The sequence below is a fragment of the Microtus oregoni genome, unplaced genomic scaffold, assembly GCF_018167655.1.
Source record: "Microtus oregoni isolate MIOR12 unplaced genomic scaffold, Mior012 000023F_ref0000262, whole genome shotgun sequence".
Lineage (NCBI taxonomy): Eukaryota > Metazoa > Chordata > Mammalia > Rodentia > Cricetidae > Microtus > Microtus oregoni.
In genome coordinates, this window is record NW_024543082.1 from 34200729 (window position 1) to 34272817 (window position 72089).

The window sequence follows — 72089 nt, forward strand, 5'->3', positions numbered from 1 at the left end:
GGTCAGCAGCAAGCAGGAGCCCCTACCTCAGACAAGGTCATAGGTGAGAACTGACACCCAGGCTTGTCCTTTGCCGTCCTCATTCAGACCGTGGCATGTGTGAGCTCCAGTTCATGCTCATAGCTCTGTGCCCCCGCAGATGCTTGCAAGCTGAGAATTCCTGTCTTTGAGAGTGCAGGGTGTGGGGGAGGCTGAGGTGAGTTACACCCAGTTTGGATTTCAATTCTGCTGGTAAAGCAGCTGACTGGCTTTAGATGAATTATTTGAGCTTGTGAAGTTCAAGGTTTTTGTCTGGCTGGAGCAACCGTCTATCAGACAGCGCTGCTGCCGCTGGTGGTACTGGGTCAGTGTGGACCCAGCTAGGAGCACAGGTAGGAGCTTCTCCAGTGTCTGCCTTTCTTTCTTTATCTTTGCCATTTCTGTCCTGTTGGCTCCTTATCTTTCCCTTCAGCATCTCCATGGGTAACCTTGTCATTTTTATTTTCAGATACTCTTCCTTAAAGTCATATCAGCACACGGAAGCCTTCGTTCTTGACCTTTCTCAGGCTGAGTGTCTGTGGTGGGGATCTGTCGTTTTGGCATGTGGGGGACAAAACTCAGGTGTTCATTATGATGCCACATGGATATGGTGCCGCGTCCTTCTCGGGAGACAGATGGTCCCACAGAAACTGCCACACATCAAAAACAAAGCCAATGGATGGTTTTTTATAGTTTCCTATGTTAGATATACAAAGCCAGAGCCAACCTTGGCTTCAGGAATGCCAAGTCTTGCAGGCTCTAATCCTTGCTACCTTCTGGGGGCTGGGAAAGAGAGTGCCCTCTGCTGCTGTTGAGTATAGAGCTGTGCTGGAGTCTTAGGTTCCCTGTTCCAAGCCCAGTCTCAGGAGTGGGCCCTTCATCAGGGCTGCATGGGTCAGCTCCTGAATATTTCACTGTGCATTTGCTTTTATCATTAACTGTGTACACACTGTCCTGTGTTATAAACTGTGCACACACTGTCCTGTGTTATAAACTGTGCATACACTGTCCTGTGTTATAAACTGTGCACACGCTGTCCTGTGTTATAAACTGTGCACACACTGTCCATGTGTTATATAAACTGTGCACACACAGTGTCCTGTGTTATAAACTGTGCACACAGTGTCCTGTGTTATAAACTGTGCACACACTGTCCTGTGTTATAAACTGTGCACACACTGTCCTGTGTTATACACTGTGCACACACTATCAGTATGCTTTCATGTTGGATGACAAAAAATATAAAGATGATAATTTGGCTTTTATTATTTTGTTTCCAACTCTTTCAAAGAATGTCAATATTTAAATTTTGAAAACTAAAACAGTTAGAGAAACATTTATTACAAAATAAACTTGACTGGACAATTTGGGCCCGATGTGTTACTGGCAGAGTGCTTGTCTAGTGTGCATGAAGTTCTGGCTGGGCTCATTCCTGGGAGAAATTTTAAAATGAAGATAGTTACAGAAACAAACTTGAAAATGTGAAAAATAGTTATGGTTCCTCCAAACTAGTTCAATTTTGTTGTAGAGAACAATGCATACTCAGGAATATATGCATAAGATTGACCTCAGTCTCATGAACACCAGGAGAAAGCTGACTTCTAGGTCTTTCTTCTACAGAAAATGTTGAGCAATGTAGTGTGAGACTCACTCAACTTTTAGAATGAGCTTGCCAAGTGCAGGTGCCCATGAACTCTGGAAACAGGCAGACATGGTATACCCATCTGAGGGACATTGTCAATCTGGAAATTATCTGTGTTTTCATCTTAGAGACACTCAGAATTGTATTTTGGGTTAGATGCTGGAAGGGCTTTTATTTCTTAAACTTACATCCCCCCCTCATCCCATTGGTTCATATCACTGTCCACAGCATGATGGCTTCCTTCCTACGACCTGTCTCTGCCCACTCATTCACACATAGTGGCTGCTGTGGACATGCTTAGCAAATGTCACACCCTCCTCCATGATTGTTTAGACCATCGGAAGATGAGTGTGGGAACTTGAAGCTAGGTCTCAGGCACTCTGGGTTTCAAGAGCCTTGTGGAATGGCCTCGTGTTTCTTGGAGATGTGGAGAGACATTGCTTTTACTCTATGGTCACAGAATCAGAGGATGATAGTCAGAGGATCTGGAAGACTCAGGCAATGAGACGAAGACACACAGGTGAGAGGTAGAGACACTGCTAGATCCCCAGGCAATCCAGTCTCCTCTTCCTTGAATCCATCAGAGACAACAGAGATCCTTTTTTTTTTTAAATTAGATTTTTAAAAAATACCTATCTTAGTGCCTGCAGCACATCTATCTAGGACTTCTGGCTTTCATGGTTTCCACTGAAAATTCAGGTGTATTTCTGATAGGTTTACCCTTTTATGTTACTTGATTTTATTTTTGCAGATCTTAATATTCTTTACTCTGTATGCTTTGTGTTTTAATTATTATATGGTGAGGGAATGTTTTCTTTTGATCCAGTCTATTTGGTGTTCTGTAAGCTTCTTGTACCTTCATAGGGATATTCTTCTTTAGGTTGGGAAAGTTTTCTTCTATGATTTTGTTGAATATATTTTCTGTGTCTTTGAGCTTCTTCTTCTTCTTCTTCTTCTTCTTCTTCTTCTTCTTCTTCTTCTTTTTTTACCCCTATTATTCTTAGGTTTGGTCTTTTCATGGTGTCCCAGATTTCCTGGATGTTTTGAGTTAAGAATTTGTTGGATTTGATGTTTTTTTTTGACGAATGAGTCTATTTCCTCTATAGTATCTTCAGCACCTGAGATTCTTTCTTTTATCTCTTGTATTCTGTTGGTTATACTTGTCTATGTAGTTCCTGCTTATTTACCCAGATTTCCCATATCCAGAATTCCCTCGGTTTGTGTTTTCTTTATTACCTCTATTTCAGTATTCAAGACTTCAACTGTTCCCTTCACCTGTTTGATTGGGTTTTCTTGAGTTTCTTTGAGGGATTTATTTCTTCCATTTTTTTGTCTTTTCCTCCATTTCTTTAAATGAGTTTTTCATTTACTCTTTAAAGGTCTCCATCATTTTTATAAAGTTACATTTAAAGTCGTTTTCTTCTTCTACTTCTAAAATAAGGTCAGGATAATCACGCCTTCCTGTTGTGTGACCACTGGCTTTTGGTGGTACCATGTTGTTTTTAAGGTTGTTGAAGGAATTCTTACATTGGTGCCTACCCATCTCTTCCTTTAAATGAGGCCGACAGTGTCTTTGTGTCTTGGTCCAATCCTTGCAGTGGTTGTCTGAGCATTTGGGTGTTTTTCTTGGTCTGCTCTGTACTGTCAATGTCTGTCCCAGAAAGCTTCTGAGGTCTCTATAGGCCTGCTCTCTTGGTCTTCTCTCCCGGTTTGCTCTCTTGGTGCTCTCTCTTAGGCCCCGCAGTGTTGGAGCAAGCTCTTGGTCCCCTCAGTATTATATAAAGCTCCCAGCTCTTAGGCGGGGTGTGGGTAGTCACTTGGGGTGTGCAGTGGATGGGGTTGGGTTTTGGGGGAGCCTATCCACAGGAAACTCTGGCTAGAATAGCCAAGGAAGTTGGGGAGGGGCCCTGGATTTTGTCCCACTGTGGAGGTCCTAGAGAGTGGGGTATCCCGCTGCGTGGCTGTTCATTCACCTCTTAAGTACCCTCAGTATTGGAGCAAGCTGTGTGTTTCAGAGTTCAACAACAGTGATCTTACAAACTTTCTTTTGTGAGTAAGGCAGCACAAATTAATTTCTGTTATTTTTTATATGATGAACCTTGATGGAAGCAATCTCTAGTTCCACAGCTAGAATCCCGAGTTGAGCTGATCCTGGGACAAAAACTTGTGCTCAAAACAAAACAAAACAAAACACAACCAAACACAAACCAGTTCCTTCCCCCAACTCTGCTTGTTAACCAGATTTGGCTGCCATAACAAAATCCCGGAATTGAACAACTTAAGAGAAGGAGGACTCATTTTTGTCATGGGCCATGATCATGTGACTGTTGCTTCTTGCCCTATGGTGAGGTGAACCACTGTGGTGTAGAGCAAAGTAGCCCATGTTACAGTGGCCAAGAAGCAAAGAAAACAGAAGAGATCTGTGTCTCAACAGACACTTCTATGTCGTGTCCCAGTGATTTGCTACCTCCCAATGATCCCAAATCTTCAAGTGGCACCAACAGGTATGGACAAAGGCTTTAGACACTGCCTGGGGGTGGGGGACATTTGAGATGCAAACCATAACAGTGATGAACTTTTAGAGAAAGGAAAGGACCAATAAATCAATATATCTCATGTGTGTTGGAAGTGGAAATGAAAGCATGACCATGTATCCACCATTCGCCTCCAGGGCGATTTTCTAGGGCTATAGAACCAATGAACACATTTGTAGCTATAACATAGAATAATAAAGGATAATGGCAGGATTTATTGACAACAGAAGATTATGCAACTTTTCTGTTCATCCCTGCATCACAAAGGCCCAGAACCTTAGCTTCCCAGTTAAGTAAATGGAGGTAGTCGCAGTCCAGGGTGGAAAGACTAGATGCTCTTTGGAAGGCTGCTGGGGTCCACCCTGGAAGGCTGATGACCCTGTAGCATGATCTTCATGGAAAAGGGCAGCCATGTATGTACTCAGAGCAGGAGCACGTAGCCACTGCTGGCTTCCTCTTTCCAACTTCCTTCCTTCTGGACCCCAGTCCCTTGGGTAAGGCTGCTCACATTTGAGGAGGGTCTTCCCCCTCCTCAGCGCTGTCCCACAGACTAGTTTTCTGTGGAAACATGCTTACTTAGATGTTTCCACTCTCAGGCATTTCTCAGTCCAGGCAAGCTGACAACCAAGACCACACACTGGGTAGCCAAAATCCAGGACCAGAAACAAGCACCTGGGAGTCATCCATCCTGCCTCATGAAATGGAACTGTCTGTGATGACAGAGCATTTCTAGAACTTCTGTTCCTAATATGGTACTCACTGACCACATGTGACATGGGAGCACCCAGAATGAATGCTTGCATGATTGAAGAGCTGATTTTTAACTGTATACCCCTTTGATGACTTAAATTGAACTATAAGTAACTACATGTGGTTGCTGACTACCGAATCTGACAGCCATACACTCTATGATTTTTGATGTTGGCATTGTTAAGATGCCATTTATGATGTGTGGTGGGTTTCCCACTTCAAAAAGACCAGGGGTTGAGAGCCTGGCTGTATCTCTTTTAACCAAATTCCCCTTTGCTCTTTTGGCTGGGAAACTATGCTTGACCTTAGCTTTCGGTAGTGGGGCTCCACGGTTGAGGTGGGTGCACTGTGGTTCTCTGCTCCACTTCTGCATCCACAGACTCGGGGCTGAGGGCAGTCAGGCAAGTGAACCTTGGAGGGAAGAGGATTTGCTTACCCTTCAACATGTTTGAGGACCAAACCACAGCCACATGGATATGGAGTAGCCCAGCAGAACAGCGCTAACTCCAGGTAGGCCTCACACTGGCTTACCACAAAAACCTCAGTGTTGACACACTTTTCTTTGTGGACCTTAATGACAGACTTTCTTGGTCTTGGTTGCTGTGGAGAGATGGCATAGAGCGGGGAGCAGTTTGCTTGGTGTCTGTCAGTATTTCTGTAGTTGCTATATTTTGTGTGTTCACATGGGTGCTTGTGCGTGTGCATACGTGCATGTAGAGGCCAGATATCAGCCTTGGGTGTCATTTGTCAAGTGTTGGACATCTTATTTTATGATAGGGTCTCTTATAGGCCTAGAACTCACTAATTTGACTAGTCCAGCTGGCAAGCAAGTCCTAGGAATTCTGCTGTCTCAACCTCTCCAGTTATGGGGTTACAGGTGTACACTACCTCTTCTGGATTACTGATGCGGGTTTTGGGGGTTGAATTTAGGTGGTTACGCCTGTGTGGAAAGCACACACTGACTGAAACATTTCCCCAGACTAGATGCTATATTTTACTAAAGTCAGATGAGAGCGTCCTTTCCTGCAAGAGGCAAGTCAACAGCCGCACGGGCTGTGTAGGTAAGTTTGGTTTGTGGAAGGTTTTCAGTTTCCGGCCTCAAGTTCACGCGTGCTAATGCAGAGTTGCACACTGTGGAGTTGCAATTGCCCACACGGATGCAGAACTGCAAGCCTGCCACAAAAAGCCACGTTTGATTGAGGTAGTGGAGGAGTGATCTATCGCCTCACTGATGGATTAGCTTCCTCCTTGAGCAGCCTGACTGGTCCTCAGATTTCCTTCCTCATGGCTGCTGAGAAACACACTGTCTCTGAAGGCTGGCTTGTTTCGGTTGGTGTTGTTCCTCATGGGTGTCTGTGGCTGTAGCACTCACGGGCTTGGTGAAGCTGGTCCACATGTGTATGTCCTGGGGCTGAGGACTCTCCTCTCTGACCTGTGGTCACTGCATGCCTTCGCTCAGGTCAGGGAGCCGCTGAGCCCACGCCACCTGGCTACCCGCAGCAGTGTGGTCCTTCTTGCACTGCTCATTTCCTGTTGCTACCGCTTAGAAGACTTCAGTGGCTCCACAGATCCCTGGATTCTGAGGAAGCTGAGTCTCAGAGTCTTCTGCCTCCAGGTTCTCACCTCATTCTCAACTCTGGAGGAGAGTCAGGAGGTAATGTCTCCTGGACTTCTTGGGTCTCCCGACCCCGAACTGTACTCCTGGTTAAGCCAAGGAACAGCTGGGCACCTGATATGGGACATCCTGTTCACTCATCTTTCTGGCTGTCACTCACTCCTAGTGCTTCAAGTATTCCGAGACTGTCAGCTGCACAAATGGAATGGGCTGGTGGCTTGTGCAATTGGCCCCCGTGATCTCGCAGGAGTGGCGCTGTTAAGAGATGTGGTTTTGTTGGAGTGGGTGTGACCTTGTTGAGGGAAGCGTGTCACTGTGAGGATGGGCTTTGGGGTTTCCTATGCTCAGGACGCTGCCCAGTGTCTCAGTTCATTTCCTGTTGCCTGCATGATGTAGGACTCTCAGCTACTACATCTGCCTGCACGCCACCATGCTCCCCGCCATGAGGATGATGGACTGAACCTCTGAACTGTAAGCCACCACCTTGATTAAATGTTTTCCTTATGAGTTGCTGTGGTCACAATGTCTCTTCACAGCAATAGAGACCCTAACTGAGACAAATGGCTTCTTCCACGTTGCAGGGCGTCCTGCGGACTCACCTCCTTCCCTTCACATTCTCTCGATGCTACCTGTTCTCCAGGAACTTGTGTCAGGACGACCTTACAAGGATGCTTCAATGTGTTGTAGAATGAGTACCATCTTTGAACACAAAGTGAATAGTAAAAGTGGGATAAAAAAATAAGAGCAGGATTTAGAGTAAACAACACATTTCATGGTGCTGGCTAATTTTTCAAGTCACCCTCCCAACCCCATTTCCTATGTCTAAGGGAAGAACAGGGTTCAGAGGTCCTGAAGCTTCCCTGGCTTAAGTATCAGAGTCAGGAAGCATTCTGTTTTCAAGAGCATAGAGGGGCGGGGATCAGGAATGGGATTCTGGAGCCCCAAGGTCATGCCTGGAGGCTAGAAGGGGCTGTGAGTTCTCGTGGGGGGCTGGGAAGTCTCTGGGAGGAGTCCTTGGATGTAGTAGAAGCTCTGACTGGTAGAGCCTTATGAGGTGTGAGCTGGGATGTGTGGCAGTGGTGTTATGGGCATTGGAATGTGTGGGAGTCAACATGTTCAAGAACTGGGTACTCTGGGAGTCAGGGTATTAGACATATATGAAAACTAGGTGTTAACATGTTGAGATGTGAGAGTTGTGTAAACTCTGGGCATTTGAGAGTTGTGGGGTCCACACAAATTGGGGTGTGCGTTGTGAATGTTGGAACACATGTGAGTTTTGATGTGTGCTGTGTGTGTGCTTAGGTATTACAGTGAGGTTCGAGTGTTGTGCGTGTGTGTGAGGTGCCGAACGGAAAGAGGCATCTGGGATGCCTCTGAGGAGATTCGAACCTCCGACTTCATTAGAAAGACCCATCCCCTCTCACTGTCAGGCAGGCCTGAGCAGAGGTACTCTAGCAGTGTGACATTAGCCCCTCTCATTGTCAGCAGTGTGAGCAGTGTGAGCAGTGTGAGCAGTGGTATTCTAGCAGTGTGACTAGCCTTCTGGGCTGCACAGAAACAGTCCACTACCCCTTATTCAGCTTGGACTGTCAGATGAAGAGCTGGGATCTCTAGCAGATGCACTGCGCCTATGTCTGTTCACACAGTGAAACCATCATCTGCTAAAAGTGCAGGATTGTGACAGGTGCCAATGTGGGGTTGTGATGCTGATGACCTTTGAGACATTGTGCTCAGTTCAGAGAGAAACAGAAGGACAAACACTGTGTCCATGCATATGAGGTTCTTCAGAGTACAGGATTCGTAGAGATGGAGGGAGAGTGGCAGTTGTCCTGGCTCGAGGGACAGAGAGATGACAATATGTTCTTTGATGGATCACAATTTCAGTTTTGCAAAACAAAAAGAGCCCTGGATATGGGAGTGTGCCAATGGTCCCACAATAACGAAATATATCCAATATTACTGGAGGGCACACGGTTAGACAGCTTGACATGAAGGCACACTTAAATACTTTTACTTGTGTGTAGGTGCGTGTCTGCATGTGAGCATGACAGCAGGTTCCCATGGTCAGAGACATCGAATTCCCCGGAGCTGGTACTGCTAATGGTTGCCAGAGCCACCTGTCTCCAGGCTCTAGGTCCATGTCTGGAATCTCATCTCTCAAGAGGCTGAAGCAGGAGGATTAAGAGTTCAAGGCCAACCTAGGCTATATAAGCCAGATGATCTCTTAAAACAAAGGGAAGAAAAGACAGCAGATGATTAGGGTGTAATTCCTACAACTGATGTAGAACAAAACTCTCAGAAAACCAAAGGGTAGGCTGAGTTAGATAACAGACTTCTTTCTCTGAGGCCATGGACTCGGTTTACCTTTCTGCATTCCGAGGCATGGTGAAAACTGACTTTACACCATGGCTTCCCGAGGCACTGAGGCCACCACCTGCTTTTATTCCCAATGATGTGGTGGAAAGATGGGACCAGCAGGGGGTGGAACCCTGGCTCACCCCCACAACCTAGTTCCCTCTGATTCTGACTCATCTTCTCACTTGGTTTCCCAAGGCTAAGGTTTGTATTTTGGAATCTCTCTCTCTCTCTCTCTCTCTCTCTCTCTCTCTCTCTCTCTCTGTGTGTGTGTGTGTGTGTGTGTGTGTAGCCAGAGCTTTCAGAAGCCTGAGGATGAGGAACTTCTCCTTCAGCAATGGGGGTACGCCTCTACTTCCCTTCCCTTATGGCTGGAGTTTGAGGGAGTGAAGAGAGGCTGGTGCTGAGCTTTAATGGTGGACTCACCCTCCCACCGCCACTGAGGCCCAGCCTCTGAGACCCGTTGTCTCCATCTGGGACTCAGGTCACAACCACTTCAAGGTGAGCTGCTTGCTTTAAAGTCCTTTGATATTTTGACTAAAGCCTCTGTCCCATTGAGGCACCGACCAATTCAAGTGACAGTTGGGCCCTTTGTTTATGATTGGCTCACGTTTCTGAGTGAATTTCTTTTTGGAGACCACGTTCTATGAGTCACCTTTGAAATGAGAATTTTTAGCTTAGGAATGATTCTCTTTGAATTGTCAGGGTAAGTGTAGTTGTCTGAGGTCGTGTTTCTGTCCTGCTGGGTCTGCATCAAAGATAGAGGCATGACCTCCCACATGCTCAGCCAGGGGACTGTTGCCTTCTGTTTCCAAAAGAACATCTCTCACCTGCTTCTTTCATCTCTGTCCTGCTGCAGACCCGAGCATCTCCCTGTTACCCGGTCACTAGCATCATCTCCGTCCTGCTGCAGACCCGAGCATCTCCCTGTTACCTGGTCACTAGCTTCATCCCTGTCCTGCTGCAGACCCGAGCATCTCCCTGTTACCTGGTCACTAGCTTCATCACTGTCCTGCTGCAGACCCGAGCATCTCCCTGTTACCTGGTCACTAGCTGGGAGCATACGAGTCTCAGTTCCTACCCATAAACTGGGTATAACTCAGGACTTGTGAGTGTCTGAGTTTCTACATCTGAAAGGAAGGTATCTATTTGAAAATGCTCTTCCGACTCTCATGATATCTCTGCTGATTAACCAAAACATAGCACAACAAACAAACAAAAAAATGGAGCTAGGTTGGGATGGCTCTTTTCCTGTCTCCCTGTGTCTCTCCTTTCCTCACCCCCATAGCTGCCCAGTGACAAAGGGTCTGGTTGTGTCACATTTAAGACCATAACAACGAAGAATCTTCCCTCCCCCTTCCCTTTCTCCACACTCTTGTCTAGGACCAATGGAAGCTGGTTTCCACACCTCTCTTTCCTGGCCGTTGGGTGTGTGTTACTCCCCCTGAATTTCTATTCTTCATTTGTCTTTTCAGGGTTCACTGAAGTGGGGTGCTAAGTGTGAACTGTGGGAATTTGAGGGCTCTTCCCCCCTTTAAGGTTTATTTTTTCAGCGGGGCATGGAATCAGCAAGCAGGATGTGGAGTCACAGAGGTAGGGGTTGGTGACAGCTGGAGAAGGCATGCCTTACCATCATGCTGTGTGGTCCTGACTTGACTCCGCCTATAGTGTATATGTAGTTTCCTCTTGCTGGGTCCTGTCCACTGTCCGCTCGGACTCTCAGGAAACGGAATCATTGCTCATTGGTTTGTTTGAAAATCTGAAGCTGGTTGTTTGACTCAAACCAGTCCTGTCAGTCTTTCTCAGGGGATAGGGACAATGTGGAAGAACGAGAAATGATCCCAACATTATAACACGAAGTCTTTCTGTTGATTTATTGCACTTTGTCCAATTCTTCTGGCAGTGTGGTGGCGGCCTGGTTCTCTGTGGTGTAGAAAGCTTTGGTGTGCAGTTCTTTGCCTGTGAACTTGGATGCCCATGCTCTGTTGACCAGAAGTCTGAGGGGATAACTGGCTGTCCACACAACGTTTCTCCCTGGCCTGTGTTCCAGCTTGGTTTTGTGACAGCTTGGGGCAGGGGGGCTCTGTGTGTGGGAGACAGAGAGAAATTTGAAAATCGCCAACCTACTTGGCACGGTGAGCAGCCGTAGATGGAGGGGAGGTAAATGCGGTTTGTGGGGGGGCTGGGAGGGAGCACAGAGGCACAGCCGGTGGTAACTAGATTCCTGAAATGGCTCCGTGTAGATAGTGGGGAGAACAGAAAGGCAGGTATGACGTGGGCAGGAAAGAAAGTAAGCACAAGTCTCCACCGCCCCGGTGAAGCCATGAAGCGGGTTCCAGGAGCTCACTCCCTTTTGGATTTAAGGAAATAACCACAGATCCATATGACATTATAAAAAAATTACAGGGGTGAATGAACCTTTCCCTTCTGCTACCAACCGGCTGTCTGGGTTCCTTTGCTCTTTTAAGATTAACATTGTAGCTAAGGAAAAAGTGGCCATTTTCTGGGTCTCTGAGTCCCAAATGTGGGCTTGATTAACAGATGCAGAGGCTCTGAGGACTGGGGACACGGAGCCCAAGCCTTGTGGTTCTAGGTCCTTAGTGGAGAGGCTGCTCTGGGCCTGGTCAGTGGTCCCACTTGCACAATGGCTCACGGCGACACCATTCAGTGGCTCATGGTGACACCATTCAGTGGCTCATGCCATAGCTCTCAGGCTCTGGGTGTGGGAGCCTCACCCCATGACAGCAGTTGGCATGAAGGTTCTCTGGCATTTGGCTTTTGAACCTTCAACCCTTGGTGTTGGGCATGGTGGAATGTCAGGAGCCATTTCCCCCCAAAATTATTACAGGAACCATCGCCCTGGGGAGTCTGCAGAGAACCCCACACCCCCAATTGTATTGAGAACTGTTCTATTGACAGAGCCTACCCCACACCCAATTATCTGTTAATAGAGAGCTATCTGTTAGCGGAACCCACCCCACATTCCAAACTATCTAGAGAACTAGGTGTGTCAACCCGTGAACTCCTGGCCTATGTGACCGTGGACCACACGGCAAGATTCCATGCTCCTGCCCCCATCCCAAGCCAAACTTCTCATCCTATATAAGCTGTAACCCTGACTCTAATAAACGGAGGCTCTGACAAACCTAGCATGGCCTTCTTCCTCTCTCTCACCCATATCTTCCAGATAGCGCCTCTCCAGGACCCTGGAATAACTGATCAGCCAGGCAGGTTACAGCCCTAGACTGAGTAACCCGCCGAGGCGGATTATAGTGGAACTCTTCCATTGTCCAGAGGCTGCTGTCTCTGGCCCTTGAGCCTTCACTGACTTCTACCTTCTTGCTCCCTATTTTCTCAGCTTTCCCTCTGTCCTTTTCCATTTCTCTCATGTGGCTTCTGCTCCCAGGTGCTCTCTGCTGCTGAGCTTGTTGCTAACGCAGCTCTTGTGTCTTTCTCTTCCTGTCTCAGCCGCTCCACTCAGAAAGATAATAAACAGGCAAGAAGAGATGTTCCCAAATGAATGTACACACAGGTGCACATGGATACACATGTACACCTGCACACTTATACAGACTCACATGCATGCATGTACACACACACCCACATAAACATACATACACATGCACACACATGCACACCTGCACACTTATACAGACTCACATGCATGCATGTATACACATACCCACATAAACATACATACACATGCACACACATGCACACCTGCATACTTATACCGACTCACATGCATGCATGTACACACATACCCACATAAACATACATACACATGCACACACATGCACACCTGCATACTTATACCGACTCACATGCATGCATGTGCACACACACCCACATAAACATACATACGCATGCACTCACCTGCACACCTGCACACTTATACAGACTCACATGCATGCATGTATACACATACCCACATAAACATAATACACATGCACACACATGCACACCTGCACACTTATACAGACTCACATGCATGCATGTACACACACACCCACATAAACATACATACACATGCACACACATGCACACCTGCACACTTATACAGACTCACATGCATGCATGTGCACACATACCCACATAAACATACATACACATGCACACACATGCACACCTGCACACTTATACAGACTCACATGCATGCATGTGCACACACCCCCACATAAACATACATACACATGCACACACATGCACACCTGCATACTTATACCGACTCACATGCATGTGCACACACCCCCACATAAACATACATACACATGCACGAACACATGCACACAGTCTGTCTCTCTCTCACACACTTACTCTTTCTCTCCATAGCTTTTCATAGCTATATTTTAAGATTTTTCCGTGGTTTTAACTTTAAAGTTCACCTCTACTGTGGAATGTATAACCATGCCCTTTTCTAGACTGACTTTTGCCAGATTTCCTCTCTGCTCTGGTTTATGGAAACCGAATGTACCCTAGAATTAATGGGCATCAATGGGCGACCACAAACGGCACTCTGCGAGGATGTTATTAGTGCGCACCAGCAATTTAGCTGCAGAAGGGGAATCAGCAATCCACTCCTTAATATTACCAGCAATTAGAAAGTGATGAACCCCAGCTTGAGGCCTGGAAGGGGAGGGAGGCTGAGAGCTGGCCATGTTGGATGAGATGCTAAGACAGCTTTTTAATTGGAATGCTTCCTGCCTTTGGTTTCAGAGGGCAGCTTGGGCAAGCCAGGCAGAGCTAGGATGCATAGAGAAGCTCATGTGACCCAGTGATATGATCTAATTTGGAATCCCTATGGCTGGAGTGGAGAGAGGCACAATTAGATTTATGTGCCCTGCTGAGCCCAAGACATGGTATCCAGGCAACCCAAGCCAAATGCACACAAGATAGCAATCCTACCCCGCCTACTTGGTAAACTCCATGCAGGTGGTGGGTATAATACCTTGATAAATATGACTGGTCACTTAGGTCATTTTTCTTATATCAACATTAACTGTAGGAAGTTCTCACATCTCTGGATTTTGCCAAGCAAACAATGTATTTCAGACCAGAAGGGGAAGCAAAAACTTTGCTAGGAGTTGCCTGAAAGTAGTTGGTGACATTGGTGACTTGCCCAGCTAGGCTACCCACGGCCACCTGTATTGGTGCTTGTGAGAGGCAGTCTTGGATCAGGGAGCATGGATTCTCCAGAGACTTGCAGGATTTACTGGAGTGTTGTGTGTTTTGTAGTATTTCACTACTTATGTGATGTCCTGAGCCCTTCAGGACAGAGGCAGCCTTTCCACTTCAGATGGGTTTGGCGACCTGAAGATCCCAGCAATTGGCTCGATTATGGCTCTAAATAAAGTGGGGAGACAAACCCTACAGAATCCAAAGTGACCCAAACTTATTTTTCCTGTGGTACAAATAAACCACAAAAGGTCACTTTCTTTGACAAATTAAATATACTAAACACCCCAGTTTGTTATATGTGTACATCTGTACTTGAGTGTGTGTATGTACATTAGATGTGTGCAGGAAGTTGCAGAGACCAGAAGCCTCAGATCCCCTGTAACCGGAGTTAGAGATTATTGTGAGCTGTCTCGTGGGTGCTGGGAACCAAACCCGGGTCCCCTGGAAGAGCAACAAGTGCTCTTAAGTTCTGACCTACCTCTCCAGCCTCCAAATTCTACTCTTAGTGAAAGTTTAGCTTTTAGTTAATGTTTTTCTAGAATGTTGGGGCTGAATTTGGGAGAATATGTTTACTAAACCCTGGTGAGTACACGTGCGTATGTGCTTGGCCACCGAAAGCCATACCGTTGGAGCAGCCTGGATCCTCTGCTGGAGGTCGGACCTGCCTCATGCCTGTACCTCCAGGGCCTGATATGCTACCCTGTCCACATCTGGTCACAAGACCACACTGGCTCCATTTCCTATAGAACACCTGGGGTGGATCAGGAGAAGCTGGATCTGACCTTGAATCCTATCTGGGTTCCTAGGCTCAGTTGCCTCATCATCCATGAGATGGAGTGAGAATAGTGTGTCTGACCGTGTGTGTGTGTGTGTGTGTGTGTGTGTGTGTGTGTGTGTGTTTAGTGACTGCAGAACCCAGAAGAGGGTGTTGGATCCCTTGGAACTGGCTGAGAATCAATCATGGCTTCTCTGGGAGAACAGCAAGTGCTTTTAACCTCCGGACGACCTCTCCAGCAACTGATGAAATATTTTTTTTTATGATTAATAGGGTGGTATTTATTTAAAGGGGAAAAACTTACAGATCACCGTCCCAGAAAACAGCCCTCTACGCAACCAGGAAGGGAGTCTAGTCGCCAGCGGAGCAGGAAGTGAAGAGAGAGAGGAGAGGGAAGTGGCTGCTTTTTTAAAGGGAGAGAGACCACGCCCCAATGGGCTGGTATCTCAGCGGCTATTGGCTGGAGGAGTGGGAGGACCTCCCGCAACACCTCCCCCTTTTGTTTAAATAAGAGTTCTAAACCTACTATGAAATTATATACAATAAGTACAAATATCCTATTCTAACTAGCTTAGGTCTTGTATAATAAATAACTTGGCCAAGTCATGAGAGAAAAATAACTACATTTATATAGTCTTCAACCCCATCAAAGATCTGAGAAGGGAAATAATGTTACCTGGGTAATTAGGAAGTTCAGTAAAACAACTTCCAAAACATGCAACAAATCACAGAGACAACTAGCTACCTGGGCAATCACCCAAAGTCACGTTAGCAGCGTTGAAGCAACCAACTTTGGCAAAGGCCTAACATAACTGACATACCATTTTCAAAGGCAAGCAACTTTTCTAAACTATCTTACCCTGTCTTGGCAGGATATAACAGTCCTGTTTTATCCATTGATGCATGCTCTGTATCTCTGTCAGTGGTTGAGGTATGGGCATTTCTTTGCCCCAAGGCCAGTTCTGCCAAAAAGAAAGGCTCCAGGTGAAGTGTCTTTGGTGCTCAACATTCTCTCGGGAATAGAGCAGTGTTGCCAGGAGCAATTGTGTCTCACGACCACGAAACTCTGAGTTAGATTAAAGGCCATTTTCTACAGCTCTTTGAAGAAGTTGAAGATTATCTATCTATACTGAGTATAATCTCTATATATCTAAGGAACCTGATTAGTCTAATTATAAATGACAAACTTAGATGACTGTTAGTCTATATAATTCTCAATATCTATCTAACTTAAAGACTAAGACAATAAATGACTGTGAAACAAATGAGGACAATGACCTCCAAATATAAACAATGTACAAATATACATTGCAGTAGGTAAATATATATCAATACACAAATATTATATAAGTATCTTAATCAGAGGTAGAAATGTACACTGCAATATGGTAAATATATACTATATATATATATCAATACATAAAAATGTTTTAAACAGAGGTAGAAACATGCATGCATACAATAGTCAATATAATTTAACTTTGTATCAATATACAAGAATCGATACCAATATATTGTCTAAAAGCAGTAACTCACAATTACAAATCTATTATCCCATCATCCCTTTTTTTCTTCTTTTTTTTTTATTGAGAAAAGGAGAAAAAAAAAAGTTTCCACCTCCTCCCAGCCTCCCATTTCCCTCCCCCTCCTCCCACCCTTCTCCCCCTCCTCCCACCCTTCTTCCCCTCCCCCCACTCCTCTCCCCCTCCCTCTCCAGTCCAAAGAGCAGTCAGGGTTCCCTGCCCTGTGGTAAGTCCTAGGTCCTCCCCCCTCCGTCCATATCTAGGAAGGTAAACATCCAAACTGGCTAGGCTCCCACAAAGCCAGCACATTACATAGGATCAAAACCCCGTGCCATTGTCCTTGGCTTCTCAACAGCCCTCATTGTTCGCCATGTTCAGAGAGTCCAGTTTTATGCCATGCTTTTTCAGTCACAGTCCAGCTGGCCTTGGTGAGCTCCCAATTGATCAGCTCCACTGTCTCAGTGGGTGGGTGCACCCCTCGTGGTCCTGACTTCTTTGCTCATGTTCTCCCTCCTTCTGCTCCTCATTGGGACCTTGGGAGCTCAGTCTAGTGCTCCAGTGTGGGTCTCTGTCTCTGATGAAATATTTTTACCATCACAATATTCTAGCTATATCTGAGATTGTTGCATACACTCTCTCTTTATGGGAATTTAAGATTTTATCTAAGAAAAATTTCAGGTATCTGAGAGAAAACAAATGTGCCCATTTTCATTGGTATTGACACACATATACACACACATATGCACACACATACGCACACACACTTTCCATATAATTATGTAATCCTGTTTTATGGCTTCCCATGAGCTGTGACAGTGACTTTTGCATCCCTTTGTTCCTTCTTTGTTTTCCAACTTCCTTTTCCCTGTTGGGTTCTGTCTCTGAGATGAAGCACTATAATGCACTTGAAATATTTTTGAGAATTGGTGACATTAACTTGTCTGGTAAAATTTTAAAGATAAAATATTGTTGTTTTTTAAATTACTCAGCTTTTAACTGATATACTGACTTTCCTTCTTTTATAATTACAAAAATCTGGCTACAGCTCAGTCTGTTTGGAGGTCTAACACATTGAAGACAATTCTCAATGTGACCACTAGATGGCGAAGGTGCTCCATCAGTCCACTGGCCAACTGCGTTGAAATTGGTTCTGGCTCTGGATAGGATGGTCTGCATTCTTCTGGATGCAGAAAAGAGAAGCTTAGCGGGGTGGTGGAGGCACAGGCAGGCGGATCTCTGGGAGTTCGAGGCCAGCCTGGTCTACAAGAGCTAGTTCCAGGACAGGCTCCAAAGCTTCAGAGAAACCCTGTCTCAAAAAACAAAACAAAAAAACATAAAACAAAGAACAAGAGGGAGGGAGGGAGGGAGGGAGGGAGGGGAGAGAAAGAGAGAGAGAGAGAGAGAGAGAGAGAGAGAGAGGCTTAGAAGCCTTGTGTTTTCACATTTTATGTAGGAATTAACATATGTCTTGTTACAGTATTGCTCTTGTGTAGTGAAAACACCTAAAGGGAGTGTGTGTGTGTGTGTCTGTGTCTGTGTGTCTGTGTGTGTGTGTATGTTTAGGTGCATTTGCATGAGGAGGCCAGAGGTCCATATTGGGTATCTTCCTCAACCTCATTTTTTAACAATATTATTTAATGGTTGAACGCAAGTCATCAGGCTTGGCCACAACAACCCTTATCTGCTGAGTCATATCACCCCTGCTGAGTCATCTCACCCTTATCTGCTGAGTCATCTCACCCTTACCTGCTGAGTCATCTTACCCCTGCTGAGTCATCTCACCCCTGCTGAGTCATCTCACCCTTACCTGCTGAGTCATCTCACCCTTACCTGCTGAGTCATCTTACCCCTGCTGAGTCATCTCACCCTTACCTGCTGAGTCATCTTACCCCTGCTGAGTCATCTCACCCTTACCTGCTGAGTCATCTCACCCTTACCTGCTGAGTCATCTTACCCCTGCTGAGTCATCTCACCCTTACCTGCTGAGTCATCTCACCCTTACCTGCTGAGTCATCTTACCCCTGCTGAGTCATCTCACCCCTGCTGAGTCATTTCACTCCTGCTGAGTCATCTTACCAACCTTCTATCTTATTTTTTGAGACACAGTCGCTCACTGAGCCTGGAGCTCACTTATTCCACGAGACTGGACAGCCAGTAAAACCTCAGGGACCTCTTGTCTCTTTCTCCCTAGTGCTGGCATTTCACAGGTTCTCTGCCATATTGGGTTTTTTTTTTTTTATATGGCTTCTGGGGTCTTGTTGCTGAGTGGCAAGGCCTCCTCCCCAAGTCTTGAAAGGCATAATATTGATGTATATATTTGGCTTTTCCCTTTAAGGTGAACATCACAGCTTTGCCTTCTTTTTCTAACCCACCCCACTCCATTCTGGATGAGATTCCAACAGGAAGTTACCAAGAAGAGTGAGAGTTTCAGAGCATAACTGCCCTGGACTGACAGGCTACTTCACTAATATGAGCGTGTGACACACCCACTCCACAGACTGCTGCTGTGGCGGGAAGATGCCCACCTCACAGGATGGCTTGGGTGTGGATGAGGCAGTGAAGCTGTAGCCCCTGCTGGAGTCTACAGCACTCACACGAGCCAGTTCATGGTTAACAGCAATGCATTGCTACTCATTGTAATGGTTTAAGTAAAATGTTGCCAGTTCCCAAGTGGCAGCAGCGGGCAGCCGGCCATGAGACCATGCTGCAGGTCCCAGGTCCCTGAGCAGCAGCAGCCAGCGGGCAGTGGGTCCTGAGACCACAGCAGGCCACGAAGACAGCCAATTCCAGGCAGGGAACAAGTCCTAGACAGGGAGCCACGTGGTGGGTGAGAGACTGAGATGGATGACATGCCACAAGACCACACCACAGGTATCTGAAGGCAGCTGGTCCCAGGCAGGGAGCCATGTGGTGGGTGAGAGACAGAGACATGGATAGGCACACCATGTAGAGTGAAGTTGGATATTTATTTAGTAGGTTATGGAGGGGAAGGGGAGAAGGGGAAAGAGCAGAGAGAGAGGCAGAGAAAGAGAGAAAGAGAAACATAGAGAGTGAAGGGGAATAGTGGGGAGAAGGGAGAGATAGAAGCTGCCTCTTCAAGAGAGAGATAGAAAGGAAAGGACTCAGGCTGGAAGCTGAGGATCAATTTCCCTCAGCAGACGGGGGCAGGAAGTGAGCGTGGCTTGTCTCTTAAAGGGACAGGACAGACCATTACACTCATCACACACTGTCCTTGGTGGAAAAGTGAGTGTGTCTCATCTCTCTCTCTTTAATACATCAGCATCTCAAGCTACAGTTGGTTATAGCTTATGGTACTCTTTGCCTGCCCTCCCCTGCTTCTACCCACTCCTTTGCATGGGCTGAGTCAAAGGTGTTTAGTTGTATGAGATTGGGGGGTGACTCTTCTTCCTAGAGGTAAAATATATTACTGGACTCTGAGGATGAAGAGCGTAGAAAGATATCTCTAGAAGCAAGAACAGAACCTGCAACACGTGCGGAAGCTTAAACCATAATGTAAGGTTCAGGAGAGCTATGCTCTGCTACACACGGACAGAGAGGGATTATAGTCCTCATTCAGCAGAGTGCACAGTGCTGTACTATAAATGCATTTGATTACAATTTAGAAAACATTTATTTTTATTCATTTGCATGTATGCATGTTTGTGTGTGTGTGTGTGTGCATGTGTGTATGTTTATGAGTGTATGCTCACATAAAAGTTGTACCCTCCAAGGCCAGAAGGTGTCAGATCCCCTGGAGCTGGAGTTCTGTCCTTCCATGATGTGGATTCTGGAGACTGAACTCAGGTTGATGACTGAGAGAGAGGGGAACACTCTAGGCTTTACTCCTTTAATGAGGTCCCGCCATCTATGTTTCCATCATTTACTAAACCCGTGAAATAGGACTGCACCATTGGAGTCCTTCACTGACGAGGTCAGAATGCTTGTGGTCCCGCCTTTCCCGCAATGGTCGCTTCTGAACAAACCCCATGAGGAACATGCATAAAAGAACATGTATGCAAAGGACTGAGAGCAGTTCAATAGAAGAGTTCAAGGTGGACATCCCAGGGGAGAGAAAGTGACAGCATAGCGTCGATCCCATATAACAAGCGGGACACAAGGTGTTGCTCTCAGAAGTCCAGAGCAGAAGAGAGGCTGCTCATCGGCAGCAGCTTCTTAGAAGCAGCTGGGAACGACTGTGCAGGGCAAGGCTACACTAGCGTTGTTATGGCCCAGTGCCACGGAGAACCATAGGTACCAGCACCTTCCTGCGCTCAGCACCTCGCCGTGCTCAGCACCTCGACCGGCTCAGCACCTCGCCGTGTACCGCATCTCGCCGCACTCAGCACCTCAACACACTCAGCATCTCACCACATTCAGCACCTCACAGAGCTCAGCACCTCCCCGCGCTCAGCACCTCCCCGCGCTCAGCACCTTGACACACTCAGCATCTCGCCAGCTCGGCACCTTGACACACTCAGCATCTCGCCAGCTCAGCACCTCACCGTGCTCAGATGTTCTTCCTTGCAAACACTCAAGAGGAAGCTTAGCAAACGGGGTAGGCATGAAGGGACACTGGAGAACTGGCTTTGTGGGTCTCCCTGAATTCAGCTCCAGTCCACTCATGAACGATGCCTGCTGGTTTCCTCAGAATGCAACCATCCCCAGGCTACCGGGGTCCATAGGATGGTCATTACCTGTGCACCGAAGCAGACACCTGCTCAGTTCGGCTGTGCTTTCCTGTCTTAAGAACAAAACTCAAGCTATCCCCTCTTCTTCCCCAGCACCCCACACTTAGCCTCATTCTTTCCTTCGATCTCGAGGGAGACAATGGAGTCCCACTCTGCGTCAGCTATGCCTCATCCCTCTAGTGATGCCAGCATTTTGCCAGATGTAGTTCCCATGTGTGTGCAGCGTAACCAATGCCCAAATCAGCTCCTAGGAGAACGAGGGCACACAGCGCCCTCTGCCAAATAGCTCCATCTTTGTCACCCCCTGTGTTTAAAGGTCAGCATTTCATACCGAGCTTTGGACTTGGCCCCGTTGGCTTTACGAATGTAGATAAAACCCAGGCAGTTATACACAGATACGGTCTCAGGTTATGTGAGGACGCAGTGTGAGGTAGATGGTGTGTGTCCTGGGAATCCAGAGTCCCGTGGATGGAGCTTCCTAGTTAGGGCAGCTGCCACATCTGCAGTCACGGAAGGGACTGCCCACCTACCCGGGGGACAATGCTTATAGACGCAGCTCGCTTCCTCCGGCAGAGCAAAAAAGCCAAACACTGATGCCCTTAACATGGTTCGTGAGTTCACTGTAGCCTGCTCTAAGATGGCGACTGTCTCTAGAATCCCACCTCGGGGTTACCTGGCGTCAAAGACAGTTACTTGCCACCCATTACTACCCTTCCTCTAGTTCCATTGTTTTTGCTAATCTAGGAATACTCGTCCTAGCTGTAACCCCAGGGAAGCTGGCAAATAAAGGCTCTTGCCAAGCCCCTGTTCCTTTAGAATACGAGGGGCTACTATTCTTATACCACACAGATGCACACATTGGAACATTCCTCAAGGGAAGATTTCTACCTGGTTGTTGAACAGTTCAACAATCTGTCAGAAACCATTCGTTCGTTCATTCATTCATTCTTTTCCCTACTCTCTTCCTGCACTGAACAAGCACATAATGTAGGCTAACCATCCACCCTTCCCATCTCCTCACCTACCCATTCATCTGTCCATCTAATCTTGGGCTCTAGTTAGAGAGAGGGTTAGACTCTCCTATAGAAAGGATAAGGGGAAGGCCTCTGATGACTAAGTAGAACAAAATGAATGAGCCCCTTTTTGGCCTTATAAGTGATGGGGTTTGTAGTTGCCAGATTTGAGGAGGAGTGAGAGTGTGGCTCTGAGAAAGGAGAAGTGTAGAGACGATGCCATCGAGCATGGGAGGGAGGTCAGCTGGAAAAGGAGAGCAACATTCCTGATGGGACTAGGGTGCCTGGAATCTGATCACCCATCCATCATCATCCATCCCACTCTTCGATTCCTCCCTCCGTCTAATCCATCCATGCATCTAGCCACCCATCCTTCCTACCATCCTTCCTACCATCCATATACCCACCCATCCCTCCATCCCCCATCCCCCCATCCCCCCATCCCATCATGCATGCATGCACGCATCCATCCATCCATCTATCCCTCCCTCCATCTGTCCATCCATGTGTCCATCTGCAGGGTCCCTCTGCAGACCATGCCGAAGAATTGAGCCAGCCACCTGCAACTGGCCCTGGCTGAGGAGGGGAAGTGCACAGCTCGCCACCCAGGCTCCCCAGAGACAATCAGGTACAGCATGGAGTCAAGCCAAGCAGGAACTCATTTATTTCCTTACAGCATGCAACTTATAAAGCAAAAACCCACGAATCCCAGAAGAAGTGGAAGGGGAATTAGCCAATCACATCAGCAGTCACATCCGCATGAGCCACGGCTCCCATGGCTCCTAATGGGGATCACGAGGGCATTGGGCACTTTATGTCATCTCACCCCATCTCTAACTCCAATCATCTTCTTGTGAAGAAGTCAGATCTCCCCCTTTGCTCCCCTTCAGTGCCATCTTGACTGGGAGTATTCTTCATGGGCTTTGCAACGTCATTGTTTTTGAATTTCACGCCATTTTCTAACTGTCACGCTTTTGGCATAGCTCTTATGCTTTTGGTGTCAACTGCACCTTTTTCTAACTGTCATTTTTTTTTTTTGCATTAACTTGGCCACTCCAGCCTCCTATATGCTCAATTCAGCCCACATCCATCCATCCATCCATCCGTCCGTCCGTCTGTCCATCCATCCAACTGTCTGTCTGTTCATCTGTCTATCCATCCATCCACCTGTCCGTCCATCCATTCATCCGTCCACCCGTCTGTTCATCCATTCATCCGTCTGTCTGCCCGTCTGTCCATCCATCCATCATCTATCCATCTATCCACCCATCCATCCACCCGTCCATCTGTCCATCTGTCTATCCATTCGTCCATCTGTCCATCCGTCCAGCCATCCGTCCATCCATCTAACCATCCATCCCACAATCTACCCATCTCACCATCCATGCATCCATTCATCTACTCACCATTTAATTTACTCATCTGTTTTTCCATCCATCCATCCATGCATCCATCCATCCACCCACTCACCCACCATCCACAAATCCATCCATTGTTTTCATGATTATGAAACAGTTACACAGAATAGTGCTGTTATAGAAACATCCACATTACCTGCATGGAACAGTCAAACAGAGTAGAGCTGTTTTCCCTCAGAGAAAGTGGCCCAGAATGACCTCTCAGATTTTGAGGAATGTTGCCTCTGTCAAAGATTGCAAACTACATTGGTTTCTCTCTGTACAAGATTTGGAGACAGATGTAGTAGAAGTCTTTATCCCTGTGTGAAGACTTGCACAGGCTGAGGTGCCAGGCAGGATTGGAAAGGCTGTTATAGAGGGAAGGGTTAAAGGGACACATTTGTTAGAGCCATGCCCCGGTCCTGGGTCACTGTTGTCTGCCTCCTCTGGTGCTGCATGAGTTCTGTCCAGTGTAGGGCTGCAGGAGACACATTTCTCGAAGCTGGATTCAGCAATGGAAGGGCCATCCTGCTGGAGGGAGCCTCACTGTAGCTATTTGTGCCTTGCTGCTATCGAGGCTCCTTAGCCTGCTTGGCTTTCAGGAATCGTTGGTCTTAATACATTGCGCTCAAGTCTGCACTGTTTGCCCATTTGGGCTCTAGTTAGAAAGAGGGTTAGATTTGCCTACAGAAAGGTCTGCAGATAAGGGGACAGCCTCCAATGACTAATTAGAACAGAATCAATGAGCCCTTTTTGACACTGTAAGTGATGAGATTTGTAGTTGTCAGCTTCCAGGAGGAGGGAGAGTGTGGCTCTGAGGAGGGAGAAGAACACAAATCATGCCACCCAGCATGGCAGGGATGTCAGCTGGGAAGGAGAGAAGCATTCTGGATGCGATTAGGAGCCTGGAAATCTGAGCAGAGACATTCTTGCCCTTTGTAGAAGGAGAGAAAGCTGTGGGAAACTCAGGCTTTTGGTCAGCCTACCTGCCATCAGCTGAAGACCTCCAGTCCACCTTCTCTGCCCATGGACGAAAGTTTTTTATGAAACTTAACTTGATAATTAAATAATCCGCCCCCTCTCTGCTCCTGAACTTGTGATGTGAAGGCCAGAGGGGTCTGAGTATCTTCCCCATGTTTTCCTCCACCCTGTATTTTGAGACAGAGGCACTCACGGAACCTAGGCTGAGCAGTGAGCCCTCGGGCCCACCTCTGTGTCCTTCCCCTGTCCCCCATCTCTGCCATTGCTGGTACTGATCACGTAGTGTACACTGTACCGGATGAGCCGTCTTCCAGCCCCTGAAGCCTAGAGAAGCCGATATGCTTCTAAATCTCCATAGAGTGAGAACGCTGTAGAAGGCTTGGCAGGGGGACGCAGGAACTCCTGACCTCATCAGACTGGGCAGCACTTGAACTGCTTTGCATGCTGGGAGGTTTCTCTTCTATGGCAATGAAAATTGAATATACTGGCCTTAGGGCTGCATCTAGAACACTGAATGTCTATTCTGAATGATGGCCCCTGTGTTTGGGTGTCTTACTGACTCCGTGTCCTCTAAGCTAAGGCAGAGCTTACTTGTAGGGACTCCCCAGGTCTGGATTGCTATATTGTCCATACATAGAGAAATTTGGACGCTTATCTCCTTTTTTTTTCTTTGTTTTTCAAGACAGGCTTTTTCTGTAGCTTTAGTGTCTGTTCTGGAAATAGTTCTTGTAGACCACACTGGCCTTGAACTCACAGAGATCCTCCTACCTCTGCCTCCCGAGTGCTGGGACTAAAGGCGTGTGCCACCACCGCCTGGCAAATTATAGACTTCTGTTTACCTTGGAATTCAATGAGCAGTTAGACTCTGTTCTCCTGAATTACCAGGCACCCAAGGGATGAGAGAATCACTATTAACTTGGTTAAGGTCTCTGAGGTGGTGTGGTGGTGTTTGATATCAGAATCTTGGGCAGAGTCTTCAGGTTCAATGTGAGAAGATCTCACTTTTGAAAACGACATTCTCCATCAGCAGTGGTGGCTGTAGCTTTGATAAACTTTGAAAATGTCTGGCAGATCTGTAGGTGCTGTTCACAGGCACATGTGCAAGTTGCTGGTGGAGCTGTCATCCTAACAATCAAATCCACCTGCCACAGAAGCTTGGGGCCCATGATGCAGAAGCATGGGGCACCTGCCGCAGAAGCATGGGCACCTGCCACGGAAGCATGGACACCTGCCACAGAAGCATGGGGCTCCTGATGCAGAAGCATGGACACCTGCTGCAGAAGCATGGGGCACCTCCTTGCTCTGTCCTTTTCTTGCCTCCTGACTGCCATGAGGTGAGCAGGCTTCCTCTACCACAGTCTCTGCCATGGTGTCCTCTGTTGTCACAGTCCTAAAGCAACTTTGCCAAGCAACTGTGGGCTGAACCCTCTGAAAACGTGAGCAGAAATGTCCCTGCGAGCTGTGTATCTCAAGTATTTTATCGCAGTGACAAAGACATGACTTAGAGTCTTGGGGGAGGGCCTCCTGTGACACTCCAGGAATGTCTTGTGTGCTTGAGGCTGGCCTGAAGGTCTGCCTTGGTAAAGTTGCCCCTGGCATATCCCTAGCATTGAATGTGATGTCAAGTGTACCCTTTGGAATCCTTGAGCAGGGCCTCAAGCATTTCCCTGAATCAGTAGCTCGTACATGTGCACTTGCCTTGAGTGGACTGAGCCTGGCATTCAGACCTACTGTGTGCCAGGCCCTGGGCTGGGAACTTCACAACTGTTATCTGCAGTGCTCTCAGTAAGGTGCTCAGTAGCTATCAAAGGCGCAGCTCAGGAAAGCCAATCAGGTCTCAGAGAACTTGGGGAAGGTACCCAAGCACATTGGAGACCCAGCTCTACATCCCGATATGGGAAGTAGAGGGGTCCTCTTCTGAAAGATCTTTTTGGATACAACTGAATAGATGCAACAGATGTCTTATAATTATTGATTTCATCCAAACAGGATCTTTCGTAAGTCACGCTAGCCTAGAACCCACTACAAAGCCAAGGAAGACCTTGAACATCTGATCCTCCCATCCCTGTCTCCTGAGTTTACACATCTATACCACCATAGCCTGCTTACACAGCCCTATGAATCTAGGGCTGCAGACTTGTTAAAGAAACAATTTGCTAACTGATCTACGCTTTGAGCCTAACTTTTATTACTAACAAAAAATGATACTTAGTATGAAAAATTCATTGCAGTTTCCTTAAAGAATGCTTGCCTAATTCTGATAAACTGTGCTGCGATTTTAAAGATACTGTCTATCAGTGTAATTTGTGCTGTGTGAGGATGTGTCTATCTGTGTAGTGTGTTTGTGTGAGGATGTGTCTATCAGTGTAGTGTGTGCTGTGTGAGGATGCTGTATCAGTGTAATGTGTGCTGTGTGAGGATGCTGTATCAGTGTAATGTGTGCTGTGTGAGGCTGCTGTATCAGTGTAGTGTGTGCTGTGTGAGGATGTGTCTATCTGTGTAGTGTGTGCTGTGTGAGGATGCTGTATCAGTGTAATGTGTGCTGTGTGAGGATGTGTCTATCAGTGTAGTGTGTGCTGTGTGAGGATGTGTCTATCAGTGTAGTGTGTGCTGTGTGAGGATGTGTCTATCAGTGTAGTGTGTGCTGTGTGAGGATGTGTCTATCAGTGTAGTGTGTGCTGTGTAAGGATGCTGTATCAGTGTAGTGTGTGCTGTGTGAGGATGTGTCTATCAGTGTAGTGTGTGCTGTGTAAGGATGCTGTATCAGTGTAGTGTGTGCTGTGTGAGGATGTGTCTATCAGTGTAATGTGTGCTGTGTGAGGATGTGTCTATCAGTGTAGTGTGTGCTGTGTGAGGATGTGTCTATCAGTGTAGTGTGTGCTGTGTGAGGATGTGTCTATCAGTGTAGTGTGTGCTGTGTAAGGATGCTGTATCAGTGTAGTGTGTGCTGTGTGAGGATGTGTCTATCAGTGTAGTGTGTGCTGTGTGAGGATGTGTCTATCTGTGTAGTGTGTGCTATGTGAGGATGTGTCTATCAGTGTAGTGTGTGTCTGTGTGAGGATGTGTCTATCTGTGTAGTGTGTGTGAGTTTTATGTATACCAAATTTATGCAGAAGTGGATATCAGAAGAGGGTTTTGGAGCCCCTGGAACTGGAGTTTCAGGCATTTATGAGTCTCTATGTGGGTGCTGAGACCTGAACCTGGGTCCACTGCAAGAGCAGCAAGTTTTACTAACACTGAGCCATCTCTCCAGTCTTAGATGGTATTTTATACAATTTGAAGAGCAGAATCTGTATTGGCACCAGATCTGGTACACCTCACTAATAAGCTAACCGCAAGTCTCTCCTACCTGGATTGTGATGAGCTCTCTTACAGACGGGCTCTCCTAACCTTTCCCTGACCTTTCTCCCTTTGCCTATACTTGTATCAATTTGTAGTTTTGACATGCACACTGCTACACACTCAGCTCCTCTGCAGTCATGGGTGTCTGTCAGTCAAACAGTGGGGTCTTATAAGAAACTGAAAATGAGCCTTGGCTCTATTGGCAAAAATAGAAGTGCAGATTGGATGTAAATCATCTGACTAATTGGAGCAGAACTCCAGAGGACAGAATAGCCCTGGTGAGCCTTAGGAATGCACCCAGTTGGATAGAATTTATCATTTGACTCAACTTGTTTTCTGTATTAATTTTATTGGCCGAGCACATATAATTCTTTGAGAATCTATGGTTAATCTCAGGTCCAATTACTCAGTAAGGGTTTGTAAAGATTTTAGCTACCATTTAGCTTTCTTATGAAGCATGTCCAAGGACACAAATTTGAAAAGGCTGAGAAAGGGTGGCTCATAGATATCCAGGTTTCATCTTTTCCTTGACTGGACTGGAAAGCCCTTATGACATCCTACATGGGGGTCTCACTTATATCCAAAGGGGTGCTGGCATCTAGACTGTGCCTTCCTCCTTGTTTTCCAGATAATAATGAGAATCAGGTCTGAGCACAGCTTCCAGAAGGAAATAAAATTCCTGTGTCAAGAGAAAAGGCACTTGTATCAGAGGACTGAAAAAGGTATATCAACATGAAGCACGCAGAAGTGGACACTGAGAATGCTAGAATGTCACAGTCACCTAGAACCCGTCATAGTGATTTTTAGAATGCCTGCAGTTGACAGGGGGAGGTGTTGGAGGGTATGTGCTGTAGTTTGGAAGAAGAGATTAAAGCTTATGGGGCCAAGAAGACAGAATACATTTGATATGCAAGAACTGATAATTTACTGCTTATGTTTACTGATTGGACGACCCCTTATTCACGAGGACATCAAGGTGGGACTACTGTCTTTTTCTTATATGTGAGGTTAATGGTGGCACAGCAGCACCATGGGTCTTTCTGTCAAAGGCAGAGATGAGGATCCAGAATCGTAACCTAGGAGTCAGCCGTCACACACACAGGGAAGATGCCCAGACCGACCCTCACCAGAAGCCCTGCAGCCTGGAGCTTCAGCCCTCCAAGAACTTCAGCACCGACAGCAGGTCGCCGTGCTCCCAGAAAGGGGAAGCTGCACAGCTGCTCGAGGTGTCATTAAAGTCATTTAATAATTAAAAAAGAAACATAAAGCGAAAGGTTAGAAAGTTAGCTTTAGTCACCGGGAAGGAAAATCTTGACGGAAAACTGGTTTTCAAGTGCAAGTGGCTAATGGGTCTAGAGGGGAATTCTAGTTAGAGGAGGAAAATTCTGTCCCTCTCCACACATACAGAGGAAGACTCCTCCATCTGCACACACACAGAGGAATTCTCCTCCATCTGCACACACACAGAGGAAGACTCCTCCATCTGCACACACAGAGGAAGACTCCTCCATCTGCACACACACAGAGGAAGACTCCTCCATCTGCACACACACAGAGGAAGACTCCTCCATCTGCACACACTCAGGAAGACTCCTCCATCTGCACACACAGAGGAAGACTCCTCCATCTCCACACGCACACAGGAAGACTCCTCCCATCTTCACACACACATGAAAGTTTCTTCTTCTAAGCCTCTTGTTTGGAATCACAGCCATTTTGTAAAGTAACTAAGGCTAGAGTGGAGCTAATGGTTCTGAAGATGTGACATTAAGATGGGAGCTGGTCCTGACACCCCAGGTTATAAACTCATGTATCTCTTTCATTATGTATTCAGCTTTGGGATGCCATGTTATAAAATTTTAGTCCCATGTCATCTGAGTCCTCTAGCCCCACCAAACACCTCCCTGTAATTTTTTCTCAGGTTCTAGTTCATATAGTTGGGGCAGGTACATTGAGTGGGTGGTGGACTCCTGGTGGTTTTCTTGGTGTGTAGAATAAGGGACATCATGACAAGAAGGACAGACAACACCTCATCCATTATCAAAGAGCATAAGTCAGAATCAGAAGACAAGTACTTTGAATGATTACAGGCATTACTTCCACCTTCAAGGCCCTCAAAGGTTGGCAACGTTGGTACTTACATGGCTATTCTCTTTGCAGATCTATCGTCCCTGCAGAAACCGGATGATTATGGCAGCTATGGGCGCTATGAACTCATTTAGGCTCCAAATTCCCTATGAAGCTGTGGTGAAGGGTGTGTTGTATTTATGGGTCAAGATCAAAACTCATGTGCACATGTGTGGCCAACAATCTGCAAATGCCTTCTCCATCGATAGGGAGCCTGGGCATCAGTTGCTGGTCTTTACATGGCAAGGGCAGCCATGTCCACTCCCTCCCTGAAGGTCTGCAGCAACCCAGGTCATCTTGGTGGTCTGCAGAGCAGCGCTGTTCAGTCTAGTGTGGTGACATCACATCAGACACTGAGTGACAAGCATAACCGATGCCCTGATATGATCCTCACCCTGGAGTGACCTAAACCCAGAGGACATTTGAGAATACTAGCTTACTCTGTGTGTGTGTGTGTGTGTGACTGTGGAAAATTGGCATGAGGTGTAAAACTCTGAGGTGCTACCACACATCCTGGAGGACACAGGCTGGCTCTCCACCCTAATAATACAGGACTCAAAACATGACTATTGCCAGGGTTGAAGAACACTGCCCCGTGCCAGGTGGTGATGATAAGGGAAATCTGCCAGGCTGACCAACCTGGCTGCCACCCAGGCCCAGAGCCAGGATGGGAGGTAGTCCACCCCAACACCCAGCTAGTCTATGAACCCCTGGAGCAGGCGAAGGGGCCAGACCTGCAGACCCAAAGCTACAGCTGCAATCTTCATGACACAAGACAACCAGAGGATAGCCAAGCCCAGTATGGAGAGTGTAGCACAAGCCAGAGGCCTCAAACCAGACCAAGGGAGAATTGCAGTCAACACTTATAAATAAAGATATATGGACTAAAGGGTCCCTACTGTGTGACTCATTGGTCACATGACAGCTTCTATGATGAGATTTTATTTATTTTTTGCTTTCTCTTTTGCTTTTACTTTTGAATTTTTTTTGGGGGGGTGGAGGGGTGCAACAAGGACAGGGGTGGAAGCAAGAGGGCGGGAGATGAGTCGGATCAGGATGCAGGGTGTGAAATTTACAAAGAGTCAATAAAAAGTCAAAAAAAGAAAAGAGACCCTGCCCCAAAGACAACTGTGTACCAGAGGTAGGAGATTAACCCTACAGTGCTCACACAGAGGAGATTTCTAAGGATGTCTAAAGCCTGAGCCATCCAGGATTTCCTCCCTGGTTAAATAATACATCGTACATATTAAGAACTTACTGAAGAAGTAAGTGGATGAGAAGCATATGGGGAAGTTCCTGGTGCCAAGAGAAGGCCTCCTGAGAGCCAGCCTCCCAGGGGACGGCAGGCGGTTGCTGTGGCCAGAGGCCAGGAGAGGGCTGGAGGTGCGCCTTCAGAAGGCCGTGGTTTGTATGGTTACATGCTACTTGTTTAGACACTCAGCCACAGAAGGTGGAGGACAAACAAGTAGCTTTCACCACGAGAGAAACAAGGCTGGCTCTGTGTTCTAAAGATCACCCAAGGGCTGCTTAGGGAGGTGGCTCTGAAGGGTGAGGGCACCAGGGTCACCTAAACTAGTCTGCCTTCCTTCTGAGATGATCATTTGAGAAGAGATAGGATTCTCTGCTGGACATATAGAAGTAGGATAAAGGCAGAAACAGGTTCTGTGAAGATCTGGGGGACACCTCCAGTAACTGGTGACTGGATGGGGTTGTGAGCAGAAAGAGGGGGAGAAGCAGGGCCCCAGGTCTGCCAGTCTGCAGAATTCAGGACGGGACAAGTTGATAAATGTCATAACAGACATTAAAGATGTGGGTTACAGATGTCCAGAAGACAGCTAGAGAAACGGACAGAGTCAGCTGAGGATGGACCAGGGGAGACCCCACAAGGTTGGGAATTGCTTGAAGTTGCCAAGCCAAGAAGTCAAATACCTTATTTATAATTATTCTACTTTTCCTCAGAACTGTTTTGGCCATGAGCAATACTTCCATATGAAGAAAACGTGACTCAGAGAGCCTCATGTGAGATGAGCCTGCTGGGCCCAGGAGGGTCAACTCTCTTTGGGGTTGACTGGGGGTCTGTGGTTGGCTCCACACCCATCTGTGGGCATCACAGACTGGACTCGGTATTCAAAGAGGAAACTAAACAAGAAGACTAGATCCATGATGGCTTGCCTAGACACCACAGGGGACAGGCTGTCAAGAATGGTTCACTACACAGGGCTGGCACTTCCTGCAAGAAAACACTAGGGCGGGGTGCTTGGTGGGGACAAGCTCTAAGGATCTGGGGCTTCCTGGTAGCTGTCCTGCGCTGGACCCCCTGAAGGCTTGGCTGTTGTTCTCCCTTGGGTTTTGGATTTCATTTGTGCTTCGGAGAGACTGCCCTCCTACTGTTCTCCTCTTCTGCATTTACAAGAACCCAGCTTTATTTGCTTTCCGCCTTCCACCGAATGAGCCCTGTAACTTGAGAGTCCCCGGGAGAGCTGGCTGTTGTCATCCCGGCTTGGCTGCACTGAGGCACAGCCACTGCCCAGGTGCTCAGAAGGTTCTGGGTTTGGAGATGTGGACATTTCGAGCTCCTGCCTGTCAAAGTGACATTTCCCTCATCTACAGAGGGGTGCGCATCACTGCGTGCTTCCTAAAGGGCCGCACTTGTCTATGAGGGGCGGGGTAGGAGACACCTTTGTGTTGCTCAAGTTGTACGCAACTGATTAGTTTAAAAAATAATTGCTCTTCCTGTTGAACTCATCTGGGTACAGATTCAAACTCAGCCAAAAGTTGCCCTTGTGGGGCTATGAACAACCTGAGTGTGGCGTCCAGTTTTGTAGCCTGGAGGGCACTCTGGAGATTGGCTTCAGATGAGGACAGGTTGTCTGGGTAAGTGTCTGCCTCTAGCAGGGCAAGGTCCACCTTCAAACTGACCTAATTCTCACTGACACCAATGTCCAATAGCTGCGTGGAGACCCCAGTGACCGAGGAAAGGGAGCTGGTGAGAGGATGAAGGACCCAGCACCAACCAGGGCCCAGTGACCGAGGAAAGGGAGCTGGTGAGAGAAGGAAGAATGCAGCACCAACCAGGGCCCAGGCAGAAGTCGAAATTGTTTCTGAATAGCAAAACAGTTTCCCAGATTCTCTTATTAATGCTTCTGGTAATTATTTTTATAAAGTAATTTCTTTCCTCCAAAGCAACTTGATGCTTCCATCACTCGCTTTAATTTCAATTTAATTGAGTCAGAGTGGAGCTGGGCTTTTGTTGCTGGCCTGAAGGACAGCCTCATCCCAGCTGGTTGGGAGAACAGAACTTGAAGACAGAATGGACGCTTCTCTACCTCAGGCAGTTCTCATCAGCCTTTTGAAAGAACACGGATACTTCTTAGACTGTTCTCTCTAAAGGCATCACAGGGAGGAGGAGTCAGAGCAAAGTCTAATAACACACAGTGAGAAATGCCATGTTGGGACTTGTTACTCGGTATGCTAACTTAAAAACTTATAAAAGCCTGCAGTGGGGAGTCTTTGGGAGCATGCTGGAAGCCCTGGTTATACCCCAGCACCCCTTAGAGCAGTCCTGTAACCCCAGCACTCAGGACTAGAGGCAGGAGGATCAGAAATTCAAGGTCACCCTCACCTATGTAGTGAGACTGAGTCTAACCTGGGCTACATGGGACTTTGTCTTAAACACACACAGAAACATGCTGTTAAAGGTACTAGACTACAGATCCTTCCTCTTCCGCTGGTGCATCCCTTCTGCATGGGTACATGTGTCATTGTCTCAATGGACTTCCCAAAACACAAATTCAAAGGGAAAATTATTAAAAAGCTCCAGAACAGAGCAGGGGGATATGAGATGCAGTGTGGGCCCGTCTGAATGCAGGGTCCCAGGTAAGTATACAGATGGTGTGTCCACGGAGCAGGCCCTGGGACCTGACTCACTGATGAATCATGAGCAGCTGGTAACCAAGGGAGTGTTTTCCCATCCATCTCTGGAGTTTCGGGGAGGATCACCGTTCCTGAGTCCAGCTTCCGGCTTTGCAACTAATATGGTCAGCTGAGCCAGTTCTGTGTCTTCTGCTTTGCTCTCGGCTCCCGGGAAAGTGGCTTTGCCACTGTCTATCACCATGGAGAGAAGGGCAACTTTCCGTTTTAAACACCATAAACACTTACTGAGCACCTGCTCTTTGCTGGCCTGTCTTGTTGATGCCCCCGAAAGCCGCATATCCTCACAGAACTGACACTCTTGTCGGGGGAGGCATTCGGCAAGCAAAGTGGGGAGAAGTGGACAAAAGCTGGGGGCTGTGGACTACAGGAACAGTGGGCAGAAAGTAAAGAGAGGGGGCTGGGCAGCTGGGCAGCTGCTGTGATCCAGTGGGGAGGTTAGAGAAGGCGTCACCAGATGGTGACATGTGAGTGGCCAGCTGAAGAAGATGCATTAGATGGATGCGGTGATCTTGAGAGTGTGTCCCAAATCAGAGGTCCCTTAAGGGGAACAGAAAACTGCACTGACCTTACAGCAGTTTTGGGCTTCATTTTATCAGGTACACAAGAATGTCTTTTCCCTCCTGGGAGAGAGAAAAGTAGTATTCATGGGTCAGTGCAGTTCAGCACAACCGAGAAAGGGTTCCACACCTTGCCTGGATGTGGCCTTGCCTCTGCACACCGCAGAGCCTTGTTCTGAGATCCAGCACTTTCTACAGACAGAAAGTTCTCCTGAAAGGGCCCTTCATAGTCACAGCTGCCTTCATAGCAAACTTTTTAAAACTCTGATCGATTTCTCATCTATTACATTTTGTTTCGTAAAAGATTTTATGTCAGCGATTGCAGAATGGAGGTGCCAATAGTGAAGGAACTGGCTTATAAGTGGAAAGTTAATCAGACAGCCTCCTTCTTGACGTCCTCCCCAAGGTCAGGGTACAGCTGAGATGCAGAGGAGACACAGGGACATAAGACAGGCTCTCAGGGGGATGGGGGTGTCTAGCCTCCAGGTCCTTCTGGAAGGAAGTGTCGAGACAAAGGGCTTGATGAGCTTCAAAGGGATGGGATGCAACTGTACCGGGATGGACGAGATGGCGCCTACGGCTAGTGTTGATTGGTGGTGGTTATGGAGGACTGGGAAGCTTCAGTTTTCAGAGCCCGGGATAATCCCCAGTTGGGCATTCTCCCAGTGAATACAGAATTACAGCTCCCCAGGCATTCCTGAGATGTGTTATATTTCTGGCGGTGCATAGACGGCTGACACGGGCACCTTTAGGGGTTGCCAGGAGAGTCTTTGGTTTTAGCCAGGCAACTCTGGGCTTCTCTGACTTGTCAGGGTGCTTGTTAGAACCGAGGGTCAGAGTGGGCTTGGGCCGTTTGGAAGCATGAGCTCCATGTCCTGGTTCTAACAAAACAAAAGGCAGGAATGCTAAGATCTGTTTCCTGGAACTCCTTGTGTTTACACGTTGATAATGAATTTCTTCACGTTGTTGGCCCAGACGGAGTCACGTCTTGCCGGTGACAGAGGCCTCTTGACCGACTGGCTGCCTTGTTGTTAATGAGCTCTGGTCGAACCTGGACTGAGCTTTCCTGAAAAATAGAGTTAAAGATAGTTGACTGTTCTTTTGTGAGCTGAGCTGAGTGCCAAGAACAACACCCAGGTAAATTCTGCTCAGTTCTTTGCTTAGATTGTTGGTAAAAACACCTATTGTACCTTTGAGAAAGAAAACAATTCCTGTGTAAAGACAGGTTACAAGGTTTCAGGACACTATCTGCCAAGGTCTTGTTTAATCCTTACCTTAGGCTGAAACCCCTTCAGTGTAACAAAATTCCCTACCATGGAAGTCATGGGCTTATGTGATACATCACAAAATCCTGGTTGGCATTTGGAGGGGTCCCTGTGACACAGAATGTTGACAACCATAGTCATCTTGGTCAATGATGTCTCTGTTGTCCTGGTTGGTGAACATTTGGAGTCTTTGAAGAAGGAAGAGTATTTACCAGACTCTGGTTTGAGCAGGACATCATCCCTTCCCTCTACCCCTTCTTCACAAGACAGGCCACCCACGGCACCATGGCACCCACTGGCATTTCCTGACACCACACTTCTGTTCCCAATCTGCGGATTACTCTCCCCAAGAGCACATAGGTAAGGATGTCCTTGCCCATGGCTCCCAGAATATTACGTTCTCTGTGGTGTTGGGAGTTGGCGGTTGTGGGAACGGCACGCACATACATGCAGAACTCTGTCCTTGGGTTCATCCCATGTGTAAGCCATTTCTTCCCTCCAAAGATGGCTGCTAACTCTGGGCAGCTCTTTGTTGATTTTGGTGGCAACAAGGACTGGGAAGAAGCTGGACTAGAATGTGTTGAAACTCCTGGCCTGTGCATTTCCGCTTCGACCAAACAGATGAGGTGCTCAGTAGACTCGGAACTTAGACGAAAGACAAAGAGAAGCCAGGTGAGGGATTCTGTATGGACCCACACACGTCATACAGAAAGAAAAATACATCATGATTAAAGTACGTCATATATGTGTATAAAAATGTCACAACGAAATCTATTATTTTATGCAATTATTATATACTAGAAAACTTTTTCTATGGAAAGTAAAAGGGAAATACAGTTCCCAGCCACCAGTTCTGGCTCCACTTCTGTCCCCTTACACAAGCTTTCTCTTCCCTCCTTTCAGCCTGCCTGTCTGACAATGAGAACCTCTCCATTCTGAGAGTGTCTACAGTTGTCTGATGCATGGGCTTGTGGGAAACTCATAGATGAGCGTGTCTGGAAACCTTTATCTCAACTCAAATGTTTTGCACACTGGAGGTCACAGATCAAGATTGTGTTTAGAAGTGGCCCTTGCTCACTGGGACACTGTATTAGAAGTAATGGTATCTATGAGAGTATTTTCAGTCTCCTTTGCTGTCTTGCCTGGTTCCATTTTTGATTCTCTAGAAGACAGGTTCTGAGGAAGGTCTCCCGCTGTGTCTTGGTGGCAAAGTAGAAGGGTGAACAGATATGTGCAAGGGGAATAGAACATCATACACTCCTGTTACAGTACCCGGCCCAGTTCTCTGAGTGAGAGCACAGTCAGAGAATTAACCCCGTCCCAAGACAGCAGGGTTTTTTTTTCATGTCCCGCATATTTTCTATTCTTTGAAAATTTCATACAAGCATATAGTGTGTCTTGATTATAATCAGCCTCTTACTCCTTCCAGCCTCTCCTTCTCAGCTTTATGTCATCTGTCATCTATCTATCTATCTATCTATCTATCTATCTATCTATCTATCTATCTAATCTATCATCCATCCATCCATCCATCCATCCATCCTTCCTTCTATCTATCATCTGTCCAACTGGTGCAGCCCATATGGACATGGGCACAAGCCATATATCTCATAATATTCCCACTGCTTCTCAATGCTGTGACTTTGGAGTTTTGACCAGAACAAACCATGTTCAAACGAGCACCATGAGTATCCGACTATGCTTGAAAACAAGTTACTTATTAACATAAAGTCTTGCTATGTAGCCCACGCTGGCTTTGAGCACAGTTCTTGTCTTTCTGTTTCCTGCCTGATTGCTGGAATTAGAGGCGTGTGCCATCGTCCATACCCCCGGCACAGCTCAAAGATAACGTGAGTAGAGATGAGAAAAACACAGTGAGGTCTGTGAACAGGAAGACTGTCAGGACCCACTGAGAGTGCCGTCCCTCTGTCTGGAATAAACCAGAGCCAGGCTCCTCTTCACAAGACGTAGCTTTGGATAGGAGCAAGAGGAGTGGGCAATGATGGGACAGGTCACACCCAGTAGAAAACCACAGTCAAAAAATAGGAAGAAGTGGACCTACTGTTCCAGAGACCTGGGGACAGCTTACTGTGCCCCGCACACTGGATGCTCACTAAGTTAAGTCATATACACTGGGCACCCACATGCCATATTGAGGGTTTCTTTTTGTTATTTAGTTTGTAATAAGTTTGGCTGTCTAGTGTCATAAACTGGAATCAATCAAGTTTAATCAAGCTCACTGCCCATTTTTCCTTTTGGAATGTTCAGGGAATGCAATGAGCTCGTCACCAAAGTGGCTGGTTGTAGCTGCTCAAGCCTTCTTTCCTGCACCACTGAAACATAGGTTTAATTCTAATCCTGGGACCTCTGTTGCTCGCAGACTGCGGAATGCTGAATGTGTAGAAATGCAACCAGGGCTCCAGGTTCTCTGGGAAGGTAAATGTGACCTCCAGCCGCTCACACAGTATTGGTAATCTGACCTCAGCTTGGTTTCCATATAAGCTGTCATTTTATCCACCCAGCGAAAGGCGATGGAGAACACAATGGAGAAGTTCTATTTCTAGTGGCAAATGGAAACAGAACCGGCTACCCAAAACTATCCTTGCTCAGGTTATAGATAGCAGCCTATGTATTGGGCTTCGTTTTGCTCACAGGGGAATATCCCAAACCTTCCTGGGTTCCCCTGTAGAATTTACAGAGACTTTTGGGTCTGACCATACATTTTTATCAAACAGGCTAGCAGGTTTGTATACAGAAGTAATTGAGTATTCTTGAAATGTCTGTATTTTTAATAACTGGTCAGACCATGATAGAAAAATTGTTCTCTGAAAAAAGTAATGCAAGATAATTTTAATACACTTGGAAACACTAACGGTGCAGAAATCCCCATGATTTGTGTATGACTACCATGATTTGATAGATTTAGTTTTCCATGCATGAATAGAGTCACTGTGAATAACTCTGTGTGGCGTACAATTCTGATTCCCAATTTTCCCTTCCTGAACATTGGTGTGCAGATCTTTCCTCACGTTACTGAATTTTCTTTGACCTCGGTAGAAATGCCTGGGCAGTGCTGGCTGTGCATGGTGGGGGGCAGAGCTCAGACTCCAGCGCTCAGGCAGAAGGCAGCAGGTACAGCAGTTGTCCGTAATCCTGGCCGCCACACGCGCGGGATCTGCAAGCTCTGGCGTGACGTGAGACCTCTGCCTTGGTGTACAAGATGCAGAGCGATTGATGGAAGCAGGCACTTGATGTCAAACACTGGCCTCTACTTGTACGTGCACACATATATACAAGTACCCACCCTCCCACCCCTCACACTTGAGCCTCCCCCCCACCCCTGGCCAACACACAATGGTTAAGACCTTAACTGGCTGACTTGTTTCCCTGGTCCTTGGCCTGGCTAGATATTTGATGCTCCCAAACTAACATTTCCTTAAGAAACAGTGTCCCTTTGTTTATTATAAATAAAAACATCCATATTTCAGATACATGATGAGAGCCGTTGAAGGCAGTTGGGATCTCTTGGTACCCAAATCTGCATTAAGTATCTAAGGATATTGTAACAAAGAACCACAGGAGGGTGGATTGTGCAGCAGAAATTATTTTTATCATGGTTCTAGATGCCAGAAGATTGAGGTTAAAGGTGTAGGTAGGAGGTCCCTCCTGGGGGAGGGTGTGGTCCAGGCTTGTGCTCTAAGCCATGGAGAGGCATCTTTGTCTCTTCTCTTTATTTTCTCTCTGTATCTTTGTCTAGGTTCAAACTCCCCCGCCTATCTTTTTATAAGGTTATTAATTTGCATTTTAGAATACTCATTTTTAATGTTATGTATTGGGTGTTTTAACCTCCATGTAGGTATGTGCACCATGTGTGCAGTAAGTCAGAAGGGTCCTCAGAACTGGGGACACGTAGCTGTGAGCCAGTGTGTGGGCGCTGGGGACTGAACTGAACCAGGTGCTTTGGAAGAGGGTCTGTGCTCTCAACTGCTCTCATTTGCACTAAAATACATAAATACAGTTTGCTATTTTAGTTAATTTTAAGTATTCAGTTCAAGGTCAATGAGTTTACAGTATTCAGAACCATCGCTGTTGTCAACTCCAAAACACTTTTCATTAACAAAAGCAGAAACGTCACACCTGGGAGGCAGCCCTCCCCCCATCCCTCCCGCTCTGACCAGCCTCTTAACCTGTGGTCTAATGTGCATACAGCATGTGTTTCATATTCCCATGGCATTGCCTGCATTACGTCATTAGCTAACATTTCCAGGTCCATCTATATTGTAACTGGACCCACTGTCATCCTGAGGACAGCAGTGGCGCTAATCAGGGCCAACTCTGCCAACTGCATTCTAACTTCATCACTTGCAAAGATCCTCTTTTCAGATCAGGTCGCATTCTGCGGAGCTGGGAGCTGGTGTTCTCACCAGTCTTTATTAGGGGAAAGGTCAGTTCACAGGTGTCCCCAGTGCCTAGTCACTCTTGGCCTCGTGAGATTAGGGGGTCTGTCGTGATTTCAGTAAGTTATAGTTTACAACAAAATATATCCCCACAGGAGAGTTTGTCTTGTTTATTTATATTTAAATTTCTTATGCATTTGGGTGCTTTGTCTTCCTTGTTTGTCTGTGTACCACGCACATGCAGTACCCTCAGAGGCCAGAAGAGGCACTGGAGTTCAGAGTGGTTGTGAGCCCCTAGATGGATGCTGAGAATTGAACCCAGGTCTCCTCAAAGAACAGGGAGTTCTCTTAATGGTCGGGCCATCTCTTCAGCCCATTTTTGGTCCCTTTTGAAGATGGAAGCGTAGGATTCCTCTGAAGAATACTCACTTTGAAAAAACTGACATTGCTTCAGGCCTTGCACTGCCGGATTTGTTTCTCCATGTTTTTCCGCATCAAGGCAGAAGGTACCAAAATGAGCAGTGTGTAGGGAGGATTTTAAAAAAATTGTTGAATAAAATTTTTTAAAAATCACTAAATTGGTTAGCCAGCATTACTGTCTTTATAGTTTATCAGAGTGGTTTTGTTTGTTTGTTTTGAAGCATAAAGCTTTTCCCATGGCAGAGCAGTGCCTACCTGGCCTCCTCTCTGGGCAGCTGACACCTTCCAGTTCAGGGACGGTCTGAGAACCCAATCAGCAGGTGTTTGTCTTATGGGATTATTATTATCAAAGATGGTGTGTCCCATGACTGAACTGTCAACAGCTGCTCCGGGAAGGCAGGGGCTCCCCCGGAGTGGCAGCTCACAGGCTTCTCCAAGTCTTCTGTGTGGCGATATGAAAGTTTCCTCAAGCAGAGATGGTGGCGTGTTTAGCTCTAACAAACATTCATACTGCCCCATGGGAGGCTCAGGAACAACATGGAAGAGGGGGCGGGAAGAACATAAGAGCTGGAGGAGGGAGGAGACTTGTGGCTTGTTCTCTTGAGGGCATGACACAGTCAGTGCCACTGTGAGCTCATCACGACAGTGGCTGCCAACACAGGGCAACAGCCAATCACAGATCAGGGAGGGGCTCATGGCTTTGCCCTCCCCTGCTGCACTTTGAGTGGTTGATGGATTCTGGGGAAGGAGCAGATGCTGTGTTCATTTTCCTGTGCAGTAGCGAAAACAGACACACAGATGGCTCTGGTTAACTCAGTGGGTCACAAACAAAACAGAAACACATGAGTATGGGAAAGAGTCGTGTGTGTGTGTGTGTGTGTATGTGTGTGTGTGTGAGTGTGTGTGTGTGAGTGTGTGTATGTGTGTGTATGTGTGTGTGTGAGTGTGTGTGTGTGTATGTATGTGTGTGTGTGAGTGTGTGTGTGGTGTGCATTTGTGTGTGTGAGTGTGTGTGTGTGGTGTGCATTTGTGTGTGTGAGTGTGTGTGTATGTGTGTATGTGTGTGTGTATGTGTATGTGTGTATGTGTATGTGTGTGTATGTGTGCATGTGTATGTGTGTGTATGTGTGTTTGTGTATGTGTGTTTGTGTATGTGTGTGTATGTGTGTGTGTATGTGTGTGTATGTGTGTGTGTATGTGTGTGTATGTGTGTGTGTGTGGTGTGCATTTGTGTGTGTGGTTAGAAGGACATAAGAGAGTGTGAGTGTGATAGTAACCAGAATGTAATATACAAAATATGAAATTGTCAAAAGGACAAAAATAATAATTAAAAATATTTAGAACTGTGGCTGTATGCTGATGTGATCTGGAATGTACTGCTTTACATATGCAATGGATTAGGATACAGTTCAGAATAAAATATACTCCAACAGCTTCACATACTGTTATTTCAGATTAAACATGCGTGCGCGCACGCACATGCGCGCACGCTCACACACACACACACACACACACACACACACACACACACACACACACGGGGTGGGGGGACCACAGAGTTCTTTCCACTGTTAGTAGAGAAATGGTCACCAAGCTTCAAGATGGTTGATGGTATTTCAAAGTCTTGCTTCAGATTATGTGGTTCTGTATTCAGCTTTTGTTAGTTGCTAAGCCTATTGCCCAAGCTGATTAATCAAGGAGAGTTACATCAATTGTATGAACAAGAGCAGAACAAGGGGGATACCAATTATATGCTAACGGAGAAAAGGAAAAGCCTCACAGAAAGGTCCCGCTCCTAGGCAAATAAAGACTGTTGGGAAGGAGGATTAGCTTCTCCCAGAAATGATTCCACTTATTAATTATCCAACAAGTGGTCAGCCCTAAGACAATATACATGCAAACATCAGAAATGGACTCAGCAGATCAGATTTATCTGTCTGTGCATACATATGTGTACTTACATATATATGTATTTAACAGTAATAATCAAAGACAAAGAGACTATCAATTTGAGAGTGGGGAGGATGGAAGGGACTGGAGGGAGAAGACGGGGGAGTTGAAAAGGGTAAAGTGATATAGTAATTCTATTTCAGTTAAAAATTTATAATAAAAATGGCACATGTAAACAACGGGATATTATTCACTTGTTAAGAAAAATAAAATTATGCCATTTACAGGTAAATTGAAGGATATGGAAATAATCATTCTGACTAGTTAATAATAATTAATAACACAGAAAAATTGAAGCAGTTTGTCCCCCAGCTGTCGGTGTTTGTGAAAAACCAAGAAAGGAAACAGCCCTATTGTAAGTACTGCAGCCTGAAGTTCCCAGCACTCAGTGCTCCTCTTGTTACGGGAGCTTTGGAAGGTGATCATCTTAAATAGGAAAGGGAATAATTTGACTTCCCTTTGAGGCATATTCTGTTTTAAATGTGAGGTTTTTCATATTGATGGAATACAATCACTTTAGATGTCTGGTTATTTATCAATAAAACCACCCTGTCACTCTGTCCGAGCGGTTGTGTGTTTTTCTCAGCTGGTCACTAGGTGTCTCTCCAAATCCACGAGAACCTTCTGCCAGCACAGTGCTCAAGGCTCTCTGGGTAGAGCCCTTCAGGCTGCAAAATGCTTCCTTTTGCACTTGACAGCAGTTTTAAGTACTTCAGATTACTGGTCTACCCAGAGGGCTGGGGCAAAACTGGTGATTTCACAGGAAGAAGAAACAGAAGGCTCATCTCCTGTAGATGGAGTTAGGGAGGCATTCCTCTCTGTGTGGAAATTCTAGAGAGGATCTATATTCTGGGAGGATTTAAATTAGCTGGTGTAGATGTCAGTGATAGATAGGTGCCCATCACGTAGAATCCTGAGACCTCCTGAGGGCTGCTGAACGTCAGCTGTGTCTGTGTGATCACATCGAGTAGCCAGAGCCCCCTGTGCTAATGCTGATTGGTGATAAACTTTGGCCCGCCCATGTACCTGAAAAGTCTAGGCTCTGTAGTCTCCTCAGCCAGTGCTGCCGGGACTGAATATCCACGTGATCCCTTGCTCCTGAGTGTCAAAAGGCAGCTCAGCCTGGATCAACAGCCTTAACGTGAGGATGGAACTTGGAAAGAAGGAAACACTTAATGAAACAGGCACCGGCAGTAGTTTTCTGTATCTAATGGTACAGGGATCACAGGAAGAATCGAATAAAGATGCCGCAAATCCTACAGCTTCTGCTCAGCAAAGGAAACAATGAACAGAAGAAGATGCAGCCTACAGAGTGGGAGAACAAAATTTCCAGTTATCCATCCAACTGAAGATTAATATCCAGAATATTAAAAAGCCCTAAAACCCTAAAGCATGAAAAATCCAATTAACAATTAACAAAATGAGCAGAATAGACACTTTCTAAGGAAGATGCATGCTCAATAAATATACAAAAATGCAAAAAAAAAACACCCTACATTGGGAGCTAGGAGTGGTGGCAAATGCATTTATTCCAGCACTTGGAAGGGAGAAGCAGGAGGGTCTCTGTGAATCCTGGGTCAGCCTGGTCTCTCTATAGTGAGTTCCAGGACAGCCTGAGCTGTGTAGAAAGATCCTGTTTCAAAACAAAACAAAAACTACATTGAGGGCTGGCAAAATTGCTAATGGGTAAAGCAACTCCATGTGAGCCTGGCAACCCAAGTTCGATTTCTGGAACCCAAGTAAAGTAAGGTAGAAGGGGAGAAGTGTTCTATAAAGTTGTCCTCTGGCCTCCACAAGTGTGCCATGGAGTGTGCATGTGTGTGTGTGTGTGTGTGTGTGTGTGTATAAGTGTGTGCATGCACATTTTCTTTATTGTTTGTTGCTATTTTGCTCTTTCAATTTTTCTTTGTACTTGAGTTTTATACATATATAAATACATTATCATACTCATTGCCAATCAAATCACCCCCTCTTTTTCCTCTGAAGGACTGGACCCCTAATTTGCTTTCTAATCCCAGTAGTCAACTTTAAAAACATGTATATATAAGCAACATTAAATAGACTTAGCAGGTCGGAGAAATATGTGTGTATATATACACACACATACATGTATGTATGTATGTCTGTAGCAGTAATAATTAAAGAAAAATGCCACGAATTTGAATGGGGGTAGGTACAACTTGGGAGGAACTGAAGGGAAAAGGGAAATAACATAAATATATCACTCATCTGTGGAATTCTCAAAACTGTCTTTAACTGGTTGACATTGAATTAAAAGGGGACTAATTTAACTTTAAAACTGTTTGAAATGAAAATGAACTCACTTCTAAACGTCAGCTTTTGATGTGGATGAGAAGGGCCCCTCAGGTTTTCAAGTGGAGTGAAGCCGAGTTTCCCGAGCTCTGGGCTGCCTCCGCTCTTGGCCTTTTCTGAGCGGCATTTGTAACCCTTGTTCACACCAGCCCTTTAATGTTCTCTCGCTGCCCCTTGTGCACACCAGCCCTTTAATGTTCTCTCGCTGCCCCGATGTTCCCCGAGTATGGAAGTCACAGGTGAGAAACAGCACAAAGGGGAGACAAAGGTCCTGACTGTTGTTCTTTTCCAGTTCCTCTGGTTTGTGTCCAGAATGTCAGCTCTAACATTTTTCCTAGGTTCATTGGTGTGTCTACCTGTCCCCAAGCTAGTTGCTGAGTGCTCCTGGCACGCAGCCAGCCGTGGGCCTCAGGCACACACAAGGAGTTGGCCCATAAGGTCTGTCTAATCATTTCTGGCTGAGGCTGCTCCTCAGGCCTCGGCACTCAGCTCTGGGATGCTTGCTGCAGAATTTCTTCAAGTCTCCACCCCTCTGACTTCCACATTCTTTCCCAACCTCCCCCACTAAATTTCATGTTCAAGAGGAGGGGAAAAAACAGACGAAGCATTCGTTTAGTTTGGAGAGAAAATATGGGGTTTCTGTCATATTTGGAATCACAGGGAGGAAGCTGAGAAGAACCAAACCCATCGTCTGTTTGTCTCTGAAGGCACTACATCCTGAGAAGTGGTCACCAGATGGGTGAAAGGGAGAAATGAGAGCTGAACAGGTGAAAAATTAAACTTGCCCCAGTGGTAGGCGGTTGTGCCCACCCCCTAGCATGCTTTGATTATTTCTCCCTTGCCGGAATGTTTATTGTGGCGAGCGAGATTGTTTACCTGGCTCAGTGTCCTTCTGGGAGTCAGGCGTGACCAACTAGACGTGGAGAGGCCTGTCGCGAGAGTCAGCTTGAGTGGAGGGCGTTGCTGGTGAGGGCACAGCCTTGTGACCTCTTGGCTCTAGGCTGGACTGAGAAACAGGTAGCACGAGCTGGCGCTACCCACCCGTGAGATGACACAGAAGGAGGAGGCGGCGTGGCTCATGGAAAATGAACGCAGATTGCCAAGGGCTTCCCATCAGGTCACGGAAACCAACAGTGTGCTTTTGGGAAAATGGTTTAACAAAAATAATAGGGCCATTGAGTGCTGTATGGTACTTTGCTTTTGTGTATTTTTGTTTTTGTTTTTCTGCATCTTTTGGCTGCTGAATTCTGAGATCAATCCCCATCTGCTTAGAACAGATAGTATTGGACTCTCAAAACCCTACCCACACGCTATAAAAAAGTCTCTTATATAGTTCCAGGTTCTGAGTGTTTTTTAGAAGGGTGTGTGTGTGTGTGTGTGTGTGTGTGTGTGTACTTAAAGGGGCAAGGATGAGATGCAGCTGTTAAATTTTTGGAAGCTTTATAGTGTGGATGATACATGACAAGGCAACTGAGAAAAATAACAAACAGCCCAAATTCAGAAGTCATTCTGCATGGAGGGACGAGACAGGCCAGGAACCTATAAGGTTACCGAAGACACTAACAGTGTCTGAGTGGCATACAATCCAGGCTGGTGTCATGGTTGTTGGTTACATGTTGGGACTTACCATCAAGTTATACTTTGGTGTCAGGACATGAAGAAATCAAGCTATGGCCGAGCCAGAAGCTCCCTCCATGCTGGGTAGCATTCCTAGAACTGGAAGGTGCTGTGTGCGCTTCTGGGGGAGTATGGCTGCCAATGATCCTGCTTGGTTATGGACCCTGAATCTAATGCTATCAGCATGCCCTGCAGGCGTGACTGCTATGGGTGAAAGCAGCTAGTTTATAGTCGCACGTAGGGTCCACTTCCCAGGAGCACACCTATGTTCTGTGCTGAAAGCAAGGATAAAAATTATGGCTGGGTGCTCACAATTTTTATGGTGGGTCTAGTGGGGAAGCCACTGTTGTTCTGTTAAATAGATATGACATGCTTGTCAAACTGTGTTTGTGCCATAGACTGTCTTTGCTGTTGGCCTGAGTGGAAGGGAACGTCTCTTCCCAATGTGTGGGCGTGGTCACTCAACAATTGCTGATAGGTGATCTGTGGCATCATGGCTCAGTGTCCAGCCTTTCCCGGGAGTAAGAGTCATTCATCTGTGTAGCCTCCTCTGAGGGTCAGGCAATGGTGCAGAAGAAGAAGGAGGAGGAGGAAGGAGGAGGAGGAGAAAGGAGGAGGAAAAAGAAGGAGGGGGAGGGAGGAGGAAGGAGGAGAAGGAAGGAGAAAGGAGGAGAAGGGAGGAAGAAGAAGAAGGACAAAGAGGAGAAAGGAGGAGGAAAAAGAAGGCAGGGGAGGGAGGAGGAAGGAGGAGAAGGAAGGAGAAAGGAGAAGGGAGGAAGAGAAAGGACAAAGAGGAGAAAGGAGGAGGAAAAAGAAGGAGGAGGAAGGAGGAGGAGGAGGAAAGAGGATGAAGAAGAAGAAAAAGAAGAGAAAGAAGAAGAGGAGGAGGAGGAAGAGGAGAAGAAAAGCAGGGAGAAAGGGGTAAAGTGCTGTGTGGTTATTCCCTTGAGGTTGGAAGTGGTCACTGAGTCAAACCAGCTGTGATTACCCTGTCACCATCATGCCCTCACACGATGGCAACCCATTGGCAACCTTCAGGAAGAAACAGGAGGACTAGTGAAGCTTACACAGCCCATCCCCTCTGGAGATTTATAGTCAGTTCGAGGGAGGCAGGCTTTTTTAGTAGCGCAGCTGTGAGGCTGTCCTTGTGCCTGTCAGTGATTCACTGTGTAAACAGCCACAGGAACCATGTTGCACAGAATGTGTCCTGGTCTGTTGTTGTTCTGTCTCTGGTGTGAGGAGAGATAGATTTCCAAGGCAACGTCATATCCCACTTCCTTCTGGAGACACACCTGTCTTTCGTGGGACTCCGGGGGTTGGTACAATGCTTACTGCATGAGTGTGATGTGTGAGTGTATGCTTGTGACCCAGGGATTTTCTTTCCAGGAACTGACTGGTGTGAATTGGATCAACCGTGATGTGAGGAGGGAAGCTTCTTCCTCACACTGTGGACTAGTGAGCACAGCATCTTTTAACTGTTGGGTTTCCTTCCTCTTTTAAGGGCAGTGAGTGAGATTTGGAAAGATTTCCAACCTGTCAGTGACCATCAATAAACTTCAATTGTTCACGAATATTTACTGCCCTTCATTTGCCCATACCTTTCTTTTTAAAATTAGCCTGGTGGAGGTTTTTTTTTTTTTTTGGTTGCCAGCTTTTGAATGACTCTACAGCTCACTGCATAATAGTAGGTGGTAGAGACCCAGCGTGTTCAGTTCCTGGAAACTCAGCATATAGCCATGGGAGATAAAACCTTTCATGGGAAGTAGGGATAGTTAGCGGATAGATTATTCAATGCAGTCCATGGAAATCAGTCAACCGATGAACCTCTCTATTTTTTCTGAGTGATGGGGAGAGAATACAGAGCCTCTCACGTGCTATGCAAGTGCCCGCTCCCCGCCCCCCCAGGAACACCCTCGATACTCCTCAGTGCTACTTTTGATTGACTTTCTCCTCCACTCTCTCTCGCCAGATCAAGCCACTTACATATGGTTTCCGACACCGAGAATGTTTTGTGGCATTTCATTCCTTTACAAATAAAACAAATGATCCCATCTCCCTGTAATTAGAGAGTTTATAACGAGCTGTTCTTATAGAGAAAGTGCAATTCTCTGCCCCTCTTCTTGCACTTCTAGCAGATAAAGGGAAAGTCACACAAAATAGTAGAATTTCAAGGTCAGTATATCATGGGCTTAGGTTTTGAGTGGTCAGCAGACGCCTGTTGATTAGAGACAGTCAAAGGGGAACTGTTCTTCCGCCTGCTTTAGGGGCTGAAGTATGAACGAATGCAGCATCCACCATGATTTCCAGCCATTGCCTCCTCTTTATGAGTTCCTTCCTCAGAGACTCTGGATGTTGAGGGACTGTGTTAGTCAGGCTTCTTTCAAAACCCAGACCTGTTTCCAGAACAAATGCCAGATTTCCTGGGGAGGGTGGTTACAGCCCCATCACCTAAGATGTTCTGTCTGGAGAGTCTTCCGTTTTAGTGTTGACTTAAAGAGGAAGTGAAGCTGTCCAGAGCCCGGGAAGAAATGAAATCACGTCATGAGGTTTCGCTCTGATGTTTTCCTTCATTCCTGCGGTGACATCGGGATCGAAAGGCAGATGGATTTCTTTGATGACACTGCAAGGCATCTGCCATTTGCAGTCTTCCATGATGGCTGGGAAATCGCTAAGGAAATGAGACTTCCACAGATGGGGACCAATAAACATGTGAGCTCTTCAGAGTCATGGGAACATAGAGTGGAGCTGTTGTTGGCATACTCTGAGAAGGCGTCATCATTATATCTTAGCGTCTGTTTATTTATTTATTCATTATTAGTGTGTGTGTGTGTGTGTGTATGCTTGAGTGTGCGTGTATATATGTGTGGAGGCCAGAGGCTGCTGTCAGTGTCTTCCTCAATTGCTTCTCTACTTTATTATTATTATTATTATTATTTTTTGAGACAAGCTTTCTCATCATACCTAGAGATCACTGATTTGGCTAGACAGGCTAGTTAGCAAGTTGCAGGAATCCGCCTGTCTCCAACCAAGCACTGGGATTACAGGCACTTGCTGCTATCTGGGGCTTTTTATGTGGGTGTTGGGACCTGATGTAATTCCTTTATGGCTGAATCATCTTCCCAGACTCATTGTTAATTCATAAATAAAAACATGTCACCAGTATTTACATTAACTTTAGTCCAGTTCTTCAATTCCAATATTTTAGGAAGAAAAGCATCTTCCATGAATATCCCTAAGTTATAGGCGTTCTCTGGCAAAAGACAAAAGGGTCCCATTGCCACCCAGGCTTTGGAGCTGTTGGCAAAGAATATGACAAGTTTTGGGAAGTCGTAGCGAAGAAAATGATGGCGTCACCAGTAAGATATTTACAGACCTGATTTTGACCGACAAACATGTTTCCTTAAACTGACTTTTGTCTAATTAAAAGTAAATTTCACTTCTGAGAAATTGAAGAAAACAAAGGAGTGGGACAGCCTCGCCATCTGCTGCTTTGTCTATTTTTAGAGTAGCTGGTATCCCTTAAGGGTCTGGGTCATTCATCTCGAGTTGTTCATTAGCAAGGGTCTGCTTGGTGCCTTCTTGGTGTCAATATTTAGGAGATGCTGCCCCTCACCACAGAGGGCAGCGTGTCACAGGTACCTGGATGCTCAATTCTTCTTTTGGTGCTTGCACCAGTTCCTGACACTGAGCAACAACTGTCCCTGCTCCCTTGAAGTGTGTCATGTATCTAAGATCTGGCCAGTGGGATGGGGTCCTGAGGGTCGAGTACACAGCTGATATTTGGCCTTTGTGCACATGTTCGTAGCTAGCAATTGGTAGCCCTGTGGTCTGGATGGCAGAAGACAAAAATTCTTGGCCCCTGACACTATGGAGTATTGTAATAGCCCAGGACGAAATCCTAAAGAAAGGAAGCCAGAGTCATTGGGTCACAGCTGTGCACACAGTGGCCTCTTCATCTAGAGAGGATCCAGTGACCACGCATGCCTGGCAGAAGGGCGGGTGGGCCCTCACGAGGTCTTTAAGTCAAGCAGCACGAAATGACCATCTCATCTTTGTAATGGGCCTGACTATAGAAACAGAACTCTCTGAGTTTCTTAAGCTGGCATGCCCACGTGTTGGGAAATAAAAGACCCAAAAGCCAAAATTGTTTTCAGAGTGGGCAGAGAGAGACACACATTCTTGTTACTTTCCCGTTCTTAACAGATAAGGAAAGCAAGGCCCAAAATCCTCCCAGCAGCTAGAACTGCGCAGAGCGTTCAGGGTGTGTAGGCTCCCAGCATGAGCTCAACCTTCTCAGAAGAACCAAGCTCTAGTTTCTTAGCCCCATCTATATATCTTTGTAAAATAAACCCTGATGTGGTCAGCTTCCTTCCAGGGACAAGGCTACCTCTATCCACATGGTCGGCACATGTAAATACACAAGTGTATATTTAGATGTGGGTTAGGCACAAAGTGGCTTTTTCTTTATGAAGGAGAAAAAGAAGAAGAAGAAAAAAAAACAAGCCTTCAATCCTGTGCTAAACGTGGCACTAAGTCTTCAGAAAGTACCACAGGAGAACGTGCTGAGCCTCCACACAGTTAAAAAGATGTCACTGTGGGAGAGAATTTTCATAATTAATGAGCTCGTTCAATGTGCTCTGCCATTTGACTTTGATGAATGTATCGTGGAGTCTTCCCCTTGGGGCTCAGCAGTTGATCTGGGAAGCTTTTCTGTCTATATCCTGTGATGGGCATAGATCACAGCCGGGCATCCGATACCTGCCACATGAGCTCAAGGGATAGCTATCAAGCCTGATGCTGGCACTGAGCATCCTGCATGGCACTGGAGTGATGTCTGAAAGAGCAAATGTGACTTTGAAACATAAGCTTTTTGGAGAAGGGACTGGGTCACTCCTATGACCACCCTGGAGAGTCTTAGCAGCAGAATTGATAAAATTAAATTCCCTCTCCTGGTTGTGCCATGCATTTTCAGACTGCAGGAAGTGATCTCAACACCAGTTTTAAACAATCTGATAAAATTTTGCCTCATTGCTAGGTAGCTCATCACACTAAGTTGTGTGAGAAGTCTCAACCAGTGTCTCAGGGCATTTTGTGACAAACACCAGTCTTTATTGAGAGGTAATCCCACTATTATCTCAGGCTACCCTGGAACTCGCCATATAGTCTAGGCCTGCTTTGAACTCCTGGATCCTCACACATGAGCCCTCTGGGTCTAGTGCAAACTGTTCTACCCAGCCATTGTGTATTTATAAGAAGGAATTTACTAAGAGGGGATTGAAGGACAGGATGGAGAAGAAAGCATGCTTACTTAAACCAGTAACTATGACAAAACCCTTAGGTTGAAGAAGTTAATGAGAACACGGTGGATCCTGTTGAAGGTACTAACTATCCATACTAATGATGCTGATAAATCTGGGCTACAGAACAGACACACAAGTCCCACAGCCACCATCTCCAGAGTAGAAAAGTAACCCATGGATTTCCTCTGCCTTCCAGTCTGCTACTAGCCCTGCCCATTGTGGACCCTATCATAAGGGTGATTGCAAAGATTTCTGGGAAATGTAGTGCTCAGGCATTTTGATCCTGGGTTAGAAAGATTACAAACCGGGGAAGGTGAAGGCTGGTAACTGAGAAACTTAGAAACCTCCAAGGCTTTCTATAAAAATACACACCAAAGAAACTTAGAGGTTGTACTTGCTGCTTGATTGGATGAATGGATGAATCTTTTGCTGGGTAGCCGTCTCTTTAACTCCATCTCTGAGAAATCATTTAAAATTAAAGTCTAACAGATAACATTATACTACCGGCATAAATTAAAAATGTGCATGGTAGTGCTTATTCAAATTATTCAACTGACTTTATCTGTAAATCAGGTTTAGTGCATCCCGAATGCTACCCCTTCACCATGCCAACCCAGCCTCCGACAGTCACTCTAAATCTGAATAAACTTGAACAGGAAAGGTTCAAGTTTATTCAGATTTAGAATAAATGAAGAGATGGGATTTAAGATCCATCTTCAAGCTCATGAATAAAGACCCGAGACAGTCTGACTCTCAACAGGTGGAATCCTAAGATAATACAACTTCCCAGGTATCCTGGACTCCACATTTCGGAGTGGACCTGGTGAGCTCCGCAAGTCACAGAAGCAGATGGCAGTCCTTTCTGCTGTTGGTGGCACAGCCAGGGAGCTCTATTAATATAAATAAAGTGAGCCTCTTAGCTTCACATAAACAGCCTTGGGGAGTTTCTTTTATAAATTCATTGCTTTATTTTCATGTGTGTCTGAGAAGCTTGCTGCCTGTAGGACACTTCCCTCCCTTGTTGGAGGTGACTTAGCAAGCTGACAGTTACTGTCATTATAAACCCATTCCTGAGCTGGGACAAGTGGGAGTGGCTGAGACCACACTGAGGCCAGGGGACTGTAGACACCAAGTCTGCTGGGGAGTGGCCCCATTGATCTTCCCAGACAGGAGCTTTAGCATCAGCACAGTTGAGGAAAGGTTTTCATTGTTCCCCACAGTGGGCTGGGTAATGTGCATGGGCTTAGCAGGGTCCCAGGGATCATATTTGACCTGCATCTGAGGTGGTGCAGCAACAAAGACTTATTCTCCCGTTCCTGAAAAGTAAGTAGTTTGAATGCTTAATGAAGGTGAATCACTTGTGATTCCATGCATTTAGTTAGGTCGATCTCTGTCCATATAAGATCATGTGCCTGATAGCCAACTTGAGAGTAGAAATGTTGCTTCCTTTTCTGACATTTGAGTGGATAGCAAGGTCCAATAATACCTTAAAAAGTTTAAGAAAATAAAGAGGGCTTCTAGACTCATAAAACAGGAGCCAAGTGCAGTTTCTTGGTAACCTCATTTTTTCAGATAGGCTCTGTTTGCTGGTGGCTAGCAGAGGCAGCATCTTTAAGAGCAGGCTTCCTGATTCAGCACAGCTGCAAAAACTGCAGGCTTCTTTGAGAAACAGCTTCCTGATTCCTGCTGGGAGCAGGAATAGCTCTGGCTCTTTCAGGAGAATGGGCACTTGAATGGGGTTTGTTGGCAGCTTGCTGCAAGTGACTTGGTGGCAGCATGGGCCAACTATTTCTGTGAGTTGTGGTGATAAACCCACAGAGATGGCAGTAAAGGTACCTCTTCCATTCTGAAAGGCTGAGAGAGGTGGAGTTGGCATCCAGGGCTGCAGCAACCGCACTGCTTACCATTTTAAAGTGCTCCTTGTCAGAAAAGGATTTCAGATATACAATAGGACAGATCCAGACATAAGAGACTTCTAAATGAGACACAGTGTGTTTAAAGAATGTACATAGGCTTGGGAGAGAGAGGAAAAAGAGTATAGACAGTTACAAAAAGACAGACAGTCATAGATTAAAGAGATAAAGATAATAAATATTAAAAGTAATAGAGTAAAAATATGTCACATAAATATGGTAAATACACAGAGAGTCTATATTATATATATATTGTGCTTACTCTAAATTTTTTGACTATAGAGAGATATTTGATCCTGGGGGCTACTAAGCTAAAACAACACATGTATTTTAAAAGGATCTTGACTTCAAAATTTGGGTCTAAGGATATGTTGCTTTGGAAAAGAGGTTCTGCTTTTGTTTCCACAGAGGATGAGAACCTGTGGATTCCTTCCAGGCTAATGTGGTTTGATGGAACAAATCCCCCTCGCCAAAGGTCTCTGTGAACCCTAAAAATACTTTGCTCAACATACAGCAGAAAGCAGTTTGGAGAAAACTATGCCCAGATTCACAAAATGATTGTTTGTAAATATTTATTTTCATTTCAAAAGGGTTAGTTTAAATGATTAATGGTCAAAATCAATTTTTAAAACAATATGGGGATGTACTATAGAGATGAATACTTTGCATTGGTATGGATTTTGGTCTATTGATACAAATTTAAGATCAATTTTGTTGTATATGTATTTCTGTTCTTGTTTAAGGTATTGTGTTTGTGCATCTCATTTAAAAATGTATAATTAAGAAATACAGATTAATAGCCATTTCTAATAGTCAAACTTGTAGTCATGTTAGGTTTTCTAGATAAACAGAGATATAGTTCAGTTAGAAAGACAATCTTCAACACTTCAAAGATCTACAGAATATAGCATTTAAAATGTTTTAAAACTTAGACTTTTCTTGACAGTGAGACGTGTGCTTCTGGTAGTGCCAATTACTTCAGAGAGGTTGATAGGCATTGAAAAAACTTATTATAGAATTTGCCCTCAGTGTGACAAAGCTAGTTATTTGGGTAAGAACCTGCTCTTGCCTGGACTGCTTGATGGTATGCTGTATGAACTGGACATGCAGAACCCACAGAAAAATGACTATTGAACTTTCCAAAAGATGTGATGGTTCTTCAGGATGCCTGCTTCACAAAAGAAACTGCCAGCCACTCTGCAGAACACAAAACAGAACAAATGATATACTTTGCCTGTACAAAACAGAACAGATCTTCAAATTTCCTGCTTCACTGAAATTCTGCTGGATACTATGGGCCTGTAGGCTGAAGGTGGATGTCTCAACATTACAAACTTTGGGTGACTAGCTAGGCATTGAGATGTCTCTGTCAATTCTAAAGTTTTATAAGTTGCTTATAATGCACTTCCTGTTTACTTAGGTAATATTATATCCTTCTGTGGTCTTTGAAGAGTTGAAGACAGATAGTTATACTTTTCCTTAGTTATGATAATAGATAAATTAGTCATAAAACTTTAGACTCACAAAAATATTGTAACTATAATTCTTACTTGATAACTGTTTGTATATGTAATTTTGCTATGTTAAAGTTAAAACCTTTCTTTTTATTTAGACAGAAAAGGGGAGATGATGTGGGATGTCCTTCTGTATATGTGTTGTTTTTATTGGTTGATGACTAAAGATGTTTTGGCCAATGGCTTAGCAGAGTAAAGCAAGGTGGGAATTCCAAACACACACACACACACACACACACACACACACATACACACACACACACACACACACACACACACACAGAGAGAGAGAGAGAGAGAGAGAGAGAGAGAGAGAGAGAGAAAGGATAGGCAGAGTCAGAGAGAAGATGCTGCTGGTAAACCACAGCCATGTGGCTTTACACAGATTAATAGAAATTGGTTAATTCAAGATGAAAGAGCTAGCTAGCAATACACCTGAGTCACTGGTCAAGCAGTGTTGTAATTAATTTAATTTCTATGGGATTATTTGGGTCTGAGTGGCCAGACAAGTGTGCAGTCTCTGTTTACAAGACTCAGCATGTGTTTGCCTTCAGATATCCCCAGAAACATATGCTGTCAGCATGCAGATGGCAGACCCGTACCTTGCAACACACTGCTATGCCCCTGAAAGTGCTCCAGCCTTGCCAGTGTAAAATAACACCAGGGCTGTTTGTTCAGAGAAACACAAGCAACAGAAATGAGCATAGGTGACGGGGGTCTATTTTTGGCCCTTTATCCTGTTTACAAGGCAAACATGTCATCACTCCAGCCATCCTGACTGGTCAGGGTCTGTGGATAGCCCAACATCTTCTTGAAATTAACAGAAACTTCCAGAATGCTCACCCACAGATCTCAGTTAAGGACCTAAAGTAGCTTATCAGAGTATTCTGTCTTAGAATTGTAGTCTTGAACTAAATAAGCCATGGTTCCTCTGATTGGACAAAATGTAAGGTATTTATGACAACTACTGTTAATTTGATCTTTCACATATATCATTAGGCAATTGATCAATCAATCAGTCAGTCAGTCAGTCAGTCTTGAGGGAAGGAATGAAAACAAGTCGTCTGCCTGTGGCCGTCCATTTCTTGGTAGAGCTCCCTTGCTGCTTTCTGAAGGAAATGAGTTGCTCATGTGCCTGTCCACCAGGAGAGGTTGTGCTCAGAAGCATATGTATGTAACATGTCAGGCAGATCAAACAGACATTTCATGGCCAACTGCAATGGGAGGTGGATAGCAGTCAGTGAAAAGATGTGGGCTGTGCCCCCTGGCAGAAAGAGCCCAGAGCTTTGGAGAGGGGACTGCAGTGGCTGCCAAGATAGTTAGTGTCTGAGCTGAGGTGTGTGTGTTTGGTGGGGGAGGGTTTCACGTGTTAGTGCCACTGGGAGAGAGAGGTGGTGAAGAAGATCTCTCCTAGACCAATATTCCCTAATTCTAAGAACTTCCCCAGTTCGGTCATAGCACTGATCTTTTTAAAACGGAATTTTAGGGACCACCAGAGGTAGACAAACACATGATAATGATATTTAATTTTGAGAGTCAAACTATGGTTTCTCATTTGCCATTTCTGGACTTTATTGCTTTACATAAATACATTTTGATCCCAGGTTTAGGATCAAAGAAACCTTTTCCTTGCCCTTGCTAAATTCCCCACTGTGTATAGCTTCACGTGTCAACGAAACCAAATAAATCCCCAAGGAGCATGAGGGGTCTGGCTTCTCCATCATGCCCGTAGGCACTCTAGATGTTTTGGTGGTTCGGAGGTAAGAAGCAGAGCGTGGGGATGGAAGTGGTACAAATGACAGATGCTGGGAACGAGGAAATTAGAGGCTGGTCCATTTCAGCAGGGAAGTGCCGAGTACCTTGGTTAGTTTTAATTCACAAGGTCGAGAGTCTTAAGAGGTAGAAGGCTTGAGTGTAGATGTGTGTGTGTGTGTGTGTGTGTGTGTGAGAGAGAGAGAGAGAGAGAGAGAGAGAGAGAGAGAGAGAGAACGTCTGTCTCTGTATGTGTATGTGTGTATGCTTGTGTGGTTGTGTGTATGTGTGATTGTGTGCATGCTTGTGTGTGTGCTTGTGTGAGGTTGTGCCTCTGTGTGTGTATGTGTGTAAGAATGATGAAGCAAAGGGAGAGGCTAGAACAGCGCGTAGTGAGTGCAGCACAGGCAGAGCAAACAGGAGGACCTGCAAGTGGAACCTCTGAATGCAAGTAAACCAGTGCCAGCAGGCAGCTGTAGTCCCAGCACCCTGCAATAAGATGCAAGACAAGACAGAAAAGTCCCCAGAAACCCGTGAGCTGCTCAGGCTGCTGTGCCCAGTAGCGGAAGATGAGGGATGACATGCAAGGTTGTCCTCTGACCTCCATATATGTCACACACACACACACACACACACACACACACACACACACACACAGAGGTTAAAAGAACTTGGGGGGAGAGGGAAGAGGAGGAGGAAGATCTCCTAGAGATAACAGCATGTATGAACATTCCAAGGGAATACTAAATTCTCCTAAAAATTCCAGCTTCCCACGGTTGTTTTCTGCTGAGCACTCATGCATTTCTGTGTTTCAGTGGGAACTATGCCTTCTTAATGCCAGCTTCAAGGCACATTGGTTATTATTATTACCACCACCATTACATCATCATCATCATCATCATCATCATCATCATCACCATCATCATCATCACCATCATCATCATCATCACCACTGAGCATTATCAGTGTCCTGCACACCTAGCAGCAGGCACAGAGATTTTTCAATACACCCCCTCAAGCCTCCACATGGGCAGCCTCCCCCATCATCACATCACAGACCCAAACAGCGTATTTCTCCAAGCCAACAAACTTTCATTGGCACAGGATAGTCACCCATAGCCCACATTAGGATTCCCTCTGTGTGTTGGGTGCAGGGCATGCTTGTGAGTGTGGAAGGTGTGTAACGATCTACTCACAATGGTAGCAATGGACAGAGCAGTTTCATGGCTCTATAAATACCCTGGTTCATTTCCAGTACAAACAAAGCTTACATACAGCATTTATTCAGCATAGAAGGAACAGAGAAATTTCTGGCTCAGCCCCTTCCCCTTTAAACATGGAAGGCTGGCTGTTACTAACTAGACATTTGTATCCCAAACATGGTTCCCAGACATGCAGGGAACTCCCAGCATTCAGTCACATTGATATCTGAACAGATGTGACATACACACACACACTCATACATGCACACACACACACACACACACACACACACACACACACTCACACACATACAAACACACACACACACACAGCAGACAAACTGAACATTTGCTGGGAATGAATTGGCAACATTGATGATGTACGTTTGACCTTCAAGCAATGACGATTTATAAATATTTCTCTGTCAAATAACCTCTGAGTGGCCACCCCTCTCATGGAACGCCTGGTGTAAGGGGCCATCTGTTTCTGCAAAAAGGAGAACGTGAGGCACAGTTCCACGTGGTGGGACAAGGGGCTCACCAGCACATGTTAGAAATCCCTCCTAGCTTCGCTGGCCAGGGAGCCTCGGCGGTGTCTCCTCTCAGGATGTGAGCTGTGTGGGAAACAGGGTTCCTTCAGCAGGAAGAACCATGTGGTTTGTCTCTTGTCCTGGGTAGTGGGTTATCCAGTGGGAATTTTAGTATGGGGTCGTACTGAACACAAGAAGGTGCAGAAATAGAACTGGAGAAAGGGGAGAGGGGCAGGCGGTCCAAAGGCTGATGCTGCAAGCTCCTTATAGGAAAGAAATTCATCACATGGGCTGTGGCTCAGTGGCTGCAGATGGTGGGAGCACTAGCTTACATGGGTGCTGGCTAGTTTTACATCAACTTGACACAAGCTAGAGTTATCTGAGAGGAGGGCGCTTCAGTAGAGAAAATACATACATAAGGTTAGGCTACAAGTAGACACACCTGAAGGCATTATCTTTTTTTAAACTTTCTTTTTTATTTATTCTTTGTGTCTTTCACATGATGCATTTCAATCCCATTTAGTTCCCCCCCTTTTTAAAATCAGTCCTCTGCCCTTGCAATTCCCCCAATAAAATAAAATAGAATTTAAGAGAAAAGAAGAAGAAGAAGAAGAAGAAGAAGAAGAAGAAGAAGAAGAAGAAAGAAAGAAAGAAAAATCTTTTCATGTGAAATGGGATTTCCCTATATATGCTGTGATTACCATAAATGAATAAAGAAACTGCCTTGGCCTGTTGATAGGGCAGAACTTAGGTAGGCAGGGAAGATGGAACTGAGTGCTGGGAGAAAGAAGGGCAGAATGAGAGAGAAGCCATGAAGTTGCCAGAGACAGACACTGGGAACTTTAAACCACAGCCATGTGGTGATATACAGATTAATAGAAATGAGTTAAATTCATATGTAAGAGTTAGCCAAAAAGAAGCTAGAGCTAGTGGGCTAAGCAGTGATTTAATCAATACAGTTTCTGTGTGCTTATTTTGGGTCTAAGCTAGCTGGGTGGCTGGGATGAACAAGCAGGCCTCCCTTCTTCAACAGTCATGGAAACTGCAGTGTGACACAGTGAGCCACACAGTAAACCCCGTTGTCCATACATCTTTATTTGCAAGGTTCATGTTAAAGACTCATTGGTTTGGTTCTGTTTTCTGCTAAACTATCAATGCTGGGCCCTCACGAGGGCTACTCTTGGATATCCTTCTGTTGCCCTGTGTCATGAAGATCCTGTAACTTTGGGTCTGTAGGGCTGGTCCCTTCATGTGCATCCATAGATGGGGTGGATGATGGAGTGGGTCAGCTGGACCTGGGCAGTTGCAGGGTTGGTCAGCCTGCCAGTTCTCCCCTGTGTTGTTGGGGTTTCTGTTCTGCCCAGTTCCTACACTCATTAAGTCCCAAAGAAATCACACAGAGGTCTACATTAATCATAAAATGATTGGCCCATTAGCTCAGGCTTCTTATTAACTCTTATAACTTATATTAGCCCATTATTCTAGTATATGTTAGCCACATGGCTCTGTACCTTTTTCAGCGAGGTTGTCACATCTTGCTTCTTCTGTGTTTGGGCTGGGACTGAGTCCTTTTCCCAGAATTCTCCTGTTCTCTTTGACCTGCCTCTACTTCCTGTCTGGTTGTCCCACCTATACTTCCTGCCTGCCTACTGGCCCATCAGCATTTATTTAAAATATAATTGACAGAATACAGACCACTGTCCCACACTCCCCTGTCTTCACCACCAGGGTGAGTTCTTCGGCTTTGCTTTGGCTACTCCACCCCCTTGGTGTGGCGAGAAAGGGGCAGGGCCAGTTCTCCTGTACTGCCCAGGTGTGGTGTAGAGGCCACTCTCCCAAGTGCTGCAGCTGATGGGGGGTAGGGGCAGCTTGCCACTCTTATGACCTTAGGGCTAGCTCTCCCCCATCCCATGCCATCACATGACAAATGAGTAATGGGGATAGCTCTCCCATGCTCACAAGTTCGGGACTGGCTCAGGCACACTTCCACCAATGGGGTTAGCTCTATTGTGTTGCCTAGGTGAGGTGTAGGCCTGCTCTTCTGAATGTTGCAGTTGGTGGGGTACAAAGGCAGCTCTCCCCACTTATGAGCTCAGGAAAGCTCTCCCACCTGTCCATTGATGAGAGTGGGGTGATTTGCCCCAAGGTCTGCTCACTGGCCCTTACTACACCCCAGGAGCCTTACCTCTCAGTTGAGAGCCCACAGATACTCCAACACTCCACCCCCACATGGAAATGGTCATTTCTGCTTACCTTGGTCAGCTGTCCCTGGGCACTAGGGCTTTGTCTCTGAGCCGCAGTCCACTGGGAGGATCCCAATGATCTCCAGCTCTCTGGCTGTCATTGGCCCATTTCCTAGAACCAGCTATGTTCTCATTCCCACTGTCCTTGGAGAAGACTTCATGGTCCACCGTGTTAATGTTTGTCCTTCTCTGCCCATCCTCTTCTTGCCATCTCCCCTCCCGAACGTCAGGCCCAGCTTACAGAAGTGAATTCCAAGGCTGGCTCTCTTGTCTCTAGGCCCCGACTGGGGCTAGTGCCCTCCATGTCTCTCCCATCCTGCTACAGTTAGCTGGACATTGCCTAGCTGTCCACAAAGCTCATGCTTGTTTAGACTCAACTCTTCTGTTCCCCATGGAATGTCTTTGTATCAGTTTTACTAATGCGTCTCTTCACCTGCACTTCTCTCTGGCTTGTGTTTCAGAGGCAAACACATAGTTACAGGTGACACCAATGGCCGCCTGTTGACAAAGCTCTTGGTTGTATCTCAGCTGTCTTCTCTTTTCACCACTTGTAATATCTGGTCACCCACTTTTTTTTTTTTTACCACACAATCTTACCTTTATGGGGGTCTTGACCTCCTCACTCCCTCCTTGGTATTTATACCTGTATTCATCTTTTTTTCTGCTTGAGTTTTCTTCCTCTTTCCACACCCCAGGGCTCTATCACGTCTAGGATTTTGTCCTTAGCACTATTGATGCGGTGGCTCTGAAGGAGCATGGTAAGAGCCTCCTTGAGCTCCCGTTTTTCTTTCTACCATCACTTCCCTCTTGTTGCTCCATTATCTGCCCCCCCCCAAGTGAGACATGGATGCTTTGCACTTGATTCCCCTTTCCCCTCCTTTAAAATAGCAGCCTCCCATGGGTACATCCCAGAGCCCAAACAGCATTTTTACCCTCCTCATTCTTTCTCTATAGGAGAATGAAGAAACCTGGCCATCAGAATCATCGCCAGCCTGGATAAAGATGTTCAGTCTGCTGCATTGTGGACAACCCAGTTTCCTTGAGGTAGATTGGCAGAAACACACATATGCACACATCCCATCAAACCAGTTAATCTCCCCTCATGCATTCAGTTCTTCTGCTTACCTAAGTTCTGCCCTATCAAAAGGCAGTTTCTTTATTCATTAACCAGTGAAAGCAACACGTAGACATAAGGACTTTCTACACCACCCTGTGCTTGCTGCTTTGGTGTCTTTGAGGTCATATGCACCTTGTTTAGTGGATTCAGAGGCCAGAGGTATGCTCCATCCCCTCTTACAATCTTTCTGCCTCTTCTTCTTAGGAATTCCTTGAGCTCTGAAGGGAAGGATTTGATGGAGACCTCCAATTCAATTTATCCTCGCTCTCCATATAATGTCTGGCTGTGGGTCTCTACAACTGTTCTCATCTGCTGCCAGAGGAAGATTCTCTTTCTGTCTCTCTCTGTTTCTGTCTCTGTCTTTCTCCCTCTCTCTCTTCCAGTCATGTTTGGTTTTACCCTAGGTATTTGGGAAGTCTAGTCTCTGGTTCTTGTCAACCATGCAGTGTCTGGTGTATATTCCTTCTATGGAGTGGGACTTAAGTCACAGTGTTGGTGTGTGTTCCTTCTATGGAGTGGGCCTTAAGTCACATCAGACACTTGGCTCCTCCCACAAGTTCTGTGTCACTATTGCTCTAGTGTATTTTTCAGGCAGGATAGATTGTAGGTCAAAAAAGATTTGTGTCGAGGTTGGTGTCCATGTTTCTCCTTTAGTATCTTGCAGAGTACCTTCTGTATATTACAATTTCTTAATCAGTGATTGATGTAGGAGGGACATAGCTAAATGTGGTCACTGCCACATCTGGGATGGTGGTTCTGGAAGCTAAAAGAAAGCAGGCTAAAGAAGGTATGGGAGCGAGACAGTAAGCAGCGCTCCTGTGTGGCTGCTGCATCAGTTCCTGCCTCTAGGTTCCCGCTCTGTTTGAGTTCCTGTAATGATGAACCCTTGTCTTAGTCAGAGTTCCTATTACTATGAATAGACACCATGATCCTGGGCAACTCTTAGGAGGAAAACTTTTTTTTAAATTTCTTTCTTTCGTTCTTTCTTTCTCTTTCTTTCTTTCTTTCTTTCTTTCTTTCTTTCTTTCTTTCATTCTTAAAGATTTCTGCCTACTCCCTGCCACCGCCTCCCATTTCCCTTCCCCTTCCCCCAATCAACTCCCCCTCCCTCATCAGCCCTAAGAGCAGTCAGGGTTCCCTGCCCTGTGGGGAGTCCGAGGACCTCCCATCTCCTTCCAGGTCTAGTAAGGTGAGCATCCAAACAGCCTAGGCTCCCACAAAGTCAGTATGTGCAGTAGGATCAAAACCCAGTGCCATTGTTCTTGAGTTCTCAGTAGTCCTCATTGTCCGCTATGTTCAGCAAGTCCGGTTTTATCCCATGCTTTTTCAGACCCAATCCAGCTGGCCTTGGTGAGTTCCCAATAGAATATCCCCATTGTCTCTAGGTTCCCCTCGCAGTCCTGAGTTCCTTGCTCGTGCTCTCTCTCCTTCTGCTCCTGATTTGGACCTTGGGATTTCAGTCCAGTGCTCCAATGTGGGTCTCTGTCTCTGTCTCCTTTCATCGCCTGATGAAGGTTAATATACAGGAGGATGACTATATGTTTTTCTTTGGGTTCACCTTCTTATTTAGCTTCTCTAGGATCACGAATTATAGGCTCAATGTTTTTGTTTATGGCTAGAAACCAAATATGAGGAACCCACTTTCCTCTTTTTGGGTCTGGCTTACCTCACTCAGGATAGTGTTTTCTATTTCCGTCCATTTGTATGCAAAGTTCAAGAAGTCATTGTTTTTTACTGCTGAGTAGTACTCTAATATGTATATATTCCATACTTTCTTCATCCATTCTTCCATTGAAGGGCATCTAGGTTGTTTCCAGGTTCTGGCTATTACAAACAATGCTGCTATGAACATAGTTGAGCATATACTTTTGTTGTATGATAGGGCATCTCTTGGGTATATTCCCAAGAGTGGTATTGCTGGGTCCAGGGGTAGGTTGATCCCGAATTTCCTGAGAAACCGCCACACTGCTTTCCAAAGTGGTTGCACAAGTTTGCATTCCCACCAGCAATGGATGAGTGTACCCCTTACTCCACAACCTCTCCAGCAAAGGCTATCATTGGTGTTTTTTATTTTAGCCATTCTGACAGGTGTAAGATGGTATCTTAAAGTTGTCTTGATTTGCATTTCCCTGATCACTAAGGAAGTTGACTTTTTGAGACAGTATTTCACTGTGTAGCCTTGGCTCTCCTGAAACATACTCTGTAGACCAGGCTGGCCTTGAACTTAGAGATCCACCTGCCTCTGCCTTTTGAGTGCTAGGATTAAAGGCATGTGCCATCACTGCCTGGTTGAGGAAGACAATTAACTGGGGCTGACATACAGTTCAGAGGGTTAAACCATTATTGTTATGATGGGAAATGTGGTGCCATCGGCAGGCAGCAGGAACAGACAGTGAGCCTCTATGACTGGTGAGTCTTCTGAGACCTCAAGACCCACCCCCAATGACATGCTTCCTCCAACAATACCACAACTCCTCCAACAAGGCCACACCTCCTAAGTGTGCCACTCCCTATGAAGTTATGGGGGCCATTCTTGTCCAAACCACCACAGCTATGCTGCAGAGCCGTAAGCCGAAAGAAACCCTTTCCTCCTTGGTTTGCTTTTGGCCATAGTGTTTTCTCATATCAATAGAAACGCTAAGACCCAGACCTAGTGAGAGTGTAGTTGAAACACACATGATAGAGAAATCATCAAGAAAGCATTCAATTAAAAAAGAAATGACCAGGCTCCAATTTATCAGAGCCAACAAAATACTGAGTACTTTGGAATTTATTGGTCAGTTTGGTTTTGATATTAAAAGCAACTCTGAAACCGTAAGACCCACCTCCTGTTTTTCCAAATATAACCGATACACAAATTTGATGTGTACAACTTGATGAGTTGGGGATAAGCCAGTTTCACCATATTAGACACATCCACCATGTCCTGTAGCTCCCTTGTAGCTCTTTTGTTGCTTGTTTTTGTGGTAAGAAAGTCTGATAGGTGATCGGCCCTCTTCAGCAGTGTTGAAATATGTAACATCGTGTTGCTAATTAGAGGCATATCACTGTACAGATCTTTACAACTTATTTATTTAGCATAACTTTATACCACCCAACAGAAGCTCCCCATCTCCCTCTCATCTCCTGGGTGCTGGACACCGTTGCTATGATGTCTTTCTCTATGCAGCTTCTATTGTTCACATTCCATAGTCTCATAGCACTCACCTCTCTAGGACCAGATTCCTCCACATAGTAAGACACCCTCAACTCTATCCAAGTTGTTGCCTTTATTCAAATAAATGCAAAATAATACTTACTGTACGTGCATACTGCGTCTCGTTTACCTGTTAATGAACCCTTGGGCTGTCCTCATATTTTGAGTCTGAAGCTATAATGGTCATACAGATATCCCTTTCAGAAACCCAGTTTCAATGGCTTCTGAACTATAACCAATAGGATTGTTGTATCATTTGGGAGATAGAGGCATCATCATTGCTCTATTGCCATTGTTTGAAGGCCCTCCAAGGTGGTTCTCCTCATTTGCAGCATCACTGAGTGTTATTGTCAAGAGTGGACAAGGGCTCCTGTCCCCCACAGCTTTACAAATATTTGTTACCATTTGTCTTCTTGCTAACAGCTCCCTAACAGGGGAGGAACATCTCATTGTAGCGTTTACATCCCTCTCCTTGGTGATTAAAGATGTTGAACATCTTCTCATCGAGCTACTGACTGTTTATATGTTATTCTAAAGAAGATCCTGTTCAAGCTCATTGTCGAATTTCAGTTGAGTTCTTTATCTGTAGTTGAGTGACAATAGATGATCTATTTTGTATATTTACTTGAGGATTTGTCTCACATTACTCACTTATATAGATTTCCATCTAGATCACGGTGAGAGAGAAGTGAATGTAACTAGGAATGCCCGGGCCCATGTGTCATTACCGTATTCGATCCCTGCTGGAGTCCAGCTCCAGGTGAGGCAAGGTCTGAAGACAGGTGGGTGCAAGAGCTGCAATGGGAGGAATCAAACATGGGGCACTTCTTAGTTTTATTTTAGGAGGAATGGACAGAGAGGAAGTACATTCCAGGTGGAGACGCAGGTCCCAGTGGGGGATATAAGGAGTAGTCAAGGGAGGGAGGGAGACAGGCCGTAATGGTGAGGAGAATCTTGTAGCCTGACTGCCTAACGGCCAGAGTGCTTCTCTAGACATACCAGGCTTTAGTAAGCAGGGATACATTCGTGTTGTTCCAAAACACAGGTCATACCATTTTTGGTTTTGGACATGTGTTTTACTTCCTTTTGCTCATCTCTTAGTCATCATTAATAAACTAGGGCAGAACAGAGTTATTATTTGCAATCATTTTTCCTCATTTTGACATCATTTATAAAGTTATCATGGTTACTCATTAACCCCATAACCCAGTTTTTAAGAATCTGGAAGCATATGACAGCCTGTTCTCAGGCTGCTAGCTTTGGTTGCTTCAAGGACACTAGATCAAAACAATCTTCAAGCCAGCCTGGGCTTAGTGCTACGTCCCAAGCAGTGTATTATTAACTCTTAGTGGTCAGAGTGCCCAGGAGGAAATCCTTAGGCCAAAGATGCTATAGTTACTATTCAAATTCTGGCATAATACAATATTTGTATTTTATATTTTATAGCATATGTCTATCTGTCTAATCCTGGCATTCCATTGTCCCTTGGTCCCATGACATCACAGTGGCTCTGCATGAGCTAACTGTTCTAAGAAGGGGAGGTCTGGACATCTCATTCTTTTATCGTCTTTCCACTCCATTCTTTGCCCATCAGTATAAGTCTCTGTGTAGGGCTGAGGTGACTTCAGCTAATCTAACTTTGTTACTGTCTATGCCACACATTTGACAGAGTGTACAGTGGGAAGAGGCCTGTGATCTGAACTGTGGCCAACTCCTCTAGCCCACGGAATCTTGTTGACCTTTCTGAGTTTACTTTGTTTTGATTGTTTTTTTCCTGTGTAAGAACAGGGACAGATGTTTTAAAAATATCTCACAGCCTCGTAAAGAGATCTCTATCCCCAAAGCATAAGGAAGTCCTTCAAGTAGATAAGGATATCTCCCTAAAAGCAGGAGGGTTGGTATGTTCTGGAATGTCCTGGGGAAGCTTGGAAGCAACATTCTTGGGAGAAGAAATAAATGATTCATAAGTAAATTTCCATCAATCCAATATCCCCAAATTGCGCAAATATTAAAACTCCCCCAAGTCTGCAACAAGTGGAGATGAAAACCACAGGTGGCATGGTGGCCGTCATGTAGCTCAGCTTTCATGGATCTTTCTCAAAGATGGTTTTATGACTTCTGTGGTTCCCATCAGAAACGCTGTGCCAAATCACACTCCTTCACAGGTGTTGGGATCTCTTATTCTTCCCTTTGCAGAGGTTAGTTCAGAAATGAAAAGACTTGACCTTGTTCATTAGTGTCAGATCTGCTATCAACCTCAGGAATTCTCATTCCCACACCAGTTCTATTGTGCCAATTTGCTTCTTATATTACTTAATTGTATAGTGTTCACTAATGTCTTCCTATAAAGTTATAACATTGACACTATGACAAAAATAGAAATGTAAAAAAGAAAAACATGAAATGATGTGGGATTTCCCTCTGTATGCTGTGAATACTATTGGTTAATAAAGAAACTGTCTTAGGCCTGCACAGGGAATAGAGGTAGGCAGAAAAACTAAACTGAATGCTGAAAGAAAAGGGGCGGAGTTAGGGAAAAGCCATGTAGCCCTGCCAGAGACAGACGCTGGGACCGAACATTATCTGGTAAGCCACAGCCACGTGGCGATACACAGATTAATAGGAATATATTACATTAATATGTAAGAGCTAGCTAATAAGAAGCTAGAGCTAATAGGCCAAGCAGTGATTTAATTAATATAGTTTCTGTGTGGTTATTTTGGTTCTGGGTGACTCAAGAGAGCTCTCACAACAGTGAAAACATTTCTAGCTAGATCTAACATTAAAATATGGCCAATGTGTGTAATTACTATGTATTCACCCTAGTTGTGTTTTCTATTATATATGCTTCTATCAGTTTCCCAACATATTATTAAAGGAAATTTTGTCTGTCTGTAATCATCTTCTCATGCTATTTGATTTTTTTTGAGACAGTGTCTTTGTGATAGTTTGTAGGCAGAAGTTTCTGTTCCACAAGCTGCTCCCAAGTAACCACACAGAGGATTAATAAATGTTCAGCCAATACCTAAGGCTTGTTACCAGCTAACTCTTACATTTCAGTTAATCCATATTCTTATCTTTTGCTTTGCCATGTGACTTGCTACCTTTTCTCAGTGCAGCATGTCCACCTTGCTTCTCTCTGTGACTGCTCACTACTCTTAGATCTGCCCTTCTTCTTCCCAACATTCTCCTAGTCTGACTCTAATGCCCGGTGTCTTCCTGCCTAGCTATAGGCCAGTCAGCTCTTTATTAACCAATGTGAGTAATACATATTCACAGTATACAAAGATTGTCCCACAGCAGTAGTTTATATTTATGCGATTGTCAGCTTGACAGGATCAGAATCATCGTGAGACAAACCTCTGCTTGTGTCCTTGAGATTATCTAGATTAGGTTAGCTGAGTTGGGAAAAGCCTATTTAATTGGGGGATACACCATTCCATGGGCTGGGGTCCTGGGATGAATAAAGAGGATAAAGCAGGCTGAGCCCCAATATTCTTCACTCCGACACTTCCCAACTACAGAAACCATGTTGTCATCTCCCTGAAGCTCATGGAACAATGATAGACTGACTATACCATTGAACTATGAGACAAAATAAACCCATCTTCCATTAGGCTGTCTTTGCCAAGACATTATACAATAGCAATATGAAAAGCAACAAACACAGAAGGTGGTACCAGCAGTGGGGTTGTTGCTCCTGCTGATGATCATGTGGCATCTGGGCTTTGGAACTGGTTTATAGGTAAAATGTAGAGGAGTTTGGAACTTTGTGTAATCCCAGCACTCGGGAGGCAGAGGCAGGCGGATCTCTGTGAGTTCGAGACCAGCCTGGTCTACAGAGCTAGTTCCAGGACAGGATCCAAAACCACAGAGAAACCTTGTCTCGAAAAAACAAAACAAAAAAAAAAAAAAAAAAAAAAAAGAAAAGCCCTTAAATACTCCAAGTAGAGCCCAGTGGGATGTTAGAAGACAGAAGGCAGAGAGAAATGTGGCCAGTACAGGCCTGGCTCCACATGTCAGAGGAGAGCGAGGATTCTGTTGGGAATGGGGCTAGGTGACATCCTTGCTACATTCTGGCAAAGAACTTGGCCATATTCTGTGTATGTCCTGATTGCTTGTATGAGGATGAACTAAAGAGCAACAAATAGCCATCTCACGGTCATTTAACCTCTGTATGCATACCACAGCACATGGGTGCCCATTGATAGAGAGTCATGGACTAAAGTTTGTGGAAGAGAAAATTTCAAGTCAGCATAGTGTTCAGGTCATACCATGGCTGATGGCAGAAGGTCATTGGTTAAAAGATAAAGAAACTGCCTTGGCCCATTTTATTGGTTAGAACGTAGGTGGGTGGAGTTAACAGAACAGAATGCTGGGAGGAAGAGGAAGTGAGCTCAGAGACGCCATGCTCCCCTCTCCCGGGCAGACCCAATAGCTCTGTTCTCTGAGGCAGACGCACGCCATGAAGCAAGCCACCAGGTCAGACATGCTGAATCTGTCCCGGTAAGACCGGTGTTACACAGTTTATTAGAGATGGGTTGATCGGGATATCAGAATTAGCCAGTAAGGGCTAAAGCTAATGGGCCAAGCAGTGTTTAAATGAATACAGTTTGTGTGTTGTTATTTCGGGGCATAAGCTAGCAGGCAGCCAGGGTGCTGGGGACGCAGCCCCGCCGCTCCTTTTACTACACATGGCTATTACTCAGAACTTTTATCCAGGTATACAATGAGAAACAGCAAATAGTAGAACATAAAAATATGAAGTTTTGTGAATATGAGCTAGTTTGATGATTCATACAAGATGAGTGCATCTGTAATTATTAAAGACATCAGTGCCATTAAAGAGAAATCTGGTAGCAACAGGAAATGTAAGAAGACTATTTCAAATTCACAATCCTCCTGCCTCTACCTTCAGAATGTTAGGATAACCAGTTTATGTTACCAGGCACAGCAACACAGAATTTGACATTATGCAATTTGTCAAATGAATTATTTTAGCATTCAACTTTCTTTCCATGTAAATTTAGGATGAAAGAAATCAAATAATTACAAGACTTTGCTTGTCAGTTTTGCTCTTCGTTTATGACTTCTGGGTGAGAAGAGAGGAGGCTGTGGCATCATGGAGCTCTGAGTTATTTCTGGCAGTGTCTTTGAGTGTTGACAAGTCCTGGCTATTTATCAAAACATACCATCTTTCTCTATGCACATTTTTAACTCAGTTGCTGTCACCACTCATATCTCCTGCTAATTGGAGTTGTCAGAGATGATCATAAAATATTGTCCATAATAATCACATTTGGTCTCTTGGAAACTATGTCTACAATCTCTTGAGCGCAGGGTGGGTCACCCATGAGGTTGTAGAAATATAAGCAGGGCATGGAAGCCTTTCTGTGCTTAGTGAGAGAGTTTCCTCAGCGCTTCATCTGTGCTCTGGTATGTAACTAGGTCCCTACTGAGATGCTTCAGTGATCTTCATCTTCTGGGCGTCTGTACTCTTGACAACACACTGTAGCTTGAGGCTGTCTGTGATGGCAATATTTACACTAGGGAAATCAACAGATATTAACATCATCGCTCCCTTCTGAGAACTGCTTATTAAACTGTTACTAGCATGTCTGCTTGGGTGCTCTTAGTCCCTTTTTATAGCAAACTGACTGGTTGGTGGTTCTGTATGAGGAGGTAGTAGTGTTGCAACCCATGACTGCAAATTATGGTGGCTCAGCTTGGAGTTACTGTTTTTACTTTACAATGTTGCAATAAACAGTATGCACATGGGAGTAGAAACCGCTTTAAAGTTGGCTCTTTCCCACATGTGTGGTGTGTGGTCTGGTACCTAATAGTGATGCTGGGCAGTGGCCGTGAACCACAGCAGTGGCCGTGAACCACAGCAGTGGCCGTGAACCACAGCTTCCACTGGCTTCCTGATCCCCAGGGTAAACAGTGAACGTTCCCACCTCTGTAACCTTCCCAACAGGAATGAAGACTGAGGAGAGACGTTCCCACCTCTGTAACCTTCCCAACAGGAATGAAGACTGAGGAGAGACATTCACACTTCTAATGCTGGATATCAGAAGACTGAGACTATGAACCTCAGCAACTTAGAATCTTTTCAACAGTCTGTGCTGGGAGAAGGAAGAGATTGGGGCTCCGGTGACAGCTGGAGAAGGGGGTTTTCCTCCCAGACAGAGTCTTCACACTGCTCTGACCAGCTGTGGGACAGACTGGAACTGAGGCAATGACTGGCTAGTGTTTGGTGGGACTTGGCCAAGTCTGCTTAGTTATGCACCCTCCTGCCCTTTATTTAAACCTAAGCCTCTCTTCAGGACCTGGAAGATGGACTTGGAGGAGGGGTATTGGGCCTCTTCCTAATGTGTCTACATGTAATTAGTCTCTGTTGGTCACTATTATCCGTTTATCTGCCCTGATGAGGATCGGTGGCCAAACCTGCTTCATCAGGGCCCAGGCTCTGACCATAATGACTTTGGTTACAATTTCTGCCTCATATTACTTTCATTACAGCCACAGACAATAGAATGTTCACTACTCCTTGTGTTCTGTATGGAGGATGGGAGGCATAACTGCTGGATGGCCATGGTAGCTGGTTACATGACTGAGGTCCTATATTGTAATTTATGTCTGACTGCTTGGACCATGTCGCCTATGTTTAGCTAAGCCTGCCTGTACAATATACCATTAGCTACATATGATGGTGGTGGAATATCACACTAGCTGTATATGTGACAATGGGGAGCTCAGTCTGCATGAGCTTGGATGTATTGATCAGATCCAACTGGGGCCCAGAAAGACATCCTGTTGCTCCTGGAGTCACGGAGCCACACGTTCCTGGGAATAGCTCTGTTTATTCGATTTTAGGTGCATCATTCAGGATCACTTAGAGTTAGTTTGTCTTTTTCCTTTGGTCTGTTGTA